A 72089-nucleotide genomic window follows, 5' to 3' on the forward strand; every position below is an offset into this window, starting at 1 on the left:
AACAATTTCACATTAGTAACACGTTATCCCCCCACTTTTCCACATATGTGTACACACCTTCTATCTGACCAGCAACTATATGTGCATGTAACTTGCCACTCGGACTGTGATTCAATGCCCCAAATCCTGGATTGCCCCTCGGGGTAGGGGTGGTGTCTGTGCCCCAATTATGTAGTCATAAGTGCTAGACCACATACCAATATGATCACTAAAACAATTGACCTACATGACAGGACAAGGCCAGCACTGAAGAATCTCCTGGACAACATTTTCCGAATTGTGACGCATTAAAAATGTCATTTAATTGCATTGTATGCCTCTAAAATGGCAGCTGCCTGACCTACTCCACTGGACATTAGGAGCCGCCTGCGACCACCAGCGGCGGAAGTTGTCATGGAAGCTCCCGCAGCAGACACTGCCATTGGAGAACATTGCTGCCTGTGGAGGTCTTGGCCCAATGGCAGTGTCGCCAGCAGTGATGGTCGCTTACATGGCGGACGTGACTGCCATCTTCTGCTGAATCCTTGACTCCTGAGACTGCTGCCAGCAAGACCTCCACTACCTGAGCTGCTGTGTACCGCCTGAGGAAGCAATCATGCCACGTCCTGCAGGTGATAGGGCCCTTGCCTTCTCGCCAGAAGAGCTGGAGAAGCTGGTGGAGGGGGTTCTACCCCTGTAAGAACAACTCAATGGTGCCCCTAGAGGAGCAGGTAAGTGCCCCATGTGCACTTTTCTCAGTACTACTACTTATCTTAGCTTAAGTTAGCATAGGCTTAGGCTCAGTTTGTCAGATTGTAGAGTGAAAGCCCTGCCTGTGCAGGGTCTGCGCTGGGCAGTGTGTAGTGCACCCTATTGGGAAGTTTTTGTAGTCACGTCCTTGTGTCCAATGACTGCTATGTACCACAGGTAGACAGGATGGTCAAGACAGGATGTCATTAGCTTGGTGCACTGACATGTATGTGACTCAGTCATTTTGTATGGGACTTGTAGATATGATATCCTGTCTTATCATTTGCTTCGATGCAGGTCAGTGCCCATCAGAAGGGGATCTGGAGAAGGTGAAGGTGCGGACCCTGGGGGTCCACAGTCGGTGGAGCGCCCACTGTCAGAAGAGGTGGGAGGACCTGAGACACTGGGCTCGGAAGATCGCAGAGGCCCAGGTAGGGCTGTATTCCCAATGAGGACAGGGTGTCCGTCGGACAATGAACCCCCCACCTAATGGCCCGCATTTTGGCAATGGCCTACCTGGCCTCAGATGGTTGTTTGAGGGCAGCACAGCAGCCACAAGGGGGTGAATACAAGGCAAATTCATGCTTGACCCTTGCCTGGTGATTGAGTGAGGGACCGACTACTCCCCCTGACAATGTGCGATGTGTCATGCGTCACTGATCATCTGGGATCAAATTGGTGTAGACGGGCCATGTATTTCCAACTGGTGTGCTCATCCTTTTGGAGCTGAGACCTAGTACTAAACTGTGGGGAACCCCTAGTCCAATTGCACAACGGGAGAACATATGGCTGTGTTTAGTGTACAAATATTCTGCTTTACCTACTCTGGTGGGTGTTAGTTTTCAACAACAGATAACTCCTCCCAAATGTCACAGTACAAAGGTAGGTTGAATGTAGCTCACAGTACTCTGCCATGTGTCTGGGGATATGTGTATGCAGACATCTGACACCCAGGGGCCGTTTTTCTCCATTGTATGTAGGTTGCTAGTGCCTCACAGCAGTCTGTGATGAATGGGGGTCCAGCATACATGTAACATGACTTACATGGCTAAATCCTGGCAGCTGTAGCACACTATTTTCCCTTGGTAATTGTGGAATGTGTATTGTCTTGGGTGATATGTCAACACTATAGCCAAGATTTCTTGTACCTACGTGTCTGCATGTGCTCCATAGGATGCATAACTATGCATATCTATGCATTAGATCTAGGCATGTGCTAGCCATGTGGATGGGATGATGTCTGGACTCCCTCATATATATGTGCATGGGCTCCTGTTGTCATAATGGTACATCTGCAATGGTTGCCCATTTTCTGTGATGCCCCGGACAGGACTGTGTCACCATCATATGTCACCACTCATATGTCACCTGACAGATACATTCATGCCTCATAGTATGTCATTAGTCATGTGTAAATGCAGTAGCTATGAGGGACATGACAGGTAGGGCCAGGGTGTGGATCCACTTCATGATCATCTGTACCTTTGATGTGGAATGATGGTTGTAGGTGCACAGCACCTGAGTGATGAATGGGGATTGTGCCCTGATTGTTGAGATGCATCATGGATTGACTTGCAGTGATGTTTGCATTACATGTTTGGGGTCAGTTATTAATCCACATACAGATGCTATGCTTGCCATGTCTGAGATGTGGGTAGTGATGTTGCTTCTCATTGGACATCAAGTTGGGGTTCTTCTGTTAGTGATTGCAAGGTCTGTGTCACTGCTTCCGCCACGTTACAGTTGTTTAATACAAATACACTCAGATGAAAACATGTAAATGGTTGTGAGACATTGATGGGGGCTATTGTGAGCCTTACAGGGTCATTCTTTTGTGTATTCTGGAGACTTCCCTCCATGAGGTTTAGGACCTGACTTCATTGTTATTCCTAACAACACCACATGTGGGGCATACCTGAGTGACCTCGCTACTACCTCCTTGACTCATTTTGGGCAGATGACACTTGTGGAGCTGTACATTGTTGGGATGTGTCCATACTGACATGGATGTTTCCATATCACCTAATACATGTATGGCACGTTTGCACCAGTGTTGTCTGCATTTCCTTAGCAATATCTGTTTTTGTTGGTACATTACATCATTGCAATTCAGATATGTGCATAGGCTTGTGTCTGTGTAATTGGTAGGGAACCTTACAATGGGATCCAGTTGTTGGCTACTGGCTCACTGGGCTGTGCTGCATGTGGAACATGTTTGGGCTGGAGTGGTCACCTAGTTGTGGTATAGTTAGTCTGGTAGCAAGGCTTCATCCATGCTATTGTAGTTGTCTGAGACCATGATTTGCTCATGTGTTTGTTTTGCAATTCCAGATGGCATGCATAGTTTCGTATTGGCACATGATGGTGCCACTTTGCTGGCACTTCATGCGGGGGCATGCACGACTTGATGGTATGTTTTGTCTCTCAGAGTTGTGATTGAAGTCTTTTCATATCCATGTTATAACCCTACTTCACTTTCTTTTGTCAGCATCAACACCGGAAAGCAAAGGAGACAGGCTGAGCCAAGTAGGGACGCATGTGGCAACAGGACCTCAGGTCAAGACACCACTGACACGGAGGGACCCTGTGGCCTGGAGGGTGAGGCAAGTGCCACGGGGGAGACCCGATCTGCATCATCATCCTCGGATTCCTCCTCTAGTGGCCACTACCTAGTGGTAGCGGACACATCGGGACCCCCTTATACCATCCTTGTCCGCCACTCTGTGTTCTATCAGCACCCTCTCTGTTGTTCCCCAACCAGCTGGCTGTGCCCGCTCACCCAAAAGGGTGGGGGTCTCCTTTGCCGCAGGCACCTCTGCCTCAGCCCTTGTTACCCCTGCTGCCCTCAGTGAGGAGGCAATTGACCTCCTGAGGTTGATCTCAGTCTGCCATCTTGATTGCCGTCCAGGGACTGGCAACCCAAGTCCAGCAGAGCAACGTGCTCCTGGAGGGCAATCACGTCGATGCTGGCCTACAGAGATCATTTCAGGCTCTGGCCTCCAAACTGACGGCAGCCAGTCACCCCTTGTTTTCTGTCCCCCCTCCACCTTCCTCTTCCCAGTTCAAATCCTCCCTTCCCCACCTACTCAAAGCACACAGACAGACTTGCATGCATCCACCTCAACAGACAAGGGTAGCACACACAAACATAAGCACCACAAGACACACTAACACATACACAAACAACATGCACCGGCAGACACAGCAACAGTCACAACTTACCCTAACACTGCCCCACCCCCAGCATCACACACACAACATCTGGCATACCTGCAGACACCACCACAACAGTCACTATTACAGCCACCACACCCATTCTACCCACAGACACCACCTCAGCAGACCCTCAGACATCAACCCCAGTCACCACACCCACAGACACCACAACCACAGACACACCTACATGCAGCACATCCACCATACCTGCAGTCACCCCCACCACAGACACCCACTCACCCACCATGGCATCCCCCCACACCTCCATCCACCCTCAGCCCAAGACACATAAATGCCCTCACTCGCCCACTCAAAAGACACCCACCACACACAAGCATGCCTCCCACAAGCATGCACCCAAGACATCCACTTCTACTCGTCAGACAACCACTCCCTCAACCTCCAAATCCCAACCTCCTTCTGATGACTGTCCCTGTGTGTCAAAGAAACTTTTCATGTGTGACGTTGGCCTTACCCCTGTTCGCCCCACCCCTGTACCACACCCAAAAGGACCACTTCCCCCTCTAAGGCCATCCCTTTTACCTCCAAGGTCTCTCCTGCCCCCTTGGAAGCACCCATGCCCTCCCCCGCCAAGAAGAAGCCCACCCCTCCAAAGAAGGATTCCCCCCTCCCAAGCCAGATCCAAACCCCCTCTCACCAAATCCCCCAACCCCGATTCACTGAGGTGCCTTCCACCTTGATGCCCCTACCTGTGGAGGTTACATGGCAGTCAGGAGTCAAGTAGGGGCCCAACACTGTGTCTTTTGGGCAACATGCTTGGACTGGTCACTAGGTCTTGGACTTGAGTTCCACTTTGAACATTACAATAAACCCAACCAGTTGTTGGTTTGTTGGGTACACCTCTGTCCTGCATTTCCTTCACTGGCTTTCTGTTGTTTCTGACTGGCATTGGTTGTGTGCCTGTAGTTGTGTGTTATTTGGCCTGCTTGCTGCTCCATGTGGTGTTTTTGCATTATGTGAGTTTGTGTGCAGTGCTGCTGTCCCCAAGGGAAGGGTGTCTGTTGTGTGATGGGCATGTGTGTGTGGATGCAATGTTGGTGTCATGACATTGTTTTGTGTTTGTTGTGGTATGTGTTTCTCTTTGTGTTGCGCAATGTGGGCATTGTATGGTGTATGACTTGTCCCCCTGATATGGCTATTGTCTACATGTGGTGTGTGTGTTCTTGAGTTATGGCAGTGCAGACATGAAGTGTGTTGAGTTGGGATAGTTTGCTTTGCATTTGAGTGTGCATGTGTCCCTTTAGGTGTAGGTTCCTTGCAGCGGGCTGGTGTTGGAGTATGTCCCATGTAGTGTGAATTGTTTGTGGTTTGTTGACTTGCCCTTCCCCATTGTGTGGCTGTGCATGACAAATGATTTTGGTATTGCTTGTCCCTGAGATCCAGATCCAACTAGGGCCAATTCACGTGTGCATGTTGTTTCAGGCCCTGTTCAACATGATATGTGTCCCAGTGCAGCCTGCTTCCATGCATGTTCCTGATGCTCCGATTCCAACTGTGCATGTATTGTTGTTGTTGTGGTGGGCTTTGTCTCTTTTGTCTCTTTGTATCTCTGTGTATTGTGCTTGGCATTGTGCTTCTATTGTGCTATGTGTGTGTGTGATGTGTGTGCCCATTGCAGGGTTGTTTGAGGAATGAAGGCCGTAGCCGACTGGATGAAGGACAGCAGACTGAAGCTGAACTCAGACAAGACGGAGGTCCTCATTCTCGGACCCACCCCATCAGCCTGGGACGACTCTTGGTGGCCCACGTCACTAGGCACAGCCCCGGAACTCACGGACCACGCACGCAACCTGGGGGTCATCCTCGACTCCACTCTCTCCATGACCAGGCAAGTCAACGCCGTCTCCGCGTCCTGCTTCAACACCCTCCGTATGCTCCGCAGGATCTTCAAATGGATCCCCCTCGACACGAGAAAAACCGTTACCCAGGCCCTCATCACCAACAGACTCGACTACAGGAACGCCCTCTACTCAGGAACTACAAACAAGCTCCTGAGACGACTCCAACGCATCCAGAACGCCTCGGCTCGACTCATCCTCGATGTCCCCCGCCGCAGCCACATCACACTCCACCTGAGAGGCCTGAACTGGCTCCCCGTCAACAAAAGGATCACCTTCAAGCTCCTGATCCACGCACACAAAGTACTGCACAACACCGGACCAACCTACCTCAACAACCGACTCAGTTCCACACCCCCACCCGAAGCCTCCGCTCAGCCAACCTCGCCCTCGCCACAGTCCCCCGCATCCAAAAAACCACCGCCGGCGGCAGATCCTTCTCCTACCTCGCCGCCAAGACCTGGAACACTCTCCCCACCATCCTACGACAGACCAGGACCTGCTGGCCTTCAGAAGACTCCTCAAGACCTGGCTCTTCGACCAGTAGCACCCCCCCTCCCCAGCGCCTTGAGACCCTTGCGGGTATGTAGCGCGCTTTACAAATGCAGTGATTGATTGATTGATTGATTGATGGTGGTGTGTGTGCCATGGCACATGGATGTGTATGTGTGTTGTAGGTGTGGACAGTCCCTGGCTAGTGTTGGGTGTGAGTGTGTGGAATGTATTTGTATGTGTGCAGTAGTTGTGTTGTTGTACCTGTGTTTGTGAATGTTGTGTGGCCTTTAGTGTCTCTGAGCCTGTGCTGTGTAGCCATACTTAAATGTGTGGTGTTGCGGTGCAGTGTGCGTGTGCTGGCTGAAGTGTGCGTGTTGTGAATCTGAGACTGTCTGTTTTGCAGTATGTAAGTGTGTGTGTTGAATAATAGGTGTAGCGGCTGCCTGTGGTGTCTCCCCCATGACGTGTTTGCTGGTGCAGCGTGCTGTTTTTTAAAGGGATGAAGTTACAGGTAGGTGTGTGTACTTATGTTTGCTGTCCCCATCGGAGTTGATTTCATTGACTTTCAGCAAGCAGGAACAGTGGCATGATGTTTTTGAGGGGATCCAGGGCTACTCCGGACATGTATGGCTGTCTGCAAGTGGGTGTCTCCCTTTATACTGTCCATTTCCATCAACGTCTTCCGGGTGGTTGGACCTCCACGGTCACATTGGCGGTATGCAACCTCGTAATGGGTCCGGCGGAAATATGGTCTCCGCTGGTATGTTTGTGCTTCCAGGAGACCGTGGCATCTGTGCTGCCTGGCGGTAGAGACGGACTACTGATGGTCTCCAATTTGTTCAACAGCCAGACCCGTAATATGGCGGTCCGCTCCGCCAGCCCAACGGAGGTTGGAATGCCACTGCCAACATGGCGGTCCTCGGACTGCCAAACTCGTAATGAGGTCCTAAGTCCTCAAGTTTAAAAAGTCTAAATATGAATATAATATCTATAAAACAAAAAATAAACTGGTTTGTTACTATATACATAGAATAAAAAGAATTGAGTTGGTGAGCGAGTGTAATTTGAGATACTGTTCAAATAATAATATTCAAAAAATTAACTAGTATGTTTAAAATCATTTTGCATTCAAAAGAGGCAGTGTGTATATATTTGTTTATGTGGTCCCATGTTAGTAATTTTTGTTTTAAATGATTGACATTAAATTCATTTTTTTAAATAATAAACAATATTAAAATATTTTCCCAGAGAGATCTCAGCAAACAGGTGGAAAGGTACTGATAATAGCTTTATACCCATAAATTCAGTTGTAGGAGGCTCCACACCTTCATTTCAGGTGGTATAGACTCATGTCTACACCTAAGTGTACTGAGAAATGGTGAACAGCAATAAAGTGGAGAGTTACACCTAGGCTTAGAAGTAGCTCTACATGTGCATAGGCAGTGCTTAATTTGTAAAAGAATGAGTGCTGATGCCCTAAGCTCTCCTCAGAAGTCCGCAGCTGGTGCTATTAAATGTCTTGGCACTAAATACCAAAGCTGGGTAATCTTGAACTCACCTCAGACCTCTTTAATCCACTTCCAGACACACCCTGACTCTCTAGATCACACTTCCAGGGCCGGACTGGCTGTAGCAAGCATTGGCCATTTCCCTGGGAGGCTGGAAGGGTGCAGGCCGGTTTTGCAGCAGTGGGGGCCGGTTTTGTTACGGGGGTCAGTCAGGGCCACTTTAAGGCAGTGCGAGCGGTGCGGGCGCATGGGGTGTTGATCTCAGAGGGGTGCTGTGTTTAGCAATGACTTACGAAACTTGCAATTTAAAAGCACCTGCTGAAAAGTTCCTTGTGCGTTGGGCTTTCAGGAAACAAAATGTCAAGATACCGTTTATGACTAATGTTCCTGCCAGGGAGAGAGCGAGGGGAGTTTTGTCTAATGCCAGTTTTGACTCACCATAAAGTAGCGTAGAGGGTTAATGTGCCTTCTGCAAAGAACAGAACTATATTTTATGTGGATAGCTGAGTGGATTAATAAAGCCAGCCATTTCAAGCGCTTTAAAATCAAGTAATGTACATGACAGAGGGGCTATGGACAGATGAGGGGTGCATTTGCAGGGTGGTGAGAGTGAATCAGAGGAGGTGGTCACGGGGTGGAGGGTGCCAAAAATGACTGTCGTACAGGTCGCCAACAGCGCTAAAACCGGCCCTGGGGTCAGTTTTGCAGCAGTGCTGCGAACTTCGCCCCCAGTAACAAAAGCAGCAGTGCTTTGCACAACTGACCCTCAGTAACAAAACCAGCCCCCACTGCCGAAAAACCGTCCCCCACCCTTCCAGCCTCCCAGGGAAATGGGCTGGTCTGACAACATTGCCAGGGCTGCTTCGGTATCCCAGTCTGGCCCTGCACACTTGCCGGTTCCTGCATTCTCCGTTTGTGATGGTTTTTCTGTCGTTCTTTTCACTTTGTGTGTTTTTTTCTCTCTTGCCCTCAGTCAATATCTGATGAGCTAAAATAAGTACTGATCCCCACAACTAACTGCTGGTGGGCCCCATCCGCAATGATCAACTAAAATTAAGCACTGTATGTAGATCTACAAATGCGCAGATCTAGACGTGAAAACTTACTTTTGTGACCTTTGTCTATATATCTGTCAGTTTTTGCACTTTTATACACATTTGTTGGTGCAACCAGTCACATTTAGGGCATAATATAACGCAACATGTATTGCTGCTTGTTTGCTGCCACAAATCAGTCCAGGACCCAGGCTCTTCAATTGAGCAGTAAAGGAGTCTGCAATGGGTGACTTTCGCCAGGCCGAGCACCTACAGAGGAAGCAGCTGGTCTACAGCTGCTTATGCAGGAAGGAAGTCCCAGCAGGGCAGAGTCCCTATTAGTAGCATCGTCATGGAAATGACAGGTCAGGATGAAAGTTAGTGCTTACAAAGAGCAGCTCTCTTTCGCCTTGCTCGAAACAGGGAGGTTTTCATGCGTTCTTCTTTATTGTTTCCAGATGTTCTCTCCCTGCCCCCATAGGCTTTTGCTGGGAACCTTCGGATCTTGCTCATCCAGAGATCTGCAAATGCCCAGGCCGGTCTCTTTAAGATTTTACGTGCGGTGTGCCTGCGTTGATCCGAAGGGGAGGAGTTTTATTATTACAGTTTTATAAATGTACTGTTGAGGGACCTGAAGTCAGAATTACCTGAAACGTACACACTGACTCGTTAAGATAAACGTACCTATATTCTGACACCTGGAGAATAAGGCGATCTGTAAACGAGAAATGTGGAACTATAAAACCACAGATAAATACATATTTTAAGCCTGGAGCTCGTGCATGCACCATTCACATAATCGAAGCAGAAACCGTGTGCTGTGCTGCCACTTCTGCAGGCCGTCGAGGAAAACAAAGCATAGTTGATTTTTCACCTAAAATAATTGCCTGCATGTATTTTTAGGCCTGGCATTAGCTAAGACCTTTTTGATTTTACTAAAATTATATGTATTCAATACCCACTTACAGGGGCTTTTAGCCAGCCCTTTTCATCCATTGGTCTGTGATTGTGTCATTCACGGCTGTTTTCCTTCCACCCAGTGCAGAATGGGGCAACGAGTCAGCCTTCTTCAGTAATTAGCAAACTTCATTAAGAGTGACAGCACCATGCTTTTTCACAAGAAGCTCATTCACACACAAAGTGCTCCCTTTAGTTACAGAGACTACTTTGGCAATGTGTGCCATTTGAGACCAAAACATATTTTTGCTTTTAGTCAATTTTTTAATTGGTAGCTTCCGAAATAATAAAGTTGTTGCAAAAACCATGACAAAATGAAATAGCATTAACAAATTCAAAGGGCTAGGAGCCCACGCCAGACCGAGTGGTTTTGCCGAAGCATGTTTAACATTTGAACAGAATAATTAAAAGATGAACTGTTAGCCACTGTCATTAAACGACAGAGCTCGTGCCCCTGTTGAAGCATGCGGGGAATAACAAGGTTCCAAGAACCTCCTATGTTTCATTGCTTAGTCAATAACACAAGAGAAGTATTGCTAGTGACTAAATCCATTATTCGGTAAAAAATAAAAATCTTACATTCGTGATACAAAGGTTTTTCTATGGTGCCTGCTGCAAGTTCTGCTGACAGCCACAGTTGCTAAATACTAACCAAGGCTAGCAGAATTATAATTGGACTTCATGCCTTTTTTTCAACACCCTACACTGATGGAGCAACATACATGCTGGATTGGACAGGAGGGGTCCAAGGATGGTGGGCTATTGTTTGCTTGAAATAAAAGTAAAGCAACACATCTCTTCAATTAAAAAAGGACAAGAAATTTGGTAAGACCACTACAGACTGAGGTATATGTGTCCTGGAATTGTGGTGAATGCAGGGACGGCTTCTCCACTAGGGCAGAGGAGCATCGCCCCCCGCCAGCAGGAGGAGCTGCAAAACTTTTATAGCAAAAACATAATAAACTCTCTATTATGTTTTTACTGTAAAAGTGGGCGGGGACACAGACGTGATGGGGACAGAATGGGAGTGCACAGCACTCCCCCCCAGTGCGCATGTATGTTTGGCCGGCCGTCTCGGGCCGGCCAAACAAACATGTGCAGTAGGGTCTCTCCAACCTGACACTGCATTGCTGGGTTGGAGAGGCCAGGCAGAGGCTCCAAGTCTGCCTAGGAGCGCCCAGGCTGGGCACTCCCAGCCAATCCTGATGCTGCTTTGAGCAGCGCAAGGATTGGCTGCAGGGCAGGCTAGGAGCCTAAGCCTGCAACAACGGAGGAGAGCAGAGTAGATGGAGTGGCGCTGAATGGAAAAAAGGTAAGTTTTACTTTTATTTTATTTACTTATTTATTTTTGGAACACCCCCCCACCCTCCCTGTGCGCGCACCCCCCCACCCCTTTTCCCTCCCATGAGCCGCGTCTGGGTGAGGGTAGACATTACTTTGTGATAACCGTTTATGTACGCTACAAGTTAGTCCAGCTCCTTACCCACTGCCTCCTACATGATGCGATGGGGCCAGAGACAAGGCAAAGGGGCTTGACTTCTAGAACTAAGAATTTAAGAAGTAGTGTAATTAATCAGAACTCCAACAGGAAGATGAATGGAATGGACCTGCACTGTCTGGAGAATGGTGTCAACTTTTCAAGACCAAAAATGTAGTGACGTTGGTTTGACTCTCTGAGGTACCCTTATTGTGTCTCAGAGGTACATGGGACATCCCACCAATTTTGGAGCAGAAGTGCAGTTTAAATGTGGTTGTTTTATGTTTCCATGTAATGCAGGCAAACATTATCCAGTACTGGGCTTCTCTTAATAGTCATCAGATGTGTTAGACAATTTTCTTAAGTTGACGCAGGATGACCTCAATGACCACAAGGTTACATTGGAGCCCAAATAGCTCTTCAGAGTAAAGTAGGGACCCTGCCAAGGAATCGTCTGAAAATGTTGTAGACAATGGGGCATTTTAAAATACATTGATCAGGAATTTGATCCTAATGAATGGGTTTCTTTAAATGTTATCATATTTTTTAGTCCTGTAGCTTCTCCTCTCTGGTTTCTGTTAGCCGAATCCCACCACCAATCACCAAAACTCTGAAGAGATGATGTTTTTCTAGATATCAGTAAGCAGTTTGACTTAAAACTAACCTACTAGTACAGGGATTGCTAGATTACTGACAGAATATCAGTAACCAAAATATTTTGTGTACTGAACATCTTGTCAAAAATATCGAGGCCCAAAATATCAAGAAGGTAAATGCAAATAGACAAGTACAAATTTATTGTTCTTACCTACACATCTAAGTAGCACTTAACATATATATATATTGTCAAGTTACATGTATGTGGAGTTATGTATAGCAACCTTTGCTAACCCATAGAAACTTACCTTCAACAATATTTTTGGCTTCGATATTCTTGACACAGTATTCTTGTCTACACTATTTTTTCCAATATTTTGTCTGAATACAGCGACTGTGAGCTACTCCAGCTGCATCCAGTCGGGAGTTTCTTTCTAACCTCGCCAGCACTGAAATTTCCAGTGAAACCCTTAAGTATACATCTGTTAAGCTGTCAATGAACCTAGGGCACAGGAGCAACATGTCACACATTGTTTCTCTTCTAGCACATCTAGTGACCACAATGTAAGATCTGAGCATAAATCAGCTGGTGCATCTCCTCCAATAGAAACCTGATATATAACTATTTGTGTTGTCAACTTAGCAGCTACTTCTTTTTCTAAACAACATCGTTTTCTTTTTGCAGACACATTACAATATTACATAGTACACCAACATAGTGTGGAACAAAGGCAAGTTATAATACACACTCTGGCGCGTAATGGCACATAGGCACATAGGCACAGGCAGTTGCAAAATATAATCAAAACCTACAATAGTGATGGAGCAACCTACAATAGGCATCATAAAATGTAATTTTAATAACTTTTAGCACAGGTTATTCCACAGAAATCATACCTACATAACATAGAATAAAAGCATGAGACTCCCCATGTCGTGACATATGTCTTAAAGTCTGACTAGATCTTCTAAAACTGATACATTCTATCATTCGCGAGGGCCAACAGCCCTTCAATCACAAATATAGGGGGTTATTCTAACTTTGGAGGAGGTGTTAATCCGTCCCAAAAGTGACGGAAAAGTGACGGATTTACCACCAGCCGTATTACGAGTTCATTATATCCTATGGAACTCGTAATACGGCTGGTGGTATATCCGTCAATTTACCGTCACTTTTGGGACGGATTAACATTCCTCCAAAATTAGAATAACCTCCATAGTCCATATTTCTGTAACAAACTGCCATAACGCCGTAAATGGGTACATACAATCTTCACTTGTGTGGCCCAGCAACAGGACCACAGGATCCAATGAGAGATAAGTGCCCTTAGTTAATCTAATATGGGGGTAACAACTCCATCCAGTAAGTCTGTATATGAGCACATAGCCACCACATATGCCTGTAAGAATTTTTTTGTTAATAACGTAGTATATAGAATCTTGTTTATGCACATCCCTTCACACAGAGGTCTGAGCATCCGAAAATTGCTTTCCATCGTGCAGGAGTAAAATACTATCTACTAATAATTTTGTAGGCATTCTCTTTGTGCTGAGATCAAATAGATCACTTTGCCACTGTTAACCAAATGCATTAGATATATTGACCATAGATATTTTTCCCAAGCAGCTAAATTGGTATGCGTCTTAGTAAAACGTAAAATATTAATGATTGTGTAACGAAAACAAATTATTCTCCTCATCAGTCCCTGAGAGAAGATATTTTCAATCTGTGTTTTTCCCTACAGATTTTGCCTTTGTTTCCAACGTATCCAAAATAATAAGTGGATAATTGAGTGAGACAAGAATCTTCTGCCTGCCTACGATCAAATGCTTCTACACAGGTCTTTCTATTCACCATTAGAGGACACCTCCCACGGCATCAATGAAATGACTAACCACCATCTTCTAAAGCCAGTGTCCATAATCCTGTGCTGGAAGTCTGAGTTGGAGATTAGCATAAACATGGGTGGCCGAAATGTCATAATACCTCACTTTCTTACCAGTAGGTTCCAGTAATCCAGCAATCAAAAATGTTTGTAGTACAATAATCTGTGTTTTTGGGGCCGCCATAAGTGTGAACGTAGAGGGATTTTTCAAGGATTCTGTTGAGAAGCAACAAGTATTCCTAAAGGGATGGTAGCTCGAGTGAAGCTCGGGGTGCTGTTGCACCGCATAGATATAGTGTTCCGCATTCGTGCACCTCAGACCACCTTCACAGGATGTTTAAATGGATTAAATCTCAACATCCACAGAGTTTTATTGTCCCACACAAAAAATGTATCCAATTTATATTGTTTTTCTAATATTATATATAGCCTTGGGGACCTTAAGATACAGGGTTTGAGCAACAAAAAAAAGGTGTAGAAGGAAATTCGGTTTTAAATTCACAATCTGCAAAAGCCATAGCAAAGGGGTTCTACAACTATTGCTAGATCTGAAATTGCTAAACTCGGTGAATTAGAGTAGTTTATTTTGAAGCCAAATACTGCATTAAATGAATGCTGTTTACCTGTAAGAGGTAGCAAAGAAAAATTTAGGTCAGTCAAAAAGCACACAGCATCCTCTGCAAACAATGCCAGCTTGTATTGTTCATATTTCAATTTCCACAATATTGCGATTATTAGTGATTTTTGTAATAGCATTTCCATTGTGAGGGAAAATATGAATGAGATAATGGGTGCCCCCTCTCATACCTCTAGTCAAAAGAACCAGTGAAAAACGCTCACCATTCACCTTAATCTTAGCTGAAGGAAACACAAAGTTGTCTGTTATATATGATGTCATGTTTGCCTCAATCACGTTTTTTCCGTAAAGTTTGATGAGATCATTCTGACTTTGTCAGTAGAGATCATTTATTTAAAAAATGTAAAATTAAAGGAAAGTGAAATCAGTTACGTAAGTATCTTGAAGATCAACATCTAGACGATGGGACTAATACAGTGAGGAATATTAGTGAAATAGTGTAAGAAAGCTTGATATGTGGTTAAATGTTCCACTAGTTGCATCATGTTGCTGGTAAAACGATTTCTTATTCTGTTTACTAAGTTTATATGCAATGAAAAATTTTACTTTTTCTCCCATTTCATAATACTGTCCATTAGTATATGACCATTTTCAAGCTGCACTTTTCATAGATATTTGCTTCAATTAACTGCTGACATTCCTGCTTTCTCTGTCTGTGCTATGGGAACAATCCAGCTTTTGTTGTCAAGCTATTCCCGTTGAGCTTCAAGGTCATCTTTAATAGAGTTAGCAAGTCTCAGAAAGGTAGTTGTGTCATTGATTAGAGTACTTCGCACTAGTGCCTTGGCAGCATCCAGAGATTCCTCTCTGTTGTCATTGTTGACACAATAATGTTCAAAATATTCTTTAACAGAAGTTCTAAGGAATCTCTGTGAGCCATTTCTTTGATATGCCAGGGTTTAGTCTGAGAGGGGCAGGGGAAAGACTGTAGTGGCTTAGCACCTAATGTAAGCGTAAACGCGGCATGATCTGACAAGCTGGCCTATAGCAGTGACCAGCACTGACACGATCGACATTCTACTGACTAGAAAAAAGTCGATTCCGGTATGCGTACTTTACTCAAAAAATAACGATCTCTCTGACCTATTTGTTGGACCCTGCAAGCATCCAACAAACTCTAGGTCTCATATTACTTGTACAAAAGAATCCGATCCATTTTAATAGTTATCACAAATGATGGATCTGTCTTCTAAGTGATGCACAGTGTCATTATAGTCACCACCCGATCACCCTTTGCAAAGTTATTTACAATCAGAAACTTACACATAAAACCTGTTGTTTTGTTCATTAGTGTTAGACCTGGCATGCTTAGGGTGGTCCTACTCCAAATTTTTTGCCTTTCTCCTCCTACTTTACTGGCAATCGTTTTGTCGGCATTAGGACTCTGAGCACTTTACCACTGCTAACCAGTGTTAAAGTGCATGTGCTTCTACCCTAAATCATAGTAACATTGGTGTATCTACAAGTGGCATATTTAATTTAAATGTAAGTCCCTTGTAAAGTGGTATACCATATACCTAAGGCCAGTAAATTGAATGCAATTAGTAGGCCTATAGCACTGATTGTACCATCCACTTAAGTAGCCCTGTAAGCATGTCTCAGGCCTCCAACTGCAGAGCCTGTGTGTGCAGTCTCACTGCCACCCCCAACATGGCATTTTAAACCTCTTGCCAAGCCTTAAGCTCCCTTTTCTTACATATACGCCACTCCTAAAGTAGGCCCTAGGTAGCTTATCGGGCACGGTGCCATGTAAGTAAAAGGCACAATATATATTTGTAAGTGTTCATGTCCCGGTAATGAAAAACTCCTGAAGTTGTTTTTCATTACTGGGAGGCCTGCTCCTCTCATAGGCTAGTGTTGGGAATTCCTTATATTACCTTTAAGCTGTAATTCCTGATCTGAGAGGAGTAGCTGCATCATGTTTAATACCATTGGAATGGTGATAATAAATATTCTTTACTGGTAAGGTTGAATTTATTATTACTATTTTAGAAATGCCACTTTTAGAAAGTGGGCATTTCTCTGCACTGTCTGCCCTTTGTACCTACAGCCTATCTCTAATATACGTCTAGCTTGGGTAGGTGACAGCTACACTTGCGCATTCCCTTCAGACACCCACACCACAGGATATGCAGCTGTATCTGCGTGCATCTGCATATTGATGGGTCTTTCTGGGGAAGAGGTTGAGAAGGGTTCACACTTACACCGCAAAGGGTAGTGACCAGAGCCTACACACAGGCTGATTACCTCCCATTAATAGTCTGAAGCCAAAGCTGACCTGAAAAGAGGGACTTGTGCACTTCACAAGAACTCTTTGTAGTTAGTCCCCACATCAAAGGCACTTTCTAGTATAAGTAAAAGGTCCCTGACCTACTAAAATCAGTACTCTTCTGGACTCAGGGAAATGCTGCTGGAGTAAAGACTGCTGCGTGCCAGGAATGGATCTCTGCCAGGATTGGCTTCTCTCAGGAATTGCTGTCCTACTTTGCTGTTCTGCCCTGCTGCCTGCCGATCTCTGCCCAGTAACCCTAAACCCAGAGTGACTCTAAGCGGCTTCTGCTTTCCTTTTCCGCTCTCTTCTTTCCATCAGCCCGAGTGGCTTTGCCAAACATCACCGCTCACATCTGTGAACTTTCCAGAGTGGCCCTGGTTTTCCTTTGCCGCTCGCTCCTTTCCATCAACCCAAGCTGCTTTGCCAGACTTCGCCGCTTACATCTGTGAATTGCCCAGAGTGGCCCTGATTTTCCCTGATGCTCACACCTTTCCATCAACCTGAGTGGCTTTGCCAAACTTCGCGCTCACATCTGTGAACTGCCCGGAGTGGCCTTGCTTTTCCTTGCTGCTCGATACTTTCCGTCAGCCCGAGTGGCTTTGCCAAACTTCACCACTCGCTTCTGTGAACTGCCCAGTGTGGCCCTGCTTTTCCTTGCCACCCGTGACTTTCAAGTCAACCCGAGCGGCTTTGGCAAACTGCTGCTTACACCTGTGAACCGTCCAGAGTGGCCCTGATTTCCTTTTGTCGGTTGCTACTTTCAGTCGACCAAAGCAGCTTTTCCAAACTGTGCTGCTCACTCCTGTCAGTCAACCTGCGCAACCTTGCCCAGCTTAGCTGCACACCGCTCCCAGAGAGGAGCACAACCAGGACAGTACTGGAGGCCATAAAAACATTGCTCACCCGTGCTGAGGAGTCCCCAGCACCAACCCTTTGATCTCTGCATTCGCTCATCAACCTTGCTTTATTTTTGAATCTGCAAAAGCAAATATTTTGCCATTTACGAATTGGATCTGTATTGTGCTGAATTTAAATTAACCAGATAAACAAGCTTTATTTTTCTACATCTGTGTGGAGTCCCTTTTTGTGGTGTACCTCCCAAGGTTATGGTGTGTGTGTTGCACAAGTCTTTACACATTGTCTTCTAAGTTAGACCTGCCTGCTCTGCGCCAAGCTACCAGAGGGTGAGCACTGGCTAATTTTAGTTGTGTCATTGACTTGCCCTGACTATGACTGTGGTCCCTACTTGGACAGGGTGCATACCTCTGCTATCTAGAGTCCCAATTTCTAACAATTGGGGTCATAGATTGAAAATAAAGTCATTGAGATTCCACCAGCACACCTCTAAGCCAAAACATTCTGTCATATTTATCAAAACACTGACATAAAAATTAAAAGGGCAGCCCCATCTGCACAAGGCAACCCCCTCCTACCTTGTTTGGCCTGGAAGAGTGATCATCCATTGGATCGCAGTAACAACACAAGTTTACTGCCATCAAACACATCAACTGCAAATGCATCAACTGCAATATTGATCAAATCTCTTAAAATGCAACCATTTGAATAAAAGCTTTCTTTTAATGGGGGAATATAGGGGCTGTATGTTGAACATGACCTCATTAAAAGGTGTCATAACCAATGAGTTTGTGCTCACTGCATTGAGAATCTTGAAAAAATAATATGTTTGCCCATAGCAATGTATATCTCCAGAGAATTCAGCAATATTAATACTCCCCCAAGCATTTGACCTGCACATACGCTCAAGAGACTACCTTCGTGGGGGAGGGCATGGCTAGGCACAAACAAGATCACCACCTGATACTGCAGCTCCGGAAAACCCCAGTGCAATCTATGTTAAATCTGCACTGCATCCACACCCTGGAAAGCGGCTGGCTGCTGTGGAACTGATTGTGGAGGCCCGAGAGACAGTGCACCGCTGGTGCAGAGTGCCGGCCTGCATCAGACCTTTGGCAGAACCGTATCCCTGAGTTCTCCTGTGGAGCCTCCTGGGCAGGCTGAGACATCAAAACAGACCGCGATGGGGCCCCAAGAGGTGGTGAGGAGCTCAGCAGCTGAACTGGAGTGCCTCCCACACATATATGCTGCATGGACAACAAAGCACTGGACGACTGGGAAACTCCCCTACTTCCCTAAGGGGAGACACCCAAGGCAATATAGATGCTGATCCACTCAATGAGGCACACTAATAAGGGCAACAACCCTCTGGGCAGCCAGGATACCACAGGGGGGTGGCAGAGAACTTGAAGGATCAACAGAAAGACCATGCAAGTCCACTGTGGCTCCAAATGGGGCCTCTGCCTTCCATGTCGGGGTGCGATTGAAGAACCTGTGGCAGGGAAGCCCGGAGAACTGTGGGACCTGGGAGGGTGAGAACATCTCCCCCTCCATCACTGGACGGGGGTTGAGAGGCTTGGACTGATCAGGAGATGGGTGCTCAGGCATGAGTCATAAGAGTCCCACCTGGTCTGGCCCGCAATTGTAGGAGTCAAGGGGCCTAAAAGAGTCCAACACAATCAAATAGCAAATATGCAGTGGTGTTGCTGAGGTCTTCAACAGCGAAAACACCACGGCCACACCCTCCTTGGCAGTCATAATGGCAGTGGTAAGGGGAGTTAAGGACGCACACAAACCTAAAGTAGACACTGTAACACAGGAGCTATCCCTCCTTTGGGCAGACCTCTGGAAAGTTAGCAAAAGGGTCCCACAAACAATTGCTGATTATCCTGTAAGACAATATGAAATCTCTACAAGCAATCGCAGTGAAGCTCACCCGAGACAGTGAAATAGTGATGGCCAAACTTGAGGATTATGAGGGGAGATCAAGAAGAAACAACGTCAGAGTTGTCGGGGTTCCAGAAAAAGCAGAGGGGCCTAGTGTGGAACTTTCTCTGGAGGAACTGATTATTCAGACCCTTAAACCCAGGAGACTATTAAAGTTCTTTACGGCTGAGTGTGCACACCAGGCCCTGGTGCTGCCCCCTCGTCCAGATGTCCTTCCCTGACCATTATTGCCCATATAGTCAATTACCTTGACTGTTCCAGAATACTTCACGCAGTATGTGCCAAGGGTAATACAATTGAGAACTCCACCATTAGATTCTTCCCAGACCTAACTTTGAAAGTCCAATGACAAAGACATAATTTTGAGGGAGTCAAAAATGCCCTCCAAGCCCATGAACTGAAATGCATGATGATGTTTGCTGCCAAGCTAAGAGTGGAGGCAAAAGGTAAAAAACATGGCCTTCAGTACACTGCATGAGGCCTGAGACTGGCTGGAAGGATGGAGACCAGCTTGCAACCGTCCACCATGAGTGCCACAAGACCCACAGTGGCAACTCCACTGACAAACCACAGGAAATGATTACCACAAAGACTCCCAGCCACCACCATAGAGGACACAGGCTGCAGATGTCTGCATCCTGGACACCGAAATGGCGATATGAGTGAGTTGCAAGCAAGAGGAGAGCAACAGTGGCTCTCTGAGCCAGCACCTGGTTAGACAAAAGATGCCCAGGGGACAAGATGAGATACCAAAGTTGGGGTGGGGACGGTCAGAGTTGACTGAGCCTCCGCTCACCCATCTTTAAGTAACTTCTAATTCATGGGGCAACAGGCACTCTGCAAGTTGAGGAGCAAACAGTTTGAAGTTGTACAGCAGGAGAGCATGGATGGGGGAGTTTTTACAGTTGCGGAGCATCAGTGTTAGCTGATCAGTCAAACACATCCAGTATTACACACCAGACAGCCAATAATGGTGTGTCCAGTCCTGAGCCTGGCAAAGAGAATAAATGCAAACCCCAGCCATGGCACTTAGGGAGACCTTGACAGTCCTCTCATGGAATGTAAAAGGCCTGGGAAACCTAATTAAGTGAAGAATGGTGCTACAATACCTTACGCGGCATTGAACGGTAACCATTACAAATCACTTGAGATATATGACTACCACATGGGGGCCAACTCTGGCTACACATCAGACTCCAGAGGCATGGGCATACGTTTTAAAAAAGCAATGCCATTCATTCCTCAGAGGGTGTGGCAGGATCAAGGGGGACGATACATGATACAATCTGGGCAATGTGATGGCATTATATTGAACCTCTGTTCTGCATATTTTCCACCAAGACAATAGGCACAGGTACGATCGGTGCTTCTTACTGACACAGCTACCCCAGGGGGTGTTAGTCCTGGGGAGTGACTTTAATGCAGTCACCAGTGAGGGGTGGGACGGGAGCATGACAGGGCAACAAACCAGCCTAGGCCCTCTTCCGGGGTTTCTCATGACACTGGGCCTTGCGGATGTATGGCGTGCTCTACACCCCACACAAAAACAATATACATGCTACTTGGCAGCCCACAGAAGCTTCTCCGAATAGACTACTTTCTGACCCAGCAACGCACTGTAGGGAAACTACCTGGGACAAAACATTTAGCTAGAGGCATCTCAGACCACTCCCCACTAAGGGAGGGGGACAGACAAAACAGGTCCTATGCCATTGACCTCTGCTACCTAAAGACTTAACCTCAAAAATCCGGTAAGGCACTGAACTCTGCTTTGAAGAGAACTCAGGGTTGGTGGGATCAAAATCCATCCTATAGGAGGCTTATAAGTCACTGGTGAGAGGGCTAATGAAAGGGCTACTTGCAGATGAAAACAATAAACAGTAGCCACAGTGACAGAACTAGAACCCGAGATCCTTGACCTCGAAGTTCACCTGCTAAAACAGGACAAACCGGACACACATCACAGGAAGAAAAGGAAGCAGCAGGAACTTAAAGACTTAGCAGAGGGGCAATGCTAGGGTCACACATATAGCCTCACAACATAGACTCTATGAGGTAGAAATGGGAAACCCCTAGCTTGGTTAGAACGAAGAGACCGGATAAAAGAGTGGATTCTAGTCATCAAGAACAGTGAGCGAGCAAAAGTACAAGGCAGTCACAAAACAGCAGAGAAATTTGCAGCACATTTTAAAAAGGTGTACATATCTGTGCTGGAAACAGCCAGGAAAATATTGCAGACCTCCTCATGGATATAAGCCTGTCATAAGAGAATAGGCGATTTCTGGAGGTAGAAATGAACCCTCTGAGCTCGCAGCAGCTATTGGTGCACTGCCAGAAGGGAAGACGGTGGTACCGAATAGCATCTCCATTGAGCTTTACGAAGTCCTGATTTCCCGTTTCTCACAGCCGATGCTCAACATATTCCTGGAGGCAAAAAAGTTGGGATCCTCTCACAGGACCAAAGACTGGCTATTGTTATGGTCATACCAAAAGAAGGCAAAACACCGGATGAATGTGCCTCCTACAGGCCAATATCATTATTAAATTCTGAGGCCAAAATTCTTGCCAAAGTACTGGAGACACAACTTAAATGGCTAATCTTAACATTTGTCCTTCTGGACCAAATGGTATTTATGCCCAATAGTGTGATAAAACACAATCTACGCTGCCTGTACGGTGTGCTGGAGCTTAGCAACAGAGTTGTGGAGTAGACTCCATTGGTGTTGTTGGAGCCACAATGGTCTTTGATATACTGGAATGGCCCTATATGTTCACAGTCCTTGATAAGATGGGATTCGGCCCTGGATTCACATGCTGCATATCCCTCCCTACCAATAACCACTAGCAGCGGTCAAAGTCAATGGGGGTATTCTCAGGTCCATTTGAACTTCAAAGGAGCACACCACAACGGTGTCCACTCTCCCCCATGCTCCTTGTCCTCGTTCTGGAACCTCTCGCATCATGGATCCACCAGGGCCCACTCATCCGGGGCCTGAGATGGGACAGCGCATGGGAAGAGAAAATATCCCTATATGCAGACAATGTGTTGCTATATATATATATATCTCGGACTCACACCAATCCTTACCGAGAATGCTGCAGATTTTTAAAAATTTCAGCCAATGCTCTGGTTACTGGATCAATTGAGGGAAGTCCTTGGCATTTTCCCTTTCAGGGCCCACACTGCAGCTCCCAACCAACTGTGGGCTACCACTGGCAAGTGAGGGCTTTAAGTACCTGGGCATCTACATCACCAGGGTTAAGGCCAACTTTATGGACATAAATCAGTACAGACTTCTTGACCACTTCAGAGATGACCTGAAGCACTGCCTTCTCTCACTCACAGATTTAAGAAGATGGAGACTAAAGTTGATTCCTGCTTTGCGATGCCCGCCCCTCCCCCCCACGGATTAGCTTTTCGAAAATGACGAGGGTAATCTACGATGGGGGAATCGTCCTTCCTGATATTACAAAATACTATTGAGCAGCCTAACCAGGAATTATCAATGACTGAGTGTATGTGGCACAGGAAGAGCCAGCAGTCCGAGTGGTTAGATATGTGATGGGACCTAGGGGATATCCTGCATTGTTATACAGAAGCATTCTGAAGCAAACCTTACCATCACACTTCGAAGGGATGAGGTCACTCTGGGGGAGGTAACAGAATTTCTGGGTTGGAAAAACAAACCAACGGAACTATCCTCACTATGGGACTCCAACATACTCCAGGCAGTGGGGTGCTTGGGGGCTTCACTGCTTGGCACATGATCGAGATATCACAATTAGGTGGCCTATGATTTACACACTCTCTTTTGAGACCTTTTGGGAGCCCTACCACATGAGAAGCACTGAACAATTTTGCTACATCCAAGTGAGGTACACCTTCAGAGCCTGGGTGTCACAGGGCATTATTGTGCCGAAGCAACCCCTCTTGAAGACAGACTGCTAGCTTACCGCATGCCCATGGGCACAACTTCCTGAGTATATAAGAAAACTATTAACAATTCTCCAGATACCCTGCATAAACTGAAAGCTAACTAGGAAAGGGATCATGGGGACTTTGAGGAGGAGAAGTGAGAGAAGGCCCTCAGAGGCCCAAGAGAGATCGTCATTAGAGGGGGTGTTGAAATGGGGTTTCTGGTTGGCTAGGGAATGCACTGAAGCCAGTCAGAACCCACCACTCTAGGCAGGGTGAGGGAATTACACACCCAAGATAACCCCTGCTCACCCCCTTGGTAGCTTGGCACGAGCAGTCAGACTTATCCCAGAGGCAATGTGTAAAGCGTTTGCACAACACACACAAAACACAACACAATAAATACACCACAAAGGAAACACAACAACCAGCTAAATAAAAATAAATTGTATTGTGTAAAACATTGTTAGATCAAACACAACATGTATCAGTAATACCCTGCTACATAAGCAGTTGTCAGAACATCACATAGGTTACTAGTACTCTGCAAAAATAAGCAGTAGTCAGGTAAACATATAGGTTACGGGTATTCTGCAACACAAGCATTAGTCAGGTTGTTATTATCACCAAAAACGATCATGTCATCATAAACAAAGTAGCATTGCTTTGGAATAAAACTTTCACCACTCAGTAAGCTCTCAGTATCCCCAACATGGATACACATGGCATAAAGACATTCCTGAATGGCAGATTATTATTATCCCCCAGAGTAATGCACATATGAGACCATGTCATAAGCACAGCATTACTGCGCAAAGGTCAGCACGAACCAGGTGCAGCTGTCCAGGCCACACCATGTACTCACTATCTAAGAAGAAAAGAAAGTCATACAGTATACATAAGGTGGTGAAAAATGCAACATAGGTTATGAGGGCAGAAATATTTTGAGGAAATATTTTATGCCCAGGACTTCTCCAGGAGCACCCTCCATGCAAGGGTCACAGCGCGTCGGTGCTTGCTTTACTAGGTATATGGTAGGCACTGACCCCACTACCTCTAGCTCAGAAGCTTCTGCGCTCCTAATATACAAAATACAGTAATCCAAACGGAGGCGACCTGCCTCCTCCTACTAGCGGATGTACTGGGGTTTCCTTAAAAACTGTTGGACACAGGAAAACACGCATGTCCACTCCATCCTGTATGGTATTCTGGGTCAGGAACCCCCAGTGCACCTACCTGGATGCAGTGCCAGTGGAGGCTCCAGCTTAGAGGTGAACATCGCCCCCCCTCCAAGGTATGCCCCATTTAGGGAAGATGCTCCTACTTTAGTAGTCGGCAGAGAGGGCCACCTTCGGTCCGCCCCCCCTCACGGCACTGACTGAAGAAATAACAGCTGCCTGTGGTGCAGCTGTGGCAGAGAGGCACGGCAGGGGAAGATCGCATTTGGTTCTCCCTGGTGCTCGCTTGCACTGTAGCCACCCCCTGGGGGCTAGCTGCTGTCCTGGAGGCTGGACACTTCTTCCGGGACAGCCAACGCAGGTCAACAGGAACCCTCCGTCAACTGGAAGACGTGCCCGGCAGAGGCACAGTACGGGCCGAGCTAACCTCCCTCGGCCTTGCTGTGGCAATATGTCAGACCTCAGCTGTCTGGTCCTGAAGGGATAGGAAGGGCCTCAGTACTCTTCAGGGCACGTGGGGCATCCAGCAGGTGTCGTAGCAGAGGTCTCTTGCACCTTACCTGCAGGGCCACGGGCAGCACTTGCAGCAGAGGGATTCCTATGCTGGCCCCAGGGAGATCACTGGGGCCTCAAAAGAGGGTAAGTGCAAGCCAGCACAAGAGGGTCCTGACAGTCAAGTAGCAGTCCTCCTGATGACCTTGCAGGCCACAGCCAGCACAGCAACCAGGTTACTCCTCCATGGCGGTCTCAGCCCCTTCCAACAGCATCCGGGTACAAGTCCACACAGTGTCTACCAACGTGGGGGCAGACCCCCTGTACTTATACTCATTTTGCGCAGTCTCCACAAAAGGGGGAGAAGGGATTCCAACCAGTACTGACCGGTTCCAGGAGTGTCCCCTCTCTCCTCCAGCACAGGCTCCAGACATTAGTGGGGGGTGAACAAGCCCTTTGTGTGAGGCCAGGGCACAGCCTTTACAAACGCAGGTGTTCCCCGCCTCTCCTCTCAGCCCAGGAAGACCATGCACCCCTGTGACACCTCCCCTCTCCCTGTGTACAGGCTGTCTGAAAAGTATGCACAAAGCCCAGCTGTCACTCTCCCCCAGACATGGATTGGAGTCAAGCTGCAAAACACCAGAGTTATAAGCACAGAGGAATGCCCACTTTCTAGAAGTGGCATATCTATAATGGTAACAAAAAAAACACTTACACCAGTTAGCAGCATTTCATACTACCATTACAACCATACCAAACATGCCTATACTACCCTTCATAGATCAGAAAATACCACCCAGATATAAGGTAGGGCATTTCAAAAGCAATCCTTTGAGAAGGCAGCACTCACAGCAGTGAGAAACCAAATAGGTGGTTTGTCACTACCAGGACAGGCCACACAACTAGGCACATGTCCTGCGTTCTACATACAGAGCACCCTGCCCATAGGACTAGAGAGGGCCTACCTTAAGGGTGACCTACATATAGTAAAACAGGAGTTCTTGGCCTGGCAAGTAAATTTAGATGCAAGGTCCATGTGGCAGTAAACTGAGCATGCAGGTCCTGCACTAACAGGCCTGGGACAGGTTTGAAAGGCTACTTCTGTGGGTGGCGCAAGCTGCGCTGGAGGCCCACTAGTAGCATTTAATTTACAGGCCCTGGGTATAGGGATAACACTGTACAAGGGACTTAGAGGTAAATAAAATGTGCCAATCAGGTATAAGACAATCATAGCAAGTTTACAAGGGAGAGCACATGCACTTTAGCACTGATCAGCAGTGATAAAGTGACCAGAGTCATAGTGTCAGCAAAAAGGGTGAGAACAAATAGGAGGAGGAAGACAAAAAGCTTGGGGAATGACCCTGTAGAAAGGGCCAGGTCCAAGAGGTTTTGGCTTATCCACCTCCGGATTCTACACAGAGCCCGATATTCCCAAACAACTTGACAAAAGATGGGAAAAGGCGCCTCACAATGTGCCCCAGGGAATATGGACAAGTAGACACCCTATTCCATATAGTATGGAAATGCCCCAAACTGCTGAGTTTTTGGGACTGGTGAACTGCATGACACAGGTGATAGGTCTTCCTGTAGTCAAGATGGGGGATGAAACAGTACCAAAAAAACATAAATTGTGGAAAGCACTAGGGCTCATAGTGGCGAAATGGAAAGCAGTCTGACACAGGCCAGTTAAAGAAGCACCAGAAACAAATGGGAGAGAGTCATGGACTAATGTTCCCTGGGGAAAGGGTGGTATACAAGAGTTGAGGATACTTCAAGAAATGGGACACAATTTGGTCTCCCTGGCGATCCTACAGAGGACTCTGGAAGGCAAAGGGATAACTGGGACCTGCCTGGTTCTATATCCCAGACAAGTGCCATTGTACTTACGATTGGTTATGTACTGTTATGATTTTTATTTGTGTAAACCCAATAAAATGATTAATAAAAAAGAAACTACCTTCATACATATTCATTTCCCACCATCTCTCTGAACATTAATACACAATAATAATAATGATAATAAAGACAAAAAGTATACCATACAAATAAACATGCTAAATGAAAACAATATTGGTATAAGAAGAACATGTATGGGAATGCCCCCTATGTAGTAAACAGGCTTGTCCTCTACCTTGAGTGTCTGACTGCATGCGTCTGGTACCATGACGTGTTGGCCATGATGACATGCCAATCAAGGGTATGTACAGAGGTCTGAGTCTGCCACTGTGAGAGATTATTGAGTTGTCCTGACTCCTGGAGGGGTTCACCAACCATTCCCTCATTCTACACAGAGAATAACTGACCCTGACATTCTGTTCAGCATGTAGAAAGGTGGTGGCAGAATACTGTGTTCTAGAATCAGTAGTGTGACCAGACATTTTTACCTGAGTGACTGGACAGGAGGCTTACTGCCTATTCACATAGTTTCACTTCTGTGTGCTTGCCCAGTGCTTTCTTCTGTTACCATCATTATGTGCTAAGCCAGTTGATGTGTGTAGCTATTGTGGTACATACATGGTGGGTGAATGAGCTAGAGTAATGGAGGCAAGTGGAATCTATTTTGTATGCCTCAAGCCTTGCACAAGATGGTAGGAGAGGACTATGCTCCCAGACAGTGGGAGTGTATTGGTCACATTCCTGTAGTTGCAGGGAGGATACCTAGGCTCAGAAGTGAGAGAAGTGGCTACAAGTCTCCTTTGAGTTTCTATGTGGCCTTTTGGTTGGGAATGAGCTGTAGATTAATCTTTCTAAACACTGCCATTTGGTGGATGGCAGGGGTGAGATTTGGAGCATTGTCAAATTTGAGCTAGTGGTTGCCAATAGGGCCCACCAGCACTCATTTTTGTGGACTCACACTTATTTGTGCTCAACAAACCTTGATCTGGTGCAAGAGCGAGAAATACACAAAAGGGGGAAAGAAGGAGAAAGATAAGAATAAGCAAAATTTGACATAGGGAAAACATGGGTTTGATACAAAGGCAGGAAATGTCTGCTGGTGTTATTTAAGAGGCATGAGTTGGAACCAAGACTCCGTAACTCTGGGATTCAGCACCCAAGCCCTCTATAATGCATGCCACAGCTTCTGAACAAAACTCTAGACCCAGGCACATATTCATTTACAAATCAAGCACTGGGCAGAACAGCACACACTGTTGTTAAAGGTGAGGAAACCTGTGATGTCTGGCCTTTTGTCCTTTCTTGATCACTCCATCAGTTGGGCTGATAACAGCCAGGTGCAGAATCCTCACAACTTTTTGTATCTCAGTTGTGGGTGCTGCAGGGTGGAGACAACCCTGTTGTGAGATGCATCACTCTACACAAAAGCTGTCTCTAGGAAATAGTGTGATAAGGAAACACAAAAGAACAACCACTCCTAATCAGTTCTACAGTTGAGATAACTGATTCACATCTCCTGTCTGGTTATCAGTTGTGTATAAAAATGGGAAACGGCTGTGTTTGAGTTTTTATTGATTGGCTGGTGTGGGGCTGCATCTGCTAAATCATGGTCAGCCTCTGTGGGGCTACATCTACCTAATACTGATTGGCCCATGCTGGGCTGCATCTACTGAATTCAAATGGCCTTTTGTAAGGCTGCATCTACAGAATCCTTAACGGACTGTGCAGGGCTGCATCTGATGAATCTGTGATGGTCAATGTGGGACTGCACTTGTTGAATTCCTGGTTGAACTGTATTGTGGCTGCATCTACAGAATCTTGGACCAGCCCATGAAGGGTGCAGGAGCCCCAAGGGATAGCACTTATCAATTGTGCACATGGGACTGTAACATTTCAGGATTGCTGTTCCAGGTGACTTCGAGGAAGGAGTCAAGCAGGTGCGCTGCTGAACGCAGCTCAGTGCTCAAAACAAAGGTACTCCAGTACTGCCTGTTGATGTACCGCTGCCTCTTGGAGTATGCCGGCTTGCCTCACAAATACTGTGAGTTCATGCAGATACTTTCTAAGTTCTTTTTCATATGATCAATTCTTGATTCTGCCCTCAGCACGAGTGACGCAAATCAGTCAGTGGCTTTGCAACATCTTGTCTCAATTCTCTCCAGTTATTGTTTAATGTCTTGTAATGAGTAGTAGATCTGTCTTTAGTCGTTTAGGTGAAGGAGAATTAGCGTAGCCTCAGTAATGCGCGGTGATCCAATGGTAAAAGTTCTGAGCAATTCAGGTCAAAGCTGTCTTGTAAGCTGTGGAATCAGAAAATGTTATGGGAGCCAGAAATGCTGCCTGAAAAAAATGTACCTGGTCCGTTTGGAAGGGTTATTGTCTCAGGTGGCATGACCCCTGCGAACGCGCCATGGAATCCTAGCTATTAACAATCCTGAATAGTGGATTCTGCGCTAGAGGACGATGGATCGAAGCAACATAGGTTTGAGGGGATGTCAACAATGGGAGGTGTGAGGATCAACAACATCAATAACAATCAATATTAAAAATCTTCAGTCAATACCTACACCAGTTTATGAAGAAGAAGTCATAGATTTATTTCCCTATTTTAACTATTCTAATGTCATGAAAATAACTCTTAAACACAAATGAGAAGCATATAAGATCAATAGCGGTTGATTGAAGCGTCATGTATATCTCAATTTGATTAAGACAATCAAACAAATTATCTCTAAAAGTATCACACTTATTAATAATACAAATTAATGTGACCAAATTTGCCCAAAATCATGCACAAGCCCAAATCCGTATTGACTATCTGTATAAATTGTCGCTTTCATTTGATCTGATAATTGACATGCTCTGGTAAGAGCCACCAATTCCGAGACTTGTGCAGATATCACTCCCTTAAGCCATGAAGCTTCTAGTATGCCTGTGTCTGTACACACTGCATACCCTGCTCTTAATGCACCTCTGTTGTCTCGTAAGCAAGAACCATCAACAAAGAGAAATTGATCATTGTCTTCCAGACAAGTGTCTTTGATGTCATCTCTTCGTTTGGTACATAGTTCTGTCACTTCCAAACAATCATGTTCAACATCATCTATGTTAGACAGATCTTCCCCCTCATTTGGTAACAGAATTGCCGGGTTAAGCACTGTGCACATTTTTATTGTCACATTGGGTGCCCCACGAATAACTGTTTCATATCGTGTAAGTCTTGCATTTGTCAAATATTGTGTCTTTGACCTGGTCAATAGAATTTTTATTGAATGAGGTACCATCACTGTCAGAGGATAACCCATCACAATATTTTCACTTTGAGTTATACTCTGCTCCACTGCTGCAACTGCTTGCAAGCATCCAGGTAAAGCTGCTGCAACATTATCCACGGTAGCTGAAAAATAGGCTACTGGATGATTGACACCACCATGTTTTTGTGTCAAGACAGACAAAGAACATCCATCTCTTTCATGACAAAACAATAGGAAAGGTTTTGTGTAATAAGGCATACCTAAAGCTGGTGCTTGACACAAACTCTCTCTTAGCTCAGTAAAAGCTTTCACACCTCATCCATCATTATTGGATCTGAAACATCCTTATGTGTCAATCTTTGCATTGGTTTTGAAACAGCTGAAAAATTTGGGATCCACTGTCGACAATAACCTACATTCCCAAAAACATTCTCAACTCTTTTTGTGAATTTGGCATTTTCATCTTCATTATTGCCACCACTCTCTCTCTGGAAATTCTCCTTGACCCTTTCGCAATCAAATGTCCCAAATATTTCACCTCTTGTTGACAATACTGCAACTTAGCAGGAGAAACATTATGAACATTGTCTCCCAGAAAGTTCAACAATGCAATTGTATCCTCTTTGCAGCCTTCCTTTGTTTTTGAGGCTATCAACAAATTCATCAATGTACTGTACTAAAGTCGACTGATAAGGCATTACCAACGACTCCAGGTTCTTTTTCAAAATCTGATTGAAAATCAATGGTGACTCTGAAAACCCCTGAGGAATCCTGCACCAACAGTAGACTCTAGTCAGGAATTTGAAACAAAAGAGATATCTGCTGTCCTCATGATGAGGTACTGAAAAGAAAGCTTGCCACAAATCAGTGACTGTGAACCATTCTGCATCACATGAAATCTGAAACATTGTCACTGCTGGATTTGGTACCACTGGACAACATTTCACCACAATGTCATTTATTTTTCTCAAATCCTGAACCAAATGTATTTTTCCATTCGGCTTTTTCAAACCCATAATTGGTAAATTACAGGGACTGCTCATCACTTCTTTTAAAACTCCTTGCTCCAAAAATTGTTCTATCAATGGTCTGATCCCTTCTATTATCTCATTTGTCATCGGGTATTGAGCAGTTTGTGGAAACACCACATTCTCTTTCACTGCTACTTTGACTCCCTCAACTCCTTTAATCAAACCAATGTCTTTTCCTGAAAAATCCCAAACCTTTGGTCTAACCCTTTTCTGCAAATCATTTGGTAAATCTTTCTTTTCAAACACTGGAAAGAAACCTATCAGGTCTTCCAAAATGTGCTCTTCGTTTGTCTCCTCTTCGTTGACTGCCTGATCATCCTCCATGTTCAATAAAGCTAGTTCACAACCCTTCATTCTCTTTCCTTCATCGACTGGCAAATCTTCCTCATCAATACTAATGGTTTCCATTGTAATTCCCTTCCTTGAACACATAATTGAACAATTTATCTTGCACAGCAAGTCTCTCCCCATCAGTGATACTAGACTGGAGTCACAAACAACAAAACTATGATAGTCTCTAAAATTTCCAATTTTCACAAGAACTGGTTCTGTAAGGGCATTAACCAATTGTTTATTTGCAACACCTACTATCTGCACTGTCCTCTCAGAAACAGGTATGTCTGGTACCTCTACTGTCCTTATCGTTAAGCGTGTCACTCCTGTGTCGACCAAGAAACTAACCTCATAACTATGCACTTCACACTGCACATAAGGAACTCTCTGATCCACATCTAATGATGCAGCCATCAAAAACTCCTCCTCGTCTGAACTATTGAACGGCCATCAGTGTTTATTTCACTCTCACTTTGTAAGGGAAATTGTTCAACTGTTTTTGCATTTTTGTTTTTACTCTGATTCGTGACCACTTGCGAAAGCATAACCTGTTGCTGTTCCATTGGGCTCTGTATCAATTGAACCTGTCTCGGTATTTGCATTTGCTGTACAGGCACTGTTAGACTTTTCATCCTTGGCGTGGTCTCCCTTAACTTTTTGCCTCTGTTCCCCAGGTTGTTGATGTGTGCTGGACTCTGATTTTGCTGTTTTTGTTACTCTGGGCACTTTACCACTGCTAACCAGTGCTAAAGTGCAAGTGCTCCTGTTTAAATTGTATGTAAGTGGTTCATCCATGATTGGCATATTTGAATTACTAGTAAGTCCCTAGTAATGTGCACTAGAGGTGCCAGGGCCTGTAAATCAAATGCTACTAGTGGGCCTGCAGCACTGGTTGTGCCACCCACATAAGTAGCTCTGTAATCATGTCTCAGACCTGCCCTTGCAGTGTCTGTATGTGTATTTTTACACTGTAAATTCGACTTGGCAAGTGTACCCACTTGCCAGGCCTAAACCTTCCCTTTCCTTACATGTAAGGCACCCCTAAGGTAGGCCCTAGGTAGCCCCAAGGGCAGGGTGCAGTGTATGGATAAGGTAGGACATATAGTAATGTGGTTTATATGTCCTGACAGTGAAATACTGCCAATTTCGTTTTCACTGTTGCAAGGTCTGTCTCTCTCTCATAGGATAATATGGGGGCTACCTTTAAATATGATTAAAGTGTAGATTCCCCTAGAGAGTAGATGGACAGGTGGAGTTTGGGATCCCTGAACTCACAATTTAAAAATACATCTTTTAGTAAAGTTGATTTTGAGATTGTGCGTTTGAAAATGCCACTTTTAGAAAGTGAGCATTTTCTTGCTTAAACCATTCTGTGACTCTGCCTTGTTTGTGGATTCCCTGTCTGGGTCAGTTTGACAGTTGGGTTGTTTTTCACCTCACACCAGACAGTGACACAAAGGGAGCTGGGGTGTGATCTGCATTTCCTGATTAGCCATCTCTGCTAGGAGGGAGGGGTGGAGTGGTCACTCTCATCTGAAAGGACTGTGCCTGCCTCTGACAATGCTGTCTCCAGCCCCCTGGTGTGTGTCTGAGGCCGTGCCTGGGCAAGGCAGGATTTCACAAGAAGGTGTGAGTCCCCTTTGAAGGAAGGTGACTTCAAAGACTAAAATGGGTATAAGAAGGGCACCCAAACTTACAAACTTTAGAAACACTTCTGGAATCAAGAGGAACCTCTGCCTGGAGAAGAGCTGATAGCTGAGGAACAAGTGCTGCCCTGCCTGTGACTGTGCTTTGTGGAGCTTTCCTGCAGTGCTGCTTCTGCCAGAGTAAGAGGGCAAAGACTGGACTTTGTGTGCCTTCCATCTTGAAGAAGAAATCTCCAAGGGCTTGATGTAGAGCTTGCCTCCTGTTGTTGAAGTCTCAGGGATAGCAAAGACTTCTTCCTGCCAGCACCTGGAGTCTCTGGAGAGACCCCTACTCTGCTCTGTGGTGCCCTTCCAGTTCCTGGGACCCTGAAAGGAGAGGCTGGCAGCCTAAGGACAAAAATACACGCACCGAGCACTGTGCGGAGAAAAGATCGACGCGAATCCGATCGCGGCTGAGAAAACGACGCGACGCCGGTTCCGCAGCTGAGAAACGACGCCGCAGGAAACGCGACCGAAAAACCGACGCCCGGAGCAGGAGAAACGACGCGCAGCATCGCTGACGGAGGCTGAGAGATCGCACCCTGCGCCGCGGGACTTTCGGATCGTCGTGTGGCTGGCTTTTTCAACGCGCACCGCCGTGCCGAGTTGTTTTCGACGCACACAGCCGTGCAGGGTTACTTTCGACGCACACCGCCCGTGCGGGGTTATTTTTGACGCAAACCAGGTACATTTACACGCTAGCAGCGCTAGTGTGTTGTTACAACTACCTAAAGACTCTTTTTATTTTAAACCTTTAAAAAAATCATAACTTGACTTGTGTATGTTGGATTTTTGTCGTTTTGGTCTTGTTTTGTCTAGATAAATATTTCCTATTTTTCTAAACTGGTGTTGTGTCATTTTGTAGTGTTTTCATTAAGTTACTGTGTGTGTTGGTACAAATACTTTACTTCCAGCACTCTGAGGTTAAGCCTACTGCTCTGCCAAGCTACCAAGGGGGTAAGCAGGGGTTAGCTGAGGGTGATTCTCTTTTATCCTAACTAGAGTGAGGGTCCTTGCTTGAACAGGGGGTAACCTGACTGTCAACCAAAGACCCCATTTCTAACATTGGTGACCAGCGGTCGGGATTTGGACTTGTATTTGTACTTGACATACAGTAATTAAGTGTACACTACTGTTTTGATCTCAGACCACTACGTGACCACATACTACTAGTCTTGTGATTTTTGTTTTTTACTTGGACTGTTTTTCTCTGCATTCAGTTTCTTTTTTTCACTGATCCCGTGATTGACTTTTCTGAAACTTCATTTGAGAACTTGCTTTTCTGTTTTTGGAACTGTGCATATTTTTTTTAACCTCTCATCATGTCTCAGTCTGGAGATGCCCTAGCTGAAGCTGCTTTTGACTTGGAGAAATTGGAGAGCTACAAAGTGGCTCAGTTGAAGCAGTTTTGTAGTAATGTTGGCTGTCCCATTAAGAGCTCATCCAAGAAGGATGAGCTGCAAAAGGCGCTGAGGGCCTGGGTGACAGCCAAAGCAGCTGAGGGGCACACAGATGAGGAGCCAGAGGGGGAAGAGGAGTTGCAAGTCACTCACACTGATGTAGTGGGTGGGCCTGCTATGTCTCAGGGGAGAATCTCCAGGGCAGGTAGCAGTGTGTCCTCCAAGAGTCTGACACCTGGAGAGTTACAGGACAGACAGGCAGAGAGGGAGTACCAGTTGGAGCTGAAAAAGCTCAGTCTAGAGGTGGAACAGAGAAAGCTGGCCCTTGAGGTGGAACAGAGAAAGCTGGCCCTTGAGGTGGAACAGAGAAAGCTGGACCTTGAGGAAAAGAAGATAAACATGGCTCATGAGCTCAGTTTAAAAGAGATGGATCAGAGGAGTCAGTCCAGTAGGGATGGTGGCAGCAATTCTACAGTGCAGCCTGAGAGAAGGGTACACATCCCAAAAGACCTTGTAAGGGATTATAAGAGGGAGGATGATATCTACGTGTGGTTCAAGGGTTATGAGTCAGCTCTCCACATGAACCTGGTCCCTGAAGCTCATTGGGGGGCAGCCCTGTGGAAGCATTTTGAGGCAGAGGGGAGGGACACACTGACGGCCTTAGGGGATGCTCAGAGTCTCACCTACCCTGCCATGAAGGAGGCCTTACTTACCAGGTATGGTCTCACCCCTGAGCAGTACAAGGAGAAGTTTAGATCCTACAAGAGAAAGGAATCCCAAACATGGTTGGAATGTGTTGATTCTTATTGCAGGTCACTGGATGGTTGGGTGAAGGGCAGTAAGGTAAACACGTATGAGGGGCTTTACAATTTAATTGCTTGGGAGCACTTGTACAGTTTATGTTTTCCAGAGCTGCGCCAGCACCTCATTGACAGCAAGCTGACTGACCCCAGGAAGCTTGCACAGGAAGCGGACCGCTGGGAGAGCACCAGGGTCCAAAAGAGGTATGGGGGAGACCACGCCAAGGGTGGGCAGGGTCCCTCTCAGACGAAAGGGGGGAGTAAGGGCAAACAGGATGAGTTCTCTAAAGGGCCCCAAACTGATTCCCAGGGCAAGGATTCCCAACCCCCCAGTGAAAAGAGGCCATGGTTCTCCAAAGGGAAGCCAATGGCAGGTGGTCCCCTACGTAAGTGCTATTCATGTGACCAGGTGGGTCATGTGAGGGGGGACCCCAAATGCCCCAAAAGTACACCGGCACCCACTGGTGCACCGTCCCAGGGTTTGGCCAGTGTAGCGCTTGGGGAGGAGTTGGTTTCAGGTGGGTGGGAACCAGCAGAAATGACCCTTGTCTCACTAGGGGACAGTGAGATGGTCCAGAGAAACCTAGTGCCTGATAACACTAAGAAGTACAGGCAATGGGTGACCATCAATGGACAGAGGGTGGAGGCTCTAAGAGACACTGGAGCCAGTGTGACTACAGTGAGGAGTCACCTGGTGTCTGAAGAGCAGATTGATCCCCGGGTACTTCACCAAGTAGTTGCAGTAGACAATTCTGAGCGCCTCTGCAGAGTGGCGCAGGTTCCCTTTGAATGGGGGGGGGTCTCAGGTTCCTGGAAAGTAGCTGTGAGTCCAACCATGCCTGTTGATTGTTTGCTAGGCAACGACCTGGAAGATTCCCCTTGGAAGGAGGTGGAACACAGGTCTCACTTGGAGATGTTGGGTCTGCCTGGGTGGGTATGCGTATCCACCCGGTCTATGGCAGCCAATCAGGGTAGTCAAGAGCCCCTGGAGCCTGAAACAGTGGCCCAGGGGACCGCCAAGAAGAGGAAAGGCAGGAGGCGCGGGAAACCCGCCCCAGAAGTTCCCACGGTCCGGGAGGAGGCAGAGCCTGAGGGTGATGCCCCGGAACCTACAGGGGAACAGGTGGCTGAACTGGGGGAGGTCCCCGAGCTGTCGCAGTGGCAGCAGGAAGGGGGACCCACCAGGGAAGTATTCTGCACAGCGCAGAAGGAGTGCCCTACTCTTGAGGGACTGCGGCAGCAGGCTGCAGCCCAGGCGGCTGGCGGGGCGCCAGGTACTCACCTGATTTATTGGGAGGATGGCCTCCTGTATAGTGAGCCTAAGGTTCCTGAGCCGGGGTCAGCTCGTATGCTGGTGGTACCCCAGGGCTTCAGGACCTTCCTACTGGGTTTGGCTCATGATGTGCCTTTGGCAGGACATCTAGGGCAGGACAAGACCTATAAGAGGCTTGTCTCCCACTTTTACTGGCCCTTGATGAACAAGCAGTCAGCTGCTTATTGTAGATCTTGTCAGACTTGTCAGGCAAGTGGCAAGAGTGGGGGGAAATGCAAAGCTCCCCTCCACCCTTTACCGGTAGTCAGTACTCCCTTTGAAAGGGTAGGAATTGACATTGTGGGGCCTCTGGATCCCAAGACAGCCATGGGCAACAGGTTCATCCTGGTCTTGGTGGACCATGCCACACGGTACCCAGAAGCTATTCCTCTAAGGACGGTCACCGCCCCCGTGGTGGGACGTGCCTTGATGGGGGTTTTTACCCGCATGGGGTTCCCCAAGGAGGTAGTATCTGATAGGGGTACAAACTTCATATCCACTTATATGAAGTCTCTGTGGAAGGTGTGTGGGGTAACCTACAAGTTCACCACCCCTTACCACCCCCAAAGTAATGGTCTGGTTGAGAGATTCAACCGCACCTTGAAAGGCATGATTCAGGGCCTGTCAGAGCCCTTGAGGCGTAAGTGGGACGTCCTCTTGCCATGCCTTCTGTTCGCTTACAGGGAGGTGCCTCAAAAGGGACTTGGCTTTAGCCCCTTTGAGCTCATCTATGGCCACCCTGTGAGGGGACCGCTCAGTCTGGTGAAGGAGGCTTTGGAGAAAGCTCCTAGTAAACCACCCCAGGATGTATTTAGCTACATGCTGGCACTAAGAAACCAGACTGCCCGCTTCAGGAGTCTCGCTCAGGAGAACCTGGAAGCAAGCCAGGAGGACATGAAACGGTGGTACGACCAAAATGCCACTCTGGTTGAGTTTCAGCCTGGACAAAAAGTGTGGGTCATGGCACCAGTGGAGCCTAGGGCTCTCCAAGATAAGTGGACTGGGCCTTTTGAGGTGGTGGAAAGAAAGAGCGAGGTCACCTATCTGGTAGACTTGCAATCCCCCAGGAACCCCTTGAGGGTCCTACATGTCAACCGCCTCAAACCACACTTTGAGCGAACTGAGCTATCCATGCTCCTAGCGACAGATGACGGGGTGGAGGAAGAGAGTGAGCCTCTTCCTGACCTCCTGTCTGCAGGAGAGAAAGATGGGTCCGTGGAGGGAGTGATCCTCTCCCCCTCCCTGACTGAGGAACAGCAGAGGGACTGTCGCCACGTGCTGGGACAGTTCGCCTCACTGTTTTCCCTGATCCCAGGAGTCACACACCTGTGCACACATGATGTGGACACTGGGGACAGTACACCTGTTAAACATAAGGTTTACAGGGTGACTGACAGGGTGAGGGCTTGCATTAAGGAGGAAGTCTCCAAAATGTTAGCCCTAAGGGTTATTGAGCACTCCAGCAGTCCTTGGGCCAGCCCAGTGGTCTTGGTCCCAAAGGCTACTGCTCCTGGTGCCACTCCAGAACTTAGGTTCTGTGTGGACTACCGGGGTCTCAATGCGGTCAGCAAGACTGACGCGCACCCCATCCCCCGAGCTGATGAGCTCATTGATCGGTTAGGAGCTGCCAAGTACCTCAGTACGTTTGATTTAACATCTGGGTACTGGCAGATTGCCTTAACTGAAGGGGCAAAGGAGAGGTCAGCATTCTCTACCCCCGATGGGCACTTCCACTTCAATGTGATGCCCTTTGGGATGAAGAATGCCCCTGCCACCTTTCAGAGGTTGGTCAACCAGGTGTTGGCAGGACTGGATGAGTTCAGTGCCGCCTACCTGGATGACATTGCTGTGTTTAGTTCCACATGGGAGGAACACCTGCAACACCTCTGGAGAGTGTTAGAGGCCCTGCAGAAGGCAGGCCTCACTATTAAGGCGAGCAAGTGCCAAATAGGGCAGGGTTCTGTTGTGTACTTAGGACACCAGGTGGGGAGTGGCCAGGTGGCACCCCTACAGCCTAAGATTGACACGATTCTGGCTTGGGAGCCTCCCAAGACCCAGACTGAAGTGAGAGCCTTTTTAGGTCTCACAGGATACTATAGGAGGTTCGTTAAGGGATATGGTACCATTGTTACCCCCTTAACTGAGTTGACTTCTAAGAAGCAACCCAAGAAAGTGATCTGGACAGAGGCTTGCCAGAACGCTTTTGATGCCCTGAAGGCTGCCATGTGCACAGCACCTGTGCTGAAGGCACCTGACTACTCCACGGAGTTTGTTGTACAGACAGACGCCTCAGAGCATGGTATTGGAGCAGTACTCTCACAGCTGAATGAAGAGGGCCTAGATCAACCCGTAGCCTTCATTAGCAGGAGGTTACTACCCAGGGAACGTAGGTGGAGTGCCATAGAACGTGAAGCGTTTGCTGTGGTCTGGGCACTGAAGAAGCTAAGACCCTACTTGTTTGGGACTCACTTCCGAGTTCAGACCGACCACAGACCCCTCAGATGGTTAATGCAGATGAGGGGTGAGAACCCAAAACTGTTGAGGTGGTCCATTTCCCTACAGGGGATGGACTTTACGGTGGAACATCGACCCGGTACAGAACACGCCAATGCTGATGGTCTGTCCAGGTTCTTCCGCCTTAGTGATGAGAACTCCCATGAGGTTGGGTAGTTGCTCCCCACTTTTAGCTGGGGGGGACACGTGTTAGACTTTTCATCCTTGGCGTGGTCTCCCTTAACTTTTTGCCTCTGTTCCCCAGGTTGTTGATGTGTGCTGGACTCTGATTTTGCTGTTTTTGTTACTCTGGGCACTTTACCACTGCTAACCAGTGCTAAAGTGCAAGTGCTCCTGTTTAAATTGTATGTAAGTGGTTCATCCATGATTGGCATATTTGAATTACTAGTAAGTCCCTAGTAATGTGCACTAGAGGTGCCAGGGCCTGTAAATCAAATGCTACTAGTGGGCCTGCAGCACTGGTTGTGCCACCCACATAAGTAGCTCTGTAATCATGTCTCAGACCTGCCCTTGCAGTGTCTGTATGTGTATTTTTACACTGTAAATTCGACTTGGCAAGTGTACCCACTTGCCAGGCCTAAACCTTCCCTTTCCTTACATGTAAGGCACCCCTAAGGTAGGCCCTAGGTAGCCCCAAGGGCAGGGTGCAGTGTATGGATAAGGTAGGACATATAGTAATGTGGTTTATATGTCCTGACAGTGAAATACTGCCAATTTCGTTTTCACTGTTGCAAGGTCTGTCTCTCTCTCATAGGATAATATGGGGGCTACCTTTAAATATGATTAAAGTGTAGATTCCCCTAGAGAGTAGATGGACAGGTGGAGTTTGGGATCCCTGAACTCACAATTTAAAAATACATCTTTTAGTAAAGTTGATTTTGAGATTGTGCGTTTGAAAATGCCACTTTTAGAAAGTGAGCATTTTCTTGCTTAAACCATTCTGTGACTCTGCCTTGTTTGTGGATTCCCTGTCTGGGTCAGTTTGACAGTTGGGTTGTTTTTCACCTCACACCAGACAGTGACACAAAGGGAGCTGGGGTGTGATCTGCATTTCCTGATTAGCCATCTCTGCTAGGAGGGAGGGGTGGAGTGGTCACTCTCATCTGAAAGGACTGTGCCTGCCTCTGACAATGCTGTCTCCAGCCCCCTGGTGTGTGTCTGAGGCCGTGCCTGGGCAAGGCAGGATTTCACAAGAAGGTGTGAGTCCCCTTTGAAGGAAGGTGACTTCAAAGACTAAAATGGGTATAAGAAGGGCACCCAAACTTACAAACTTTAGAAACACTTCTGGAATCAAGAGGAACCTCTGCCTGGAGAAGAGCTGATAGCTGAGGAACAAGTGCTGCCCTGCCTGTGACTGTGCTTTGTGGAGCTTTCCTGCAGTGCTGCTTCTGCCAGAGTAAGAGGGCAAAGACTGGACTTTGTGTGCCTTCCATCTTGAAGAAGAAATCTCCAAGGGCTTGATGTAGAGCTTGCCTCCTGTTGTTGAAGTCTCAGGGATAGCAAAGACTTCTTCCTGCCAGCACCTGGAGTCTCTGGAGAGACCCCTACTCTGCTCTGTGGTGCCCTTCCAGTTCCTGGGACCCTGAAAGGAGAGGCTGGCAGCCTAAGGACAAAAATACACGCACCGAGCACCGTGCGGAGAAAAGATCGACGCGAATCCGATCGCGGCTGAGAAAACGACGCAACGCCGGTTCCGCAGCTGAGAAACGACGCCGCAGGAAACGCGACCGAAAAACCGACGCCCGGAGCAGGAGAAACGACGCGCAGCATCGCTGACGGAGGCTGAGAGATCGCACCCTGCGCCGCGGGACTTTCGGATCGTCGTGTGGCTGGCTTTTTCAACGCGCACCGCCGTGCCGAGTTGTTTTCGACGCACACAGCCGTGCAGGGTTACTTTCGACGCACACCGCCCGTGCGGGGTTATTTTTGACGCAAACCAGGTACATTTACACGCTAGCAGCGCTAGTGTGTTGTTACAACTACCTAAAGACTCTTTTTATTTTAAACCTTTAAAAAAATCATAACTTGACTTGTGTATGTTGGATTTTTGTCGTTTTGGTCTTGTTTTGTCTAGATAAATATTTCCTATTTTTCTAAACTGGTGTTGTGTCATTTTGTAGTGTTTTCATTAAGTTACTGTGTGTGTTGGTACAAATACTTTACGCCCAGCACTCTGAGGTTAAGCCTACTGCTCTGCCAAGCTACCAAGGGGGTAAGCAGGGGTTAGCTGAGGGTGATTCTCTTTTATCCTAACTAGAGTGAGGGTCCTTGCTTGAACAGGGGGTAACCTGACTGTCAACCAAAGACCCCATTTCTAACAGGCACCATCTGCACCTGTGGCTGCATTTGTTGTATTTGTGGCATTTGTATCTGTTTAACCTGAGGTTGTGCATGTTTTGCATTTGTTGCACCGGCTATAAAGGCTGAAAACCTTGTATATTATTCACATTATTCTGAAAATTTCGATTTTGACCTCCCATTCTAGGTCCTCTCATGCCCTGAAATGAATTGACACCATTTGTTTGCTGAACCATTCTTCCTTGACTCAGCATTGGACACTGCCTTTTCCAATGTCCCAGCAATCCGCAATTATGACAAGGTAACACTTTTCACCGCTGCTGCTCATCCTGCATCACCACTGAACTCAAATCTACATTTCTATTACCCACTGGAAGCACCATTCCACCTCGACCTCTACCATGACCTTGACTTAGAAACAAACCATTTCCCTGTGGTAACTGCTGAAACTTTCCTTGCAATCCTGTCTGTGCAACCTTAGTCTGCATCACCATTGCCTTTTCTTTCAGCTTCTTCTGCTTCAACTCAATTTCATCACTACAGTATTTAGCATACTGCAAAACTTCATCTATCGGCTTTGCTTGCCAACATATCAAATGATTCTTGATTATTTGACTCACTTCTGGTTTTAACCCATCAACGAATCTGAACACCAAATGATTAATGTTTTCTTTTTCAATAGTTTCTGCACCACTAAACTGTTTGAATGCCTTTAACAATCTTTCATAGCACGCATGAACTGACTCCTTCCCTTCCTGCGTTATTCTATCTATGCGCTGCCAATCAACACTTTTTGGCGAAACTCTAGTTTTCAGAAACTCAATGACTTTATAGTAATTTTTCATTATTTCAGGAGATAGCGCACCTGTTTTTAAGTCTCTTTGCGGTTCACTCGTCGGCCAATTGACGCTTCTTTTACATTTGACCCACAAATCTGCTGGAACCACATTGTCAAAAAGTGTATTCAAGTCTTCCCACAGGTACTTTGAAAGTTTCACAAACCTATCTGTCTGCTGATACCACTCCATTGGCTTCTCTCTCAGCCCTGGGTAATCATTTGTAAAGCTTATAATATCACTCCTATTCAAGGGTACATGTATAAAATTCCCTCCTGGTGGTTCTCTCATTGGTAAAATTTTTACTGCATTTCCTACCTGTGCCCCATCATCTTTCTTTGGTCTTTCTCTTTTCCTGTCCCATTTACTCTCCCATCTATCCAATGGCCTCCAAACCTGCACTTTCTCAAGTAACTCTTTGAGATATGTTCTCATCACTGCAGATCTAATGTGAACAAAGTCTTCCTCCTCCAAATTTAATCTATATCTCCTTTTCAGTGTTTTCATTTTTGTCAAATCAATGTCGTAATCATCTGCTGCATCTTGTAACTGTTGATAAACTCTGTTTGCTCTCTTTGTAATGACTTTACATAAATATCTTAATTGCCCTTCAGTTTAAGAGTCAAGTCTGTTCACCCCCATGTTCCCCTCTAAAAATTCGCTCCCTTCCATGTTTAATCTCACTCTGTTTATTGTTTCTTCCTATTCTCTCCTGTTGTTTTGGGTGGTTTAAATCTAACCATTCGGTGATTTCTTGTGCAGACAAGCCTTTCAGTGATACTCCACTGGCTTGTGCGCCTGCTCCTCGCCCTTGCCCTGAACTCGTACCTGGTTGTGGAGCCATTGTTCCCGATGCCTCGACAGGTGACAAATCTATAAAATAATTTGTCTCAATTAAACTTGGTCCCTCTCTATTCTGCACATTTATCAATTAATTCTCTCCACTATTGTCTACTCGAACATATACTGGAGTTACTGGCCCATCGTAATAGATACAGTAATTGCATCTAGATTCATCAGTGTTCCAGCTCTCGGTGTCTGTCCTGCACTCATACTCTGCATCTGTGGAATCTGTATATGTACAGTTTCTCTTATATTCATCCCTTGGCGACTCTCTGACAGTAAGAAATTCGGAGTTGTTCTCACTGTCTGGATCTCTGGCTGTATCTCAGGAATTTTCATTTCAAACTGTTGTCTGTTACTCAATGAGTCATTAAAACTAGTCTGCATCTGACCTCTCTCATGACTCAGGTCACTCCTCGCTGATTCTGAAGTTATTGGTGCAGTAGAAATTATATTACTCATACCGCTCCCATTTAATTCATTTCCATTCTGCTGTCTCACATCTGGTGGAAGATATGTTTCTACAACATGGTTAACTACCTCATCTTCCTCCATTTCATAATCATTAAACATGACTTGTTTCAGCTCTTTTGCGTTCTGTTCTAATGGACTCTTCTTCTTTCCATGTTTTGTTTTAGCCTCATCCTCGTTTGTTCTTGCTGCAAATAATCTGACCCCATGTTACATATCTGTTCTTCACCTTTTTTGTTCCTCATCCCACACAGTTTCAGACAATGTCTTTTCTACCCTTCTCATTTTCTTTTCAAATTTTAATGCCTGTTGTTGTTTTGCTACGAGCTCCCATAAGACTCTACATCTTTGACCTCAGGTTATCCAGAACTCTTAAATTGAACGTTCCATGTTCCGGAAAAGCTAAACAACCTTCTTTCTTTGTAATTTTGACCCCCATGTTTTAACCAAAGACATGCCGCTGCACCTCTCTCCTCAAACACGATATATGCTGGAGTATTCTCTGGCGGACAAATCTCCCCTTCTACTACCGGAATCTACTCATCACCCCTCAACGCATATCTCAAATCTTTGAAAAACTTAATTTCTAACTCATTTTATTTCAACTCAATATCCACAGCAAAAAATATTTTCAAACTCAATTGAACAAAGCAAATACATCAAACAGTAAACAAAAGTTAAAGAAAGAATAATCAATCATGAAAAGTGACTATGATCCCACAATTCTCTTCGACCCCCTAGCCACGCAATCACGCTACTCTATTGTCGGACTGATTGACGAATCTGTGCGTGACTCCTTCTTGCTAATCAACCAATCCCAGCGCGGCAACACTATGTCATACCCACACATTCACCCCCTTTCACTAAGACGCTGACAAAGTCTATCGTACTAATGTTTCAAAATTCACACGCAAAATCAACACAATATTATTTCGCGAGCTACCTTAAAGGAAGAAAACAAGTTTGCTCATTTACTACAGGTAGGGTAACACAAACGTTTCAGGACCTTCCAAAGAAACCTTCCGCTTTCACCTACTCCTTTTTCACAGTTCCTACAATCGTGAGCAAACTTCGACCTGTGAACTTTACTTCGCCACTGTTCCTTGGATTATTGTCTAGTGCACTTAGTACTCACCAAGTCTTCAGTATAATTCCATTCACACCAATTTCTCACAAACTCGATTTACCAATCACGACAGATCAGCCTACTAAATGAACGAATTACAACATATACCAAGTGTCTCTCTACACTTGTCAATATACTCCGGAGTCCCAGACCTCTCTCCTTAGGTCTGTCATCAACAACCACGTGGATAATTTTTCCTGCGCCACACTCAAATGAAGAACGCCGCTTCCCTACTCTCATACCTATAGGAGTACGCCAACTCCATCTAATCTATTAATCTAATTTGAGAATCTCTACTCCTCTAGACTCATATCCAACACAATAATCTGTGAATTAGCTAAAGCTGTGCAAGCGCTAAAACACTTTATTCACCTCATTCAGATATAACCAAACACCGCCAAGAACATACCCTTCAACTTTAGGGGGTCTCCAAGAACCAGGGAAAGTCACTTAAGGCAACTAGCCACTCATCATGTTAAGTCCGTTTAACAATTTTGGAAAAAGGGAAAAGAAAGAAAGAAAGAAAGAAAGAAAGAAAGAAAGAAAGAAAGAAAGAAAGAACCAACCATATTAACACACCTCACAGACCCATTATGACATCATCAAAACAATGAGGTAACTGTAATCTGCTACCAGAAACTGCGAACGCGCCACGGAATCCTAGCTATTATCAATCCTGAATAGTGGATTCTGCGCTAGAGGACGATGAATCGAAGCAACATAGGTTTGAGGGGATGTCATCAGTGGGAGGTGTGAGGATCAACAACATCAATAACAATCAATATTACAAATCTTCAGTCAATAACTACACCAGTTTATTAAGAAGAAGTCATAGATTTATTTCCCTATTTTAGCAATGCTAATGTCATGAAAATAACTGTTAAACACAAATGAGAAGCATATAAGATCAATATATATCTCAATTTGATTAAGACAATCAAACAAATTATTTCTAAAAGTATCACATTTATTAATAATACAAAAACTGGTATACATTAGTTCAGCATCAAATGATTTCAAAATAAGTCATGAGCATTTCAAGTTTAGTTCCCTTACTAACCCCAGATTAGCAACAACATGTTGGGCTACATGTGAAAAAAAATTAGTAACACAAATTTGAAAAATCTCCTAACTCAATTATTAATAAAAAATATTATTAATGTGCAGCAGTAAATCATAAGCTGCAGCTGGTACCTGAAAAGCAAAAGAGACACAATTCACATTTCATTAGCATACATTACCAAAGATAAAAGTAGAAACAGAAAATGGCTTTCTTCAGCCTGAGGACACCATCAGTTATGTCATCAGAAGATTTGGTCCTAACGACAGCTGCAGCCAATAAGTCTCGAACCATCAGATTCGAACCTCATCTGCTGTAATCAATCAATTAATATCTTTCTCTTCTCCAGAGAATTCTACCGGGTTGTTATACTAAATTCTAATAAGCTCTTGATTGGTCAGTTTATGGGGTGGTTTCATTTCAGCCAATCAACAACTAAATTGATGACCTAAAACACAACAAATCTACGCTAACTATAACATTTTCCTCCAATGTATCATTGCTTCTTCCATCTCGTTTGTAACTCCATTGTTTCGTCGCCTCTCGAATATCTTGTTCCCAGGAAGAGACTTTTACAGTTTCTATTTACTTCCATCCTCAAGGAAAGACCAGATATTAGTAACATTCTCAAACAATAGAACATTTCAACTTATGCAATGCTTTGTTAAGACATGACCTTGCAAGACATAACGCTGCAACCCACTAGGGGTAGCTGCGGGCACATCTACACAAACTTCGAAGGCACTTTTATGAAAGCTTTGAATCTGGAAAATAACCACAGCGTCTGAATATTATTTTGCTCAGCCAAGAACAGAAAAACAAACATTTTCAAAAGTCACTTGTTTTGCAAGTTAGTTCATTACACATTTTTAGTATGAAAATCATGAATAAACATATTAGAAAATTCACACTCTCACACCCTGCAACATAAAAGGACCTCAGATCTCTATTCAATTAACACAAAGTGACTTCAGCCTTGAGGAAGCCCCAGGCCTTTGCGCCTTTATAGGACGAAAAACATGTTGGCTGAACAACAAAAAATGAAATCTTTGATTAATGATATATTAAATTAAATGTAAAATTACTCACTTCTATGTTTTGACCTTCTATGTCTGTTGTCAATATGATGATAACAAAAATGAATTATATGTATTGTGACAATTGCTGTCTAACACTATTTGGTAAATATATATATATATATATATAAAATATATATATCTATGTATTTCTCTCTCTCTGTCTCTCTCTCTCTCTCTCTCTCTCTCTCTATATATATATATATATATATATATATATACACCAAATAGTGTTAGACAGCAATGGTCATATATATATATATATATATATATATATATATATATATAAAATTCATTTTTGTTAGCATCATATTGAGAACAGTATAGAAGTTCAAAACATAGAAGTGAGTAATTTTACATTTAATTTAAACCATACCACACCAACCCTGCGCACACACAGCTTTCGGCCATGCTTGGTGGTGGGTGGCCGCAGGGCCTGGCTTGCGCCCAGGCCCTGCGGCCAACCCCCATTAACCTCCAAACCCCGCGCCATGTATGGCCGAAGGGGTTTGGATCATAAAGGGTGCAACATTAAATATATATATTTTATGGGGGCGCACGGCCCCCTTAGACCACCACCTCCTTGGGGCTACTTAATAAACACTTTGGGGGGACATGCAAACCCCCCTCGGGCTTCAGGGACCACCACCTCCCTGGGGCAACATTAAATAAATATATGGAGGGCCGCTCGGAACCCCTCAGACCCCAGGGACCACCACCTCCCCAAGGCTACATATTAAACAAATGTGGGTGCGGCTGTGCTGACTCCCTCTGGTCCCGGGGACCACCACCTCCCCTGGACAACATTTAAAAGATATATGGGGGGTTGCACGGACCCCCCCCCCACCCCTGGGCCCCGGGGACCACCACCTCCCCAGGACAACATTAAAAAAAATATATGGGGGGCTGCACGGGCTCCAGTGACCACTACCTCAAGGGTCTACATAATAAAAAAAAACTTAAGGTGCGGCTCACAAAGACCCGCCTGGGTGTTGGGGACCACCACCTCCCTGGGACAGCATTAAAAAAGTATATGGGGGCTGTGCAGACCCCCACGGGGCCCGAGGCTACATTTTAGAAGAATATGGGGGGCGCATAGCGCCCCTGGGATCCAGAGACCACCACCTTCCCGGGGATATCTTTAAATTATTTATAGGGGGGCCGCAAAGACTCCGCTGGGGACCACCGACTCCCCGCGGCCAAATACTTTTTTTAGAGAGGGAGTGGGGCCACATGCAGCTCCCTCCATTCAGGAGCAATGTGTTCATCTCTTACCCTGCCCACGTGTTAGTCAGCAGGGGAAAAATGAAAACTCTGCTATGAGCAAGCGGGAGCATTTTGAAAGCTCCCGCTTGCTGAAAGTGGAGTGTTTGCTTTTGCTTGGCGGGAGCTGTGACATCCCGCCAAGAAAAAGCAAACAGCTGTGTCCTGAGGGTGGGCACCTCAGGAGGTAGGAGGAGCCGATCCATGGGGGAGGTGGGCCCCAGGGCCATGTATGGTTCAAGAAGGGGAGCTTTGTGGCCCCACTCCATCTTTGCATTAAAATGGCAATGCCCCCGGGACTTGGCACACCTGGGTCCTCAGCATTATCAAGCACGGGAGCCAGCACGTGTATTTTTATTATTTTTTGGCAGATCTGTGCATCCGTCGCAACTTCCACTGAAAATTAAAATAAAAAAATACTTTTTTGCCCTTGGGGGGTCGCCTTGGGACCCCAGCACCAGAGCTAAGTGGTCAGTGTGTCCCTACCCTGGCCTCTTTTCTTTTTTTTTTTTTTTTCATTTTTCCTGGGACTCAGCTGAAGCCAAGTCCTATTATGGCTGCCAACACTTCCTTGTTGAAGTGTTGGCAGCCAATAAGATCTCAGCACGAGATTGGGAGGGTTTGTGAAGCCTTCCTGTCCCTATATATACAAATGTAAATTTTCTTTAATATCTCAAAAACTACTGAATGGATTTACACCAAATAATAAAAAGGCCTTTTTCTGGACCAAGAGCTATGTTTCTGCCAAGTTTGGTGTAATTCCGTCCAGTGGTTCGGGCGCTATTGTTATTCAAAATCCTGATGGAAAAATGAAAGGAGAAAAAGCGTTTTGGGACCCCCCTTTTTTTTCAGCCCCGGCTTGATGGATCACCATGAAACTTTCCAGACAGGTGCTGAAGTGAGCATCGTATTGTCTTGGAAATTTTTGTGAAGATTCATCAAACGGCGCCAAAGGTATTAGCAAAGCAAAAACTGCTTTTTCTATAGAAACTAGGTCCTAACTATAACTTCTTAGTGGCAATCGCCACTATGTTTTATATATATATATATATATATATATATATATATATATATATATATATATATAGATAGATAGATATGTATATATATATATATAGATAGATATTTATATATATATATATATAGATGTACACTTGTAGCAGACGACAGACGTGTTTTGGCTACCAAGCCTTTTTTTAATGTCAAGCATTCCAAATGGTTACGAGTGCTATTCATATATTCATACACAAAGTCGGTAAACGTCGCAGAGGCGTATGCACTTAATCAAAATAGCAGCCAGACAAACTTGCGGATCATACATTCATATGACGTGGCGGCCATCTTGTAATAAGTTAAAGATCCGGTTGTGGCAATCCATAAAATGAATACAAGAATCAAACACATGAACCTCACTTGTTCCAATAGTCAAGAACACCAATTCATAAAGCAATAATGAATAATTCGAAACAGATCTCTATATATTGCTGCTCAAATCAATTCTCCATTGCATTTATCAAACTCCATTCATCAATCATATCCGCTATAGCTACACAGTCCAAGAAAATATATAACAGGAAGCTGTGTGTACTATTTAAATAAGCTTATACCATGGAAAGAAAATTTAAAGAATAAGAAAAGTTATTAGAAATTATGAAAAGACTGTGACATTAATGCAAAAAGTGAAAAAACATATTCCACTTCCAATTCATTCACTTAAATTATGAATGAGTGCAGATGACCTGTTCACCCAGATATTTACTGTTGGGTACACCAAACAACTATCTAGCCCTGAATGGGCCACTCCCGCAGACCTGGTACTGCCACCTCCCCGGGGCATTTATCAAATATAACAGGGGGCACCCGTCCCCCCACACCCGCAGTCCCGGGGACGACCACCTCCCGGGGGCTATCACCAAATTTAATACAGGGGGCCAGGTTGCCCCCTGCAGTCCCAGGGTCCACCGCCACCGGGGCTTCTATAAAACAATGACTGGCCCAGGAGACCACCACCTCCCTGGGGCAATGGTCGTTGGAGGGGGGGGTCCCCTCATGGAGCCATATATGGCCATGGGGACCACCACTTCTAGCGCCGGCTCTTGCCATGTCCCGGGGAGCCCACTCCTGGGATATAGCTGCTTGCTATTGCTTGGTGGGAGCTGGCAGCAAAAGCAAACAAAGCCTGCTTTCTGACAGTGAGAACTGTCAAACAGCTCTCGCTGGGAATAAAGCAGAGCTTTCATCTGTTTACTTGCATGCAAATATGTGTGCAGGGAAACGGATGAAAACATTGCTCCCGCAAGCAGGGAGCTGCTATTTAAAGATTTAAAGCAGCTCCTTGCTTGTGGGAGCAATGCCGGATCCTGCAGGACACGGGGAGCCAGCTAAGACCATGGGGGCCTTTAGGCCCCAGCCCCCCTCCCCCCATGGTCCTGTCACTCTTTCTCTCTCTTCCATCCCTAAGCAAGCAGTCGACTGTTGCATAATGGTTAGGGTCTCAGACCCTTACACTGAAAGGTGAGGGTTCTAGTTCAGGTATGTCTGTGGTCATTTCCATACTTTAATTTCTTTTCAACTTTAAAAGTTTAGGGATCATAATGAAAGGTGATCTCACTCTTTTTAATTGACAAATATTTTTTTATTTTTTATTTGTCCTGAAATATTTAATTCTAAGTATATCACTCACCAAAGCTTAAAAAAACTATCTATCTTCTCTCCTTCTCACTGTCTTTCTCTCTCACTCAATGTCTTTTTTCAATCTTTCTCCTACTCACACACCCACCTAGACCTTTACACACCCACTCACAGACCTACTCAGACACCCTCACCCCCACTCAAAGACCCACTCAGACCCTTTTGTACCCACTCACAGCCCCACTCAAATCCTCACACACCCACTCACAGACCCACTTAGGCAGTCATGTACCTACTTACAGACCCACTCACACTCTCACACACCCACTCACAGATCGACACAGACACTGATGCACCCACTAAGGCACTGATGCACCCACATCCACCCAGAAAGACACTCACGGACCTACTCACAGACCACTCACACTCACACACCCACTCACAGACCCACTGAAACCCTCACACACCCACTCACAGATCTACAAAGACACTGATGCGCCCACTCTCACAACGAGACAGAAACTCTCACAGCCACGCTCAACCCCAGATACACTCTCTCAAACCTATTCTCACACCCAGAGAGACAGGCTGCGGTCAACTCTTGCCACGCACGGCTAAAGAGCTGGTTGCAGCATGGGGTTGGGTGGTTAGGGGGGTTTGGTTGAGGGTCTAGCTGCAGGGCGCGGCAGTGGTTGGTTTAACAAATAGTAATTAAAATTACTTTACGTTAGAAAATCCATAGAAATTCATTGAAAAAAAGCAAAGGTTACAGGGACATTATGGTTAGAAAATAAAATTTTAAAAAACATAGACATTCACTTAGAAAACCAATGGTTACAGGGAGGTTATAGTTAGGCTCATATTTTAAATGTACAAAACCATAGAATTTCACCTGTTATAGTTAGAGTTATCTCAAGGTACTATATTTCGAGTTATAGTTAGCTTAGGGCACTAAAAAAAGAATGAAATTAGTCCAGGTGGACTCGAAAACCCCAATGCTCAGTATAAAGGTCTGCAACCTTCACACTGAGCTATGAGTTTGCTTTTTTTGTAATTTCTTTGCTCTTCATGGGCTATCTGGGACCTCAAGGGCTGTCTGTATATTATTAATATTTTTTTTAATACAAATCCCTTTACTGGTTATCTGCCACTGCGGGGGATGCCTCAAGGCCATTGCTTCACCAAGCATGGAGCTTCTTTGACAGCAGCTCCGTGCTTGCTGAAGCATTTCATCTCTGTCCCCTGAATGTGTGCAGGGGACAGAGAAAAAAGCTTACGTTTTTGACAGCGGGACCTGGACAGCAGATCCCGCTGTCAAAACCCGAAATGTTTGCTGTGGCTTGGCTGCAGCTGCAGAGCTCAGCCAAGTCGCAGCAAACAGCTATGTCCTGGGGGTGGGCACCCTGGGACATAGCAGGAGCCAGCCTGGGGAGTGGCGGTCCCCCGGTTCATCTGTGGCTCCACTAGCAGGGCCTTGCAGCCCCTCCAATGTTCAGATAGGCCCTGGGAGGTGGTGGTGCCCGGAAGCAATGGGGGTCCAAAATAGACTCCCTTTACATTAAGTATGTGTCCTGGGGGGTGGGGTTCCAAAGGGACCCCCTTTTCTTTTTTTTAAATATTTGCCCCCGGAGGTGGTGGTTCAGCGGGCAGAGTGGTAGCCGCACAGGCCCCCCACAAATTAAAGAACATTTTGCCCATGGGGTGATGGTCCACGGGGCGTGGGAAGGGGACACAGGCCCCTGCAATTTATTTCTTAAACGCCCAGGGGCGGTGGTGGTCCATGGGTAGCGGGAGGGGACAGGCAGACCTCCCCTGCATATTATAACACAGCCCTAGCGAGGTAGCGGTCCCAAGGGCAGCGGAGGGGCACGCGGCCACCGGCATATACATTTTAAGCCCCATGGAAGTGGCGGTCCCCGGGGCAGCAGGAGGGGGCCAGGAGGCCGGACCTGCAATTTAAGAACAATTACCCCCAGGACTTGGTCCACCAGGGGCTTTATGATAACGAAGCGCAGGAGCCTATGCTTTTTCAAAAATTATTTTACAGCGGATCCACGGATCCGACTGCAAAATAAAAATAAAATGCTTTTTAACCTTTGGTGGGGTCCTTTTGGGACCCCACCACTAGAGCTAAGGGGTCAGGGTGCTCGTACTCTGGCCCCTTTTGTATTTTTTTTTTTTTTTTTCTGGGACTCGGCTTCAGCCAAGTCCCAAGATTGCTGTCAACACTTCTGTTGTTGAAGTGTTATCAGCCAATCAGATCTCAGCATGAGATCGGGAGGGGTAGTAAATCCTTTGCGTCTCTATATATACAAATTTGGATTTTCTTGAATTTCTCAAAGACTACTGAACAGATTTACACCAAATCACAAAAAGGGCTCTTTCTGGACCAACAGCTATGTTTCGGCCAAATTTGGTGTAATTCCATCCAGTGGTTTTTGTGCTATTGCTGTTCAATTTTTCCTATGGGAATTAACATTGGAAACACTCTAAATTTCACCCCCACTCCTTTATCTTGGCCCCCATTTGACAGATCAAACCAAAACTTTCCAGACAGCAGCTCACGTGACTGTCGAGTTTGTTTGGAAGACTCGTCAAGTGGCTCCAGAGATATCGGCAAGCAAAAAAACAGCTTTTTCTATAGAAACTAGATCCTAACTATAACTATCTAGTGGCGACTGCCACTATGTAATATCTACATAAATATATATATATATCACATCTGTGTAGGTACGCAGATGTGGAATTAAGAATAAAATCAATACTGATTTATATATGCTTGTCTTGACAATATAGTGATGGTAGATATTCTACAGTCAATATTTTTATTCGTATTTGTAGAAATCTGTGATCCTCATAGTTTGACAAACAAGTTTTGAAAAATACACAATCCCATAGCCTCTCTACCAGTAAATTAAAAAGAGACACCTTTCTTTTCCACAAATATAGTTTACCTCAAGCCTCCTTCTTTCGGGGAGCCTTCACGTCTAGCATCAGCAATGTTATGGGTTCCTCATACCTATCTAAGCATTTTCCTTTGAGCACAAGTTCATACGCTCGTGGGGAGCCGCTGTTTTCTCAGCTAGGGACATGTCAAAGCATTTCCCTCAACAACAGTATTATTCAAATTTGGAGTCTTATTTTGTTTTGGTTAATTCATGAATGTTATATGGAAATCACTATGCAGTCACAGTTGTCAAAAATAACACTTTACAGCTGTTATAGTACGAAAGTACTCGCATAATACCAAAGGAACGATTCCGAGGCTTTCCCAGTTAACCATCTCTTCAAGGAAAGAGCATAACAAGCGAAAGAAGCTGCCACTGGGACACTTCTATTCAAACCACGTCAGGAAAGCCTGAATCTTATCCTCACCTCCTCCTCACATTCCATAAGGTCTTCCGGATCCAAAGAAAATAAAGTCATCTGTTCTCCTCTTTGTAGCCTGCTGATAGAGGCCTAGGCTGCCATCTGCATTGGGGCTGTGCCCAGAGAAGCGCCTGCTGTAAACCCAACATCTGTCCTTGATGCTTGTTTATCTTGCGCTGTGTGCTGTTTCTCCGTGGACATCTGTGTAAACTGGACCTGGTGGGACAGAGTTGTCACTCACTAAATCAGAGCCACTAGTTGTCCCAGTAAACAAAGACTGGTCTGCCTGTGCTTAACAACACTTCAGAGAACCCTGGGTATCCTGGGCCGAAGGGGCAGTGAACTAAATAGGCACTTTAAGCCTTCTATGAGTGGCAGCACTTCTCTGTTTTTTGGCAACTTGGTACTTCATCCTCACGCCCCATATTGTCCCTTTTGATCCATTTAACTAGAAAGGTGTGGGAGCAGAAACAAATGGTTTATGTGCGACATACTTGAAGTGCTGGGACCAAGCCTCACACAAGAAAGGACTTCAACATGGCGAGTGTGGTTAGCAGGAGCAAGGGAAGTGCTATGCCATGGGCTTTCTGCACTATTTATTCTGTTATCCCCAACACCAGGAAGAAACCAAATGCTAAAAGTAGAAGCACTCAGTCATTGCACACAGTATCGGTGCAGGAGCCACTTCCCTGCTTGAAATCTCTTAACAGTTGTGAGGGGGAGTACTGGCGCTCAGGAAGTTACTTGGATGCCCAGACCACCCGCCCTAGATGTCTGCAGACCATAGGATCCAACATGCATGACGCCTTGTGAGACAGAAGGATATTGTGACACTGGCGGCCTGAAGTCACCTGCAGAAGGAGTTGAAAGCCACACATGGCTCTCCTTGCGGGTTAGAGTCTCCAACATCTATTCGCGGTACATTTCCAGGTCATTAACATTAAGGTCTCTTAACGGTGTAGGAAATGTCTAAAAAATGAAACATTAAGTTACAGGCTTTTCCCAATACTTTATGGTCAGCATAGTGCTTTGGAACCCAGACCACTCTCCATAGTCAGGGTTTAAAGGAGAGTCACATTTTGTTGCCAACGTGACAGTCAAGGAATAAGACGATAATGTATATGGTGATTCATAAAGAATAACCATATAAGACTGTTGTAAATCCTGGCACCGCCAATGAATTGCAATCGCTTCCTTCTCAATGTAGGAGTAACACGGATCAAAGGAGGTCAGAGCTCTAATGGAATATGTGACTGGTGGCCTTTGCCCCATTGCTGCTTCTGTGAGAGAACCACTCCCAACCTCGTAGGGCAGGCAGCCACCATCAACGCAAACTCCTTCAATGAATCCAAATATTGCAGACTAGTCTTTGCCGAAATTGAATCTTTTATTATCAGAACTGCTCTCACTTGATCTTTGGTTCATAGTCCAAGTGGATGTGGATTTTGTCATTTCACTCAGGAGCTGGTAAGAGTTGTTAACAAGTTCTTTAGTGATGTTCTCTCTCCTGTTCTTTCGTCCCTGTTCCAAGTGGACATGGATTTTGTCACTTTCCTCTGGGGTCTAATAAGAAGTGTTACTTTCTTGGTGAACCTCCTACCATGTGTAAACATATCAAGGAACCTTCTTCGAATGTCTGACAATAAAGTGGAAGATACATACCTTATGTTTTAGATCCTTCAAAGGGGATCATCTGAAGAACAACATTGAGTCTAGTGTTGTGCAGCTGAGGGTCATGGCCTACACTAAGATGTCATCACTGATGTTTGTGACACCAGTTAGCCCTGTCAGGACTTCATGGATCACAATAAGACTTCTGCAGCACTTGAGGTACCAAAATGTAGTCTTTTTCCTCCTGAGGACAATGTGAGTAGGAAATATTTTGATATGCCAGTGCCCTGGGTATTACAGTACCTGGTGGTAGCCGGAGTTGAGGTTGACTTTAGAGAATGAGTAAGCACTATTCACATCTACTACAAGGACGTCAACCACCAGTGTAAGATGGTGTTTCTTTTTGATGGTCATTTTTGGAAAGTGCATATGTAAACATATGTGTACTTCATCTGGCTGCCTTCTCTTTTGAGATATGAGAATTGTGGACACCAGTGGCGGGGGCTTGTCTACTTGTGCTGTGATTTTTGAGGCCTAAAGCTTTAACAGTTCAGTCTCCATTCTTGGTTTGCTTGTGGAACACCACTTGACAATGGTGCAGAGTCACAGGTTAAGTGGAATGTCTGATGTGTAACTGGACTTTCTCCCCTTTGAGGCACCCTATGCCATGCAACAAGTCATCAAAGTCTTGTAGAAGGTAACCCAGGGCATAGGCATGTTGGCTGTATGCTAACTGAATGAGAGTACTTTCGCCTTTCTGTAGCTGTTGAATGTTCGAGTCCTATTTTGGGTGCTATAGATTGCTGTGATCAGATGGTGATATTCAGGGAAACCTCTTTGGTGAACACGTCACATAGGGTTAGTGTTGTTGTAGTTCCATAAATGTAGATCAAGCATTTTGTGGTCCTGGACTTGTGTGTAAGAGTGGCTTGTAGGGAATCAAACTGTGACTTCAACATGTTGTTTACTGATGCCCTAGTGTCAATGAGGGAAATAATAACTGGCGGTCTACTCTCCATTAACATTTTGGAAGTGACCAACATTTCTAATGCTTCGTTGTGTGGCATACACAACATATAGGATAGCTGAAAAAACAGCATATGCAGCAGTGGGACTGGTGCTTTGCTCCCTCTGTTTTTATCAGCTTTGCCTGGCTGATTATATTTACAACAAATCAATGCAAACCATTGTTCACACACATTTATTTTACTACTCCAATTAATACTTTTAATAAATCATGACTTACAGAATAAATCTAGCCAACATGTGTTTGTGACACTATGTTGCTTCATCAGGGCCACTCAGTATTTTAAACAATCTCACAGTTGAGCCAGTTTCTTCAGTAATAGCCATTGTCCCATTAATGACTTGAAAGCTAAGTCTTTTTTAGCTGATAGTAGACTGGGCCAGTTCCTTTGCTTCCCTTTTCTCTTTGGAGAAGAAAAGAAAAGTAAAGAATGCCACTTGTTTTTTGGATTCACCACATATATGACACCTTTGCCCTCCTCATTATCGTCCATGTTGACTGTCGGAGGTTCAGGTGGAGTGGACACAACAGATTTCACAGCCTTTTTTCCGGTTTTAGTTGGTGGGAGGAGCAACAGACTTTGGCAAAATGATTTAGCTCACCACGGATCGAACATTTTATCCCGTGGGCACGACATTTATCTGGATGTGGCAACAGTCTGCCCCATTGCCTACAGGCACCATTTCTTTTTTTTTGTCCTCATTCAGCCCCGCTTACTGAGACCCCTCTTCGTTTCTATAACCTTTTCGCCCTCTTGTCTACGAAGAGAGACTCAAGTCAGGGGGTGCACCTTTGTAGCTCCTGGTCCGCCTGAACAGACCCGCCGAGGCGTCAAACAGTGCTTAATCATTGGACTAAAGCAGAGAGAAGTTCATTAGGACATTTTCACATAAGTACCCCGCAGTAAACTTTAGCAGGGGGGCAAATTTAGTCAATTCCCTGCCAATTTAATAATGGTGACCATATTTCTACGCTTTTCTTTGAGCCCTGCGTATTTAAGTCCATATTTGCCGCACGGCGAGCCGCGTTCAACCAGTCTGTATAGCTCGGCGAGTGCTCCTTCAACCATTTTTTGCAGATTTCAGTTCGTCCCAGCACAATTACATAGAACAAAAATGAACGATTAGTTTTGTTCACCCTTTTCCATATCCCCTCGTCCTGGAGCTGCCCAAATATAATTAATGGGAGTGATACATTAATTTTCCAACCTAACATCGATGATACTACCCTAAAAACCTCCTCCCAGAACAACCGAACAGAGGGGCAGTCCCAGAACATGTGTACATCCGTTGCTCCCAGCCCACCACATTTTGGACACTTGATCACCTCCCCCTTCTTAAATTTGGACAATTTTGCCGGAGATATGTATGCTCTATGTAGAGTATAAAGATGATTTTTCCTTAATGGCGCCGGTTTCACTACTTCATACAATGTCATGCACGACTTCCTCCACCATAACCCAATCTTGTCGCCTAACATCGCCTTGCCCCATAGCTTGCCCGAAGCCGAGACCGTCAGGTCTAAAAAAGAGTCCTCCAGGCCATTTACCACTCCTAATCCCCCCTTAGTTTCTTTTTCCCACTGTCTTATCTGTAAATATTTTAACCTGGACAGAGAACCATCCGTTATTCTTACCAGCTCCTCCCAAGAAAGTAAGGTGCCATCTCGCGCAATCTCCCCCCACCTTTCCACACCTGCCCTTTTAAGTGGTAATGCGAGAATATCCTGGCAACATTCTGGGGTGCCCGGGGAATCCCAGATAGGGGCCTGGTAGCTGTAATAATGTGCACCTAACCGCCTCCTCAACTGGTACCAGCTCCTTGCCATTCCTTGCAGCACTTTTAGTTTAATTTTTTTGAAGAATTTAGGGTCGCCAAATTTAAATAGAAAAGACTGTAAGCCCCCTTTTTCTGACAAAACCATAGCCTTGTACATTCTGCCTACTGCTGAGCCGTCTGGAGATATAAACAGCATCCTTGAGTTTTTAAACAAAAAAGCCCACGCATAATATGTCAAATCAGGGAGAGTCAGTCCACCTTTTTCCCTCCTTCTGCGTAGCTTTTTCCATGATATCCTCGGCCCCTTTGAGTTCCAAATGAAACTACTTATCGCTTGTTGCATTTTATCTAGATGCCCCTTGTGCATTGCCAAGGGTATAGCTGAAAACACAAAGTTCCATTTGGGCAAGATAAACATCTTAATTAGATTTATCCTCCCAAGAATCGTCAAGGGGAGACATGCCCATTTTTGTAGCATAATTTTGCATTCCATTAATAACTTTCGAGCATTCCTCTCTGCTAAGTCCTTCAAATTTTGAGTCACTAAAATGCCCAAGTACCGTATTTCCTGCTTATTTGTTATCGACCCTCCTTCCTTATTCCACTGCATAATATCTGTTTTCCCCACATTAATCCGGTACCCTGATATCCTTCCAAATTGATCAGCCAAATCTTTGACTGTGTTAAAGGCCAGGGACAGGTTATTTGTATATATTAGTACATCGTCTGCTTATAAGGAAATTTTCTTCTCCCAACCATTACAGCAGAAGGGTGCGATAAGAGGGTTTTGTCTGATTTTTCTAGCAAATGGCTCAATATATAGATTGAACAATACCGGCGACAGGGGGCAGCCCTGCCTCGTACCTCTTGAAATAGTAATAGGACCCATAAGTTTACCGTTCACCAGAATCTTCGCAGAAGGGGATGTATAAATCCAGTCAATTACACCACAAAACTTGGAGCCTAAATTGGCCAGCCTCAAAACCGATTTAAAAAAATTTCAATTAACTTGGTCGAAAGCCTTCATTGCGTCTAACATAATAACTGCCAAAGGCGAACCAAACGTTGTGGCCATATCTATTGCCCCGATCAGTTCGAAGGTTAATTCATGCAAATATCTGCCTTTAGAAAAGCCTTTCTGGTCGGGGTGCACTAGATTATTCGCTATCCTAGTCAGCCTATCCGCTAGAAGCTTAGCTAGCAGTTTATAATCACTGTTCAGCAATGATATCGGCCTATATGAGGCACACTTCGCTGGGTTTTTATCCGGTTTCAAAATTAAGGAGATCACTGCTCCATTCCATGAAAGAGGAATATCATTGCCAAACTCCAGGATCCCTCCAAACAATTCTGTCAATACTGGGATAACTGAATCTCCTAATACCTTATAAACTTCCACTGGGATACCATCCGGGCCAGGCGCCGTTCCTGACTTACTACTAGTCAGAGTTCTCCTAATTTCCTCAGCCGTTATTGGGGCGTTCAATGCTTCCTTCTCCTGCAATGATAAACCTAAAAGTCTATCAGCCCCTATCCAGTCCGTTACCATACCTTCATCCACCACTAACCTTTCCGAATACAATTGCGAAAAAAAGTTTCGGAAAGCAGATTCTATTACCGCCTCATCTGATCTTTTTTCACCTGTATCCTCCACTTCAACCTCCTTAATGTAGTTCCTAACCCGGTCAGCTTTACCTTTCCAGGCTAATAACTTCCCCGCATTTTCCCCGTATTCAAAATGGGCCAGTTTACTTGCTTCCCATTTACTTTGAATTCTTCCCTGTAGTATATTTTCCAACTGACTTCTCAACCCATCCCAGCTAGACCTCAAAGCCTCCGTCTCACCTGCTTCAATTATTTTGGCTTTATATTTTCGCATTTCCTGCTCCAACGCAGAAATCTCTTTTTTCTGACGTTTATGTTTCTGAATGGCACAACTCCTTAACTCCCCACGGATGACTGCTTTAAACGTGTCCCATACTACAGATAAAGGGGCGGAGACCAAATTTACACTAAAAAAGAATTCGGCTTCCTTGCGCAGCTTTACCAACACCTCTTGATCTAATAATAATGTCCGATCAATCGTCCACCGGGCACTACAACTTATCTGACGAAAGCACATATTTAACACCACCGCAGAATGATCTGATAAATGCGAGGGCAGATACACAATATTCTTCACCTCCTCTCTCAAACGCATATCTAATAGAAAATAATCAATTCGCGACGCATGTCTGTATTTCTTATTAAAAAAAGAAAAATCCCTTCTCTTCCCTGCCCTTTGCCTCCAAATATCGCCCAAACCAAATTCCTTCATCATTCTCCTTAAAAACTGTTGTGACTTAGGTGTACCTCGTGATTTACAGTTCTGCCTATCCAACTCGTTGTCTAATACCACATTAAAGTCGCCCATCACAATGACCGGGTCCGAGAATTCCAAAAGCTGAGAAAAAAGCTGTTTTAAGGGTTCTATATCGTCGCAGTTGGGCCCATAGTAGCCTGCTAAAACCAGATTACGACCCCCAAATTGTATTTTAGCTATCACCCATCGCCCGGCTAAGTCTGATCTAGACTCCAGGATTCCCACACCCCCCAACTGTGCATGTTTAACTAAAATAGCCACCCCTTTATTATGATAGTTGTGTTCTGTACATGTAAATGTTCGCACCCATCTTAGTTTTTGTAATATGTTAGTACACTCCACCTTTGTGAGGTGCGTTTCCTGCAAGACTAAAATTTGTGCCGTAGAATCCTGCAGATACTGTAATATTCGTTCCCTCCTTCCTCGCACCCTTAAGCCATTAACATTCCATGAAAGAATTTGTAGTGGTATATTCTGCACCCTCTGGCTTCCCTCCCTACTAGCCATCTATTAATCTTGAATAACCAATAGTTGGGCTGAACGAGGCACTGCTTTTTACTTTCTTCCAACTCCCCCTCCCCCACCCTAAACCTCTCTCCCCCTCCCCACCCCCTTCACCCCCACCCATGGAGAACCCCCCCCAACTAAGGACCATAATGATCCAAATATTAGAGCGCCCCCCGGTTCCTGGGAGAATTTCACCATTACCCATTGCACGCAGCCTTACTCAGTAGCCTGCCCATTTTTGACCGCCACCAATAACTCATCCGCTTCACTAATATCTCTGATATTATACGTTTTGTTGTTATACATGACCCTAAGGAAGGCTGGAAATTTCAGCTGGGCAGAGTCCCCCAAAGATTTGAAAATCTCCAACCGTTTTCCCAGTTCCCACTGCCTATCCATAGTCTCCCTGGATAGGTCCGATCTAATCTCAAACACAATATCCTTCACTCTTAAGGACTTCAGTTTCAATGCTCTGGATAAAATCTTTTCCTTCATCTGGTACGACAGAAAGTTTATCAAAATTTTCCGAGGTCTACTACTGTTTGTTCGTAGCTTAAAGGGGTCTCGATTAATTCTCTGAATATCCTTCCCAATTTCATCCTCGGTCTCCTCTAGATCCACCGCTGATTTAATTAATGATACTACGAAGGCTTTAAGATCGCTCCCTTCCGTGCCTTCCGGCACTTTCAGCAGTTTTAGATTATTTCTTCTGGAATAGTTTTCCATCTGCTCCACCCTGTTTTTTAGAGCCTGTTCACTCCTCTTCAATGTATCGATCTCACCCTTATGCTGAATCAGCTCCTCCTTCATACCCCCCATCGCTTCTTCCAGGGCCTGCGTTCTTACCATTACGCCATCAATTTTCTTTTCTAAATTAGCACAAACCTCTCTTATCTCCCCTTGATTTACTTCTGAATTCGCAAAGCCCTTTTTTACATCCTCAGAAATGGACAAGATTAACGCCTCCAACGAGGAACTCAGTAAGGGGGGGATCACCGAGGCAGCCTCAGGAGGCACCAGCACTACCGACTTAGATGCGAAGTCCTGAACCTCTGCTGGGTTATCGTTTGGGGACTGAACTAGCACTGGGGCCGTCAGATCTTCTCCTGGCCGTGGCAGGGGGGACCTCGACCCCTCTCTGCCCTCATCCGTACCGTTTTCCACCTGCCTGGTGGTAACCTCCATTGCAACTCTAGGCTGCCCAAGGGTAAGTGTAACTACCTCAGGTCTCACTTTAAAAAAAGACCTTAGAGAGGGCGTCAATTTGTCTCTAACCTTCAGCTTGCTCTCCCCCGCTTTCCTCCCCGCACTCCTGCCTCCTTCCCCCAGTTTAGGTCTCAGGATTTTTTTTTTGCGGATCCTCCCTTGTCCCCCTTTTCCTCTGTAGTCACAGCCGAGTTGTCCTGGGGCGACTGAGCCATCCCCTCCACACTTGTTAAGGGGAACGGGGGGGCAGGAAAAACGTCCCCCACCCCACGCTGCCTCACCGTCTTCTTCCTGGCGTCCTTCTCTGGATTCTCTTTGGGTTGCTCACCCGGCCGCCACTTTTCGGGAGCGGCTCCGCCCGTTCTGCTGCTGCAGCTACCGCTGCCGCTATTCCCCCGGAGGGGAATTCGCGCCACACTTTTACGGGTCCGGCGCAGCTCCAGCGCGGCCCGGTGCCACCAGACAGCCCCCGCTGTCCTCCAGATTGCCTCAGGTCTCAATAGCTGCGGCGTGCACATCCGTATGCTCGCAGCTGCCGCCCGCTCGGCCGCCGCGACCTGCCAGGCCCCCAGGAACCGGAACCGGAAAGCGCCCTAGCGCACTACGTGACCTCCGTAGCCCGCCATGTTCTCCTACCAAGAGGCACCATTTCTTGCTGGTACAGTGTTGCAATAGGTCAAGCAGTGGCTTTGGAAATCTGGTGCTGTCTTCATTGACATTATTCAAGGCTGCTTCTTTGTGCAATGCTGTTGAGTTAGAAAGTTCTCCCTAGCATCAGGAGATTTGGCAGCTTCTTTCTGGTTTTCCCCGGAGAACCTGTTGTAGCTTTGTAGGCCACAGCCTTGAATGAATTGGGCTCGTATTTGCTCATTTTCATCTTGCAGCACGCTTGTGCTTGGGAGTATTTTCATTCCAGCATGAAAGGCATTAAGAAGTCCCTCAGAACTTGCCTCGCTTGGTGCAGTAGGAATCGAATGTAGTCTGGATTCATAAAAAGGAGAGAAATGTGCGTTGAGCACTACTGTGGAAATTGCAGAGGTAAAAGGTGCCCCAGACTTTGGAAGGGTGCAAGACATTATGAAGATGAATGAGCAGAGAGGTCTTTTCCAGTCGTCAGCCATAATCTGTGGCTGTGAAGTGCATTTGCAATTATTCCACCCAGAGTTTCCATTTGGGTGCCGGGATGATGGTGTGTCTATTATTTCAAACAGTGCAATTACATCTTCATGGTCTTTTGAGTTGGCACTGAAAATGTATTTCTCGAGCTAAACAGTCTCTCGTGGAAGGGTGGATCACAAAGGTTGAGGCCTTTTCTCTAGCAATCAAATTGTTATACAGCCTTTGGTAACAGTAGATGTACAATTCAGCCATAAGTGCACCAGGCCAAACATGGTATGTGGAACTTATTGGGTAGCGTTAGAGTTTTTTTGCATAAGACGCAGCAAGGAGTGGCACACCTTCATGCGCAAATTCATTGTGCTGACAGTGGTGTGTCTTGGTCATGTACTAACTTTCCCTCACTCTGGGGAGTGAGAGAGCAGCCTGCCAGAATGATTGGCAGGAACGAGATGCAATGTGAAGGCCTGTGTGGCAAGCCCCACGTGATCTTAGCAGGTAACACACAGCAAAGGGGACTGATGGAAGCGGTGTCCACAGAAGGAACCAACTGGTGATATCGTCTGGTGCCTGTCTTCCAGACAAGTTAGATAGCACAGTGTCGGGAAAACCTGTATGCCAGGGAGGTTGTATCACAGCCAGCTAAAGCCACATAATGAGTGTGCAGGCAAGCAGAAGTGTGCCTGTCCTTGCTGCCATTGATGAACTGGGCCCAACTCACTGAAGAAAGGACACTGTTTGTATTGTTAGCAGGAGCCTAGGGAGTTTCTCAACCACTCATTCTTTTCCCTGCTTGATCAGCAATAAACCCAATGTCGCCCGGAAGGCATGAACATGCGCCACTTTTCTTGCGTCCCCCTGCACCCCCCTAATGACACCATGTGTGCACTGCATTTATAATACGGCGCACCATGGCACTCGTTTCCACAGTAGCCTTATCACTTATTATGGTATTTGGTGCTTTGCTGGATTAGCGCCAATGGTGCTAGTGCAGCAAAGCACTTGGGAGGCCCATAGGCTACTATGGGCCCGTCACTTTAACGGCGTTAAAAAAGACACAAAAAAAATGTTTCTGTGAAATGCCATTTTTGCAGCCTCCCTGTGTGGGAACGCCCCCTTGCATACATTATACATGGCGCAGGTATGATGAGGTGCCAGGGGTTACAAAGTGGCGCAATGCCAGCATTGCGCCACTTTGTATATATGGTGAAGGAGAATGGCCTCCTTAACACTACATTAGCGTAAAAAAAAATGATGCTAGTGTGGCACTAAGAGGCGCTAAAGACTTGTAAGTCTGGGCCTTAGTGCCACAGCACCAGCCTGGCACAGCAGAGTGAGGAGCTTCGGAGTGGTGAGTAGGGCTGCACCCATGTCTCCGTACATCACTCTTTGTGCGCTCGTCCTGTTCAGCTTCTGGAAGAGTCCATGCTGTAGAGTGTGCTTCAGAGATCAGAGAGAGGTGGGAAGAGGGAGTTTGAGCAAGCTAGGGAAAGAATGTTGGGAGTGAAAGAGAAAGGAGGAAAACTATAGAAAAAGAGGAATAAATGGAAGTGGGGGAAGGGAAGAGTGTGAAACACACAGAGAATATATGAGAGAGGAGGAAGACTGTGGGAAGACAGTCAGAGACGTATGGCTTGAGGTAGAAGAAGACAATGAGTGGAAAATAGAGGAAAAGAGTGTGACAGGAGTAGCTTAAGTGAAAGAATAAGTCAGTAAGAAGGGAAGGGGAACAATGAGACTGAGAGGAAGAAACATGAATACAATACAGGACAAAAGGCACTATGGCCCTCATTATGACATTGGCAGTAAATCCCGCTTAGTCTGTGGAGAGGAGGTGCCACCACTATCCAGTCCCCCAACAGAAGAGGCCCCCAGTGATGACAGTAACTCTGGACTTCTGGATCTGGATGACCTACCTGGCCCATCAGGGACCATTGGACAGCTGGTCACCCAAGCCCACTCACAGGCCACCACAGAGCCTCTCTCATCAGGAACCAACACCACAGCACCCACCCAGTGAACTCACACCTCAGTCCCCAGGAAACGTCAATCAGCAGTGTTCCCACCTGTACAGGGACCCCAGGCCACACCTCACACACAAGAGAATAAGGGACATGGGGTCAGTGGCAGTGGGCACACCGTTCAGGGGACAGAGGCACAGGTCAACAGGGACACTGGGAGGACTGCTGTGCACCAGGGGAGGACAGGCCTAGGGAACTGACTCTCCAGGAGGCACTCACTGAGATCCTGGGAGCCTACCAACATTCCCAGGACACGATGGGCCAGATCCTAGACAACGTGCAGGAGAACAGGAGGCTGCAGGAGGGAGAGTATCAGGGGGTCAGAAGGGACTAGCAGGCCATCAATACCACCCTGATCTCCATAGCAGGGGTGCTGGCAGACATGGCCAACATCATGAGGGAGGCAACAGCACACCAGTGTGCCCCTACCACTAGCCAGTCATCTGAACAGTCCTCCACTTGAGCTGCCTCTAGTGGGCAGGAGGCCCCCCCACATGCCCACAGGCCACCAGCATCCCTCCCCCTGCAGAATGTGAACCACCCCGCAAACGTTCTCTGCGAACCAGACAGAAGCCAGAGGCACTTGCTAAGACCACCGCCTGGAAAGGAGACTCTCCTGATTGTCTCCCTTGTGCCCCACTCAGTCACCTTGTCCACCTTCAACTGCCATTGCTCCACTTCCTATGTCCCCATGGACACTGCACCTGTGCTATGAACAGACTGGAACAATACGCTGGACTTTCCTCCATCATCACCCCATCCCATTGCACTTCCTCCTCTATATATTAGTACTACAATAAACACCCTTTGATACAACTCGATTTCGAGTATGTCATGTATTTCAAATATGTATTGATTGAAACAGGTACAACCATTGAAAATGAACTGTACATAGAATGAGCACAGAATCAATGACCTGTAGCTGTTGTGATCACACCAGGAGTATTTGTCAAATCACCAGCATCTGCAAAATGAATAGCCAGAGGTAACAGTAAATGGGCATAGAAGTGGGAAATACAAGCATGGCAATGCCACAGAGAATACAACCAAAGTCATTGAAATGTAAAGTTGCACTGTCTCACCTGTGTGTCATTGGAAGTACTGACATATCACCAATGTTCTTTTGTCCACATCCCCATCCTCTTCCTCCTCATCCTCACTGTCCTCAGGGTCCACTGCTGCCACAGGGGCATCTCCAGTCTCCTCCTACTTAGCATTGACGTGAGAGATGTACTGGTCCGCGAGACACACCATCTGCACATTCATGGAGTGGAAACTCTTATGATTCCTGATCACCTGTTCGTTTTGCCAGGGCGAGGGCAATCGCAATATGTGTTCCGTCAATCGCCCCAATTATATTGGGGATATGTCCCATCGCATAAAACCCTGCCTTCACAGTGGCCAAATCCTCCACCTGAGGGAAAGCAATGCAGCTGCGCATGTGTTTTATCAGGGCAGACAAGACTCTTGCCAGCACTAGTGAGAACATTGGCTGTGACATTCCTTCTGCCAAGCCCACTGTCACTTGGAAAGAACCAGTTGCCAGGAAATGGAGTACTGATAGAACTTGCACAAGAGGGGGGGATCACAGTGGGATGAGGGAAAGCTGAGATCAGGTCAGGTTCCAACTGGGCACACAGCTCTGTGATTGTGGCCCTGTCCAGTCTATAGGTGAGTATTAAGTGCCTGTCCTCTAGTGTAACCAAGTCCACCAGGGGTCTGTACACGGGGTTATGTCTCCATCTCCTATTCATCCGCAGTGGTAGGTATCTAAGGGACACAAGAGTGAGTAGGCTGTCACAATTTGAACAACTATACCACAACAGCAGTCCACATGGTGCAATCATGTTTTGGGACAGTGGAATTTAAAAGTATGTGCCTATATATCCTGTGACGCAGATATTATCGATAGGCCTGTTCACCCCCCCTGAAATAGGCGACTGCCTGTCCTGTGTGGAGGGACAGGTGGAAGTGAGGTAATGCCGATGAAGTTGTGCGCCGTGGCGGTAGGTGGTCGTGAACCGCCGTGCAATTCCTCATTGGTTTATATTGGGCCCTATGGGGTACAGTGGCCAATGGGGTCTACGCCGGCGGTGACGGTATGCACCGCCGCGGACGTGAACGCCATTTTATTTCACATTCCTCACTTGTTTCTTGATCTTCCATAGTAGAGGACCTACACTGCATGGGCTGCTGTGACCTGTGTCTGGAACCTACCATGGCCCATTTGACCGGGGAAAGGGCCCCAGCCTTTACTTCTGAGGAATTGGAGCGATTGGTGGATGGGGTCCTACCCCAGTACGGACTGCTATATTGGCCCTCAGACCAACAAGTGAGTACACTGTGGGCGCGATGCATGAGGCATGAATGCATAGAGTTGTGTGTGAAGGCTTCGTGTAAGGGGGGAGATGTCCTCTTGGCGGTGTACATGTTGTGCGCTGGGCTATGTGTGTGCCAATGGTGATGCAAACAGGTAAGGTGGGCCATTTGTGTGACAGGCTGGACTGTTTGTCTAATGGTGATCTCCTGTCTGTATTGCCTCTGCAGGTCAGCGCCCATCAAAAGAAGGGAATATGGCGTGCCATCACCAAGGAAGTGCAGACCCTGGGGTTCTATGGCAGACGGAGCACCCACTGTCGGAAACGGTGGGAGGACCTGAAACGATGGGCACGGAAGACCGCAGAGGCCCAGCTGGGGATGGCCTCCCAACGAGGAAGGGGTGCCCATCGGACCCTGACCCCCCTGGAGGCCCGCATACTGGCGGTGGCCTACCCTGAGCTGAATGGGTGCTAGAGGGCATCACAGCAGCCACAGTGGCTATCGTTACAGCTTATGGCTTTAGGGGTGGTATCCGGGTGGTGGTTGTGTGTTAGTGGGTGCCCCTAGGTCAGGCCAGACATAGCAGCGTAGGTCCCCTGGAGGCTAAGGGTTGAATGGAAAATACTGGTTACCTAGCTTATTAGTATTCACTTCTAAGCAGGGCTGTGTGGGTCCAAGGTGTGCTGCAGTTGGCGGTGTGTGCCCCTCCTCATGCCTTGGTGACTAGCCATTTCACTGGTAGTGCTATGCATAGTACTTAAGCCTGTTCCCTGTGTGTGAGGGTGCTGTGTACGCCAACGGTGGTGTTGATGCAGTCATTGACCCAGTGTATCCTTTGTCTCTCTCTCCCCCTTTCTTGTCTTGTCATCCTGTCCTTATGTGCACTAGCCTCATCTGGTGGAGTAGTAGAGGCACCGGCGACAGAGGGAGCTGCATCCCACAGGACCCTGGAGGCAGAGTCCACCGATGCCGAGGGAACCAGTGGGACGGAGGGCGAGGGGAGCACCACGGCGGAGACTGGAAGGGACAACTCAGACTTTGGTACCTCCTCCGATGGGAGCTCCCTGGTGGTGGCGGACACGCCTGTGACCACCCTAGCTGCAGGTACAGCCGCCACCCCCGTTCCAGCACCGCCCTCCCAGTAGCCCCTCAGCGAGTTGCCCGTTCCCGTTCACCCTGGAGGGTGGGCATCTCCTTCGCCCCAGGCACCTCAGGCCCTGGCCCAGTGAGCCCTGCTGCCCTGAGTGAGGAGGCTATTGACCTCCTGAGATCCATCTCTGTAGGGCACTCAACCATTGTGAATGCCATCCAGGGGATGGCCTCCCAGCTGCAGCAATTCAATGCATTCCTAGAGGGTATTCAGGGTGGATTGGTGGCCCAACAGAGATCGATTCAGGCTCTGGCCTCCTCTCTGATGGCAGCCATTGTCCCTGTTTCAACCGTCCCCCCTCCAACTTCCACTTCTCAGTCCCATTCTTCTCAACCCCAACCAATCCCAAACACACAGACAGATGAGCATGCACACAAGACAACACACAAGAGTGGCACAGGCAAACACAAGCACCACACTTCATCCCACAGGCACTCACACAAACACCATACAGTTTCAGACGCTACAACATCCACTGCCTCCACTGTCTCCCCTCCTCCTCCACCTCCCACCAGTTACATCCACACTCACACCTGCATGCACTACATCAATATCCACTACCAGCATCATCACCACACCAAGCAGAAAACACACCTCACTGGCAGACACCTCCACAACATCCATGCACACGTCCCCTGTCTCCTCTCCCACCATGTCTGTCCCCCCTCCTAAAGGACACAAACGCAAGCACTCAGACACCCAATAGCCATCCACCTCACAACAGCATACAGCCCATGCCCCTGCACCCAAATCCAGCAGACATACACCTCTGACAACCATTCCTTCATCCTCCACTCCCATTACTCCTCTCTCCTCCCGCCTCAACATCCTAAAAAGCTTTTCCTTTCCCAGATTGACCTCTTCCCTATCCCTCCCCTGTCCTGCATGTATGGGCAAGGTACCAAGGACACAGCCAAGCACCTCGGCCACGGGGACAGTGGTAGCACCACCTACTCGTGGTGGGTGGGATACCAGACCAACAACACTGAAGGGGAAGGAGGCAGCACCACCTGGGATGAAAGGGAAGAGTCCGGCACCAGCTGTGAGAAAGGGGAAGGAGCCTGCACCAGCTGTGAGGAAGGGGAAGGAGCATGCACAAGCTGTGAAGAAGGGGAAGGAACCCCCACCAGCTGTGAGGAAGGGTAAGGAGCATGCACCAACTGTGAAGAAGGGGAAGGAGCCTGCACGCGCTGTGAGGAAGGGGAAGGAGCCTGCACCACCAGGCAGAGAGGGGAAGAGCCCATCCACCCCTGCCAGGAAGGGTAAGGGATCCCCAACCCATGACTAGGAGGACAAGAGGCACTCTACGCCTGCGGAAGCTGTCAGGCAAACACCGCCACCACCACCAGCTGTCACGGGGCCCCCACCGCCAGCCGTGGATGTGCTGCCATCAGTGAGTGCAGGGGCTGCCCATAAGCCTTCCCCAACCACCACCAGCACACAGGCATCACTGAGTGCAGGGGCTGCCCAGGAGCCTCCTCCAGCCACCACCAGCATGCAGACATCAGTGAGTGCAGGGGTTGGCGGCAGACGCCATGTAGTCCACCGTCCAGGGGCTACTGTGCAGGCTGCCCCCTCTAGAACCAGTGGTCAAGGCACCCACTCCAGAGACTGTGGCCTTGCACTTCCCAGGACAAAGCAAAGGGCATGTTGCCCCCTCCAGAACCAGTGGGCAAGACACCCACTACAGAGACTGTGGCCTTGCACTCCCCAGGACAAAGAGCAATGGGCATGTTGCCTCCTCCAGAACCAGTGGGCAAGACACCAACTCCAGAGACTGTAGCCTTGCTCTCTCTAGGACAAAGAGCAATGGGCATGTTGCCCCCTCCAGACCCAGTGGGAAAGACACTCACTCCAGAGACTGTGGCCTTGCACTCCCAAGGACAAAGAGCAATGGGCATGTTGCCCCCTCCAGAACCAGTGGTCTTGTTCCCACATCCGGCTAAGGTGCCCCATCCCCTCCCCCTGAGGTGCCTGACTATTTGCAAACTGTGCCCCTGCAGTGTTCTATCCGGATGTGCTCAGGACTCGAGTTGGGTCTTCGACTCTGCCCTGTGGCCATGTGGGCCCTTTGAACATTGGACTGGGCAGTGTCCCTTTTTTAATACAAGTGTACATATCTGTTTCATAGCCAAATCAGATTTTTTATTTTGATGTTGATCTGATTACAATCACTTTCGTCAATTCCTGTTGTCCGTGCATTACTCTGCCGATTTTCGGGGTCAAATTGTTTTTCTTGTGCAGCTGGTTGTGTGTATGGTGTGTGTGTGTGTTGGATGTGTGTGGTGCGTGTGTGTGTCACTCTCGTTTTCCTCCCACCCTCCCTTGTGTGCTAGGCAGCTGTACTCACCGTCGTCGTCTTCGTCCGCGTTAGTGTTTCAGGTGGAGCAGAACGTAGAAGATCATCGGGAAAACTTGCAGTACGGCTTCCATGGTGCGTGGTTCTTCCCTGTGTCTCCAATGGTGAGTTCTTTCACTGCTGTGCTCTGTTTCTGCCAGGCTTTTGTTGGCATTGGTACCGCCCCGGAAAAGGTGGCAGTTTGCAGGGTCTTAATGTGGTGGGCGGAACTTTGACTTCCGCCTGGCTGTTTGTGGCTACCGCCGTTGTGGCTGTTGTTTCCGCCCTGGCGGTTGGTATGGTACATTGGCTGTCTATTGGATATATCACCGCCCTAGTCATAATTTGGCAGTACTTACCGCCAGCCTGTTGTTGGTATTACCGCCACTTTATCACCCACC

The sequence above is a fragment of the Pleurodeles waltl genome, chromosome 9 (genome assembly GCF_031143425.1).
Source record: "Pleurodeles waltl isolate 20211129_DDA chromosome 9, aPleWal1.hap1.20221129, whole genome shotgun sequence".
NCBI lineage: Eukaryota > Metazoa > Chordata > Amphibia > Caudata > Salamandridae > Pleurodeles > Pleurodeles waltl.